Source organism: Salvelinus namaycush, chromosome 30 (genome assembly GCF_016432855.1).
Source record: "Salvelinus namaycush isolate Seneca chromosome 30, SaNama_1.0, whole genome shotgun sequence".
NCBI lineage: Eukaryota > Metazoa > Chordata > Actinopteri > Salmoniformes > Salmonidae > Salvelinus > Salvelinus namaycush.
In genome coordinates this window covers 6,215,727-6,287,815 of record NC_052336.1, presented here as the reverse complement: position 1 = coordinate 6,287,815, position 72,089 = coordinate 6,215,727, and the positions used below count along the sequence as shown (strand labels likewise).

The 72,089-nt window shown below is 43.8% G+C and overlaps 2 protein-coding genes across 2 annotated transcripts; both read left to right on the top strand.

Moving 5' to 3' along the window:
- The first annotated feature begins 24,321 nt into the window (after positions 1-24,321).
- LOC120025036 (72 kDa type IV collagenase-like) lies at positions 24,322-49,469 on the top strand. Its single transcript, XM_038969473.1, has 13 exons — positions 24,322-24,670; positions 25,089-25,315; positions 26,159-26,307; positions 26,876-27,004; positions 27,240-27,413; positions 28,214-28,387; positions 32,599-32,772; positions 33,053-33,208; positions 33,440-33,566; positions 42,355-42,491; positions 46,268-46,427; positions 46,841-46,950; positions 48,418-49,469. The coding sequence occupies exons 1-13, from the start codon at positions 24,515-24,517 to the stop codon at positions 48,522-48,524; spliced, it is 1,980 nt and encodes a 659-aa protein (XP_038825401.1). The 5' UTR covers positions 24,322-24,514; the 3' UTR covers positions 48,525-49,469.
- A 6,126-nt stretch (positions 49,470-55,595) lies between these two features.
- Positions 55,596-67,830, top strand: LOC120025177 (lysophosphatidylcholine acyltransferase 2-like). The gene is made up of 13 exons (XM_038969629.1): positions 55,596-56,165; positions 56,671-56,813; positions 59,940-60,157; positions 61,194-61,306; positions 62,123-62,183; positions 63,478-63,571; positions 63,860-63,914; positions 64,131-64,213; positions 64,310-64,435; positions 64,696-64,849; positions 65,270-65,368; positions 65,683-65,824; positions 66,279-67,830. The coding sequence occupies exons 1-13, from the start codon at positions 56,055-56,057 to the stop codon at positions 66,452-66,454; spliced, it is 1,575 nt and encodes a 524-aa protein (XP_038825557.1). The 5' UTR covers positions 55,596-56,054; the 3' UTR covers positions 66,455-67,830.
- The last annotated feature ends 4,259 nt before the right edge of the window (positions 67,831-72,089 follow it).

Here is a 72,089-nt window from a genome sequence, read left to right as displayed (position 1 = left end):
CCTAAATCTTTCCCATGTTGCTCCTGAGTGGACAAGCAATGTTTATTACTGTCAAACAAGGCAGGGACAAGGTTTAGGATCCCCCTGTAGACACGGTCTGAAGACCAAACCACTGTTTTCACATCCATTCCCAATGTATACACGCTGTAAACCCACGCTGGTATCAGACAGAAACCTTTGTTAACACTTGTTTATAGGTGGTTTCTCTTGATTAAATAGCTGGTCAAAATATTGATCGTTACACATTTTGGACATTGTCTGCATGTATACAGGACACAGGACAGCAACCTTGAAAATGGAGGCGAGGATAGGATTCTCTCTCTGGATGGAAGAGAGAAACGGGAACAGGCCCTATCTAATACTGTATGTGCCCAAAGAATTATGCCTCCAAATACACACACACACACGTACGCACACCACACACGCACGCACGCACGCACGCACGCACGCACGCACGCACGCACGCACGCACGCACGCACACGCACACACGCACACACGCACACACGCACACACGCACACACACACACACACACACACACACACACACACACACACACAGGCCTCTGTGTTCGACTCCTCTGTTCAGTTTGAGGGGCATTAGCTGATCGTTCATTATTAGCTCCCGTCTGTCAAATGAAACAATGAATGAACTGCTCAGAATTGATGACTATATAGAAGTGCATATGAGCAAAAAGCCTTCCATTTAGTGCCCTACCTCTCTGTACAAGAGGTGACAGCCATGATGGATATGACACTATACACCAGATTTATCTTGGAAATTGAATAATTACCCAGTGGATGCATGGCTGGTGGTCTGCATTTATACTGATAGCTAACAGGACACCCGCCCACCCACCCACGCTACGCATAAAAGGGAGATGGGGGGTCAGATGGTGTGACGATGGTGATGGTTAAATCCCAAAGGCCTTATAGCAGTGCATTGGAAATCTTCACTAACTATGGGAGAAAAGATTTTCCTGGTTCAAGGTTAAGACACTAGTCTAATGTTATGCAAAGTGGCACTCTGACTATGTCACCTCCATCGGGGATAAAGAAGCTCATAGCAAGGTGACCCCAGAGCACCTAATGGTGACTAATACGCCTGTAGAGAGAAGCCAGGGGTTACCAGGTGCCAGGCCATTTACACCCAGACCAACACGAGTTCACATCATGGATCAATAGGGGACATTACACATCCCTCCACCTTTCTTCTTTGTCCCATTCCTTCAAAATCTAGCGAGGAATCACATCCTGGTAATGTAGAAATAATGTTGATGTTCTAATCGACTCCCTAGGTTTTACATAGTGAAGTCGATACATCAACGTAGAGCCATGTAAATGCTCCACTGTTTCAATAGAATGATTTTCCATTACAAGTTATCAGTTGAGTTGTTCTGCTCTGTCTGGAAACAGAACAAACAGCTCTGCTATGCACTGAGCCTTTATAATTGACTGTGTGTTTCCCAGACATCAAAACAATCAGAATGTGTCGGCTTTGGGCCGCTCTGTCTCTCTCTCTTCATCATATCAGCCTAACTTCGGATCGGCTTTGTTTTCTCTCTCTTCTCTTCCTCCCTCTCCCTCTCTCTCCTCAGGGATGAAGCAATCCTTCAGTGGTGTCATGGAGGGTGTTTTGTAAAACACAAAGGAGAATAATCTCCTCTCTCAGAGGTATATTTTATTTTACAGGTATCAGTCATCCTGCTGTCAATCCTGCCCAACAGATTTCACACGCCACTGCCACCTCTGCTCTGCAGTCGCACCTCACACTCACACACATATACACACACACACTCTGCATCTCACCTCCACTTCCTGATTGCATTTATATATACACCCGCCAGTCTGTTCCACAGTGGACTGACTGCATCCAATTCCACAGCAACTCAAACATTTCATGCAAGTACATGCACAGGCCATCAGAGGAAGGAAACCATCAACTAATAAACAGTAGGAAGCCATTTGAGGACGGTGGGACTGTGGGATTGTGGTTGTTGTTCCAGCTCGCAAGACTACAGATCCACTCACATATCTGTAAGCAATTATTAGTTACTGTGTTGTGATGTGAAGCAGCACTGTGGATGAACTCACTCCACTACAGTGACGAAACAAGAGAGAGAGTGAGAGGTACAAGAAAGTCAGAGGTACAACACTGAGTAGTGCAAACAGTATTTATGAAAATGTTTTACCTTTATTTAACTAGGCAAGTCAGTTAAGAACAAATTCTTATTTTCAATGACAGCCTAGGAACAGTGGGTTAACTGCCTTGTTCAGAGGCAGAACAACAGACTTTTACCTTGTCAGCTCAGGGATTTGATCTTGCAACCTTTCGGTTACTAGTCCAACAGTCTAACCACTAGATACCCTGCCGCCCCAGTATGAGTGTAATCACACTTCAATGAAAGCCACTCCATGGTTAAACTAATTTCAGTCATTAGCTTCACTAATTCTTCATACATTTATGTGTTACCATTCGACCGGCCGTTGTTGAAAGATACATGAAAAAGCACAAATCCACCTTGCCTCCGGGAGACATGTCTAACAGATAGTACCCAACCAAATGATAGTCTGAAGACTGATGGAGAGAGGTTTCAACCACACGCCTGAACTGAACCCATCTGCCTGGTTGATGATGATTCCCATTCATTCCTGTTCTAGTGATACGGGTGCTGTGTCAGTGTCTTTGATCAGCTGGATGGAGACAATAGTAGCTGTCCCCAGCCTGTGGTACTGGGTTTACCTGCTGCTAAGCCAGGTATCACAGCCTGCTGGGGGGACGACATAGCACCTTAAAGCAGCTTTAGCTCACCTCCCTCTGGATCTTCATTCAGCTGACATGATTCATGTGGGACGTGGATGGAGAGAGTCCCTACTGTGGAGGAACGTCGTCTTTCATGTCTCTGAGGAGTGTTTATGAGGATATGGAGATGTGAGGACGGTGGTGCGTGCGGGTGTTCCGTTCCTTAAAGCACTGATACTGAAACGACCTCAGGCTGGGTTAAGGCTTGATCCCTTCTCTGACGAGGAGGAGAAATCTACCTCTGGATGAATCCCCTTGTAGTACAGTTAATTCCCATAAGAACATGGCGCGTGAGGAAGCCTCATCTTGGTAAAAGAAAGGAATATGAGAGCAGATTAATATTATGAACAGTAATATTCCTGGCAGCAGCATCTGCATGCACCAGGGATTACAGGGCTCCCGGGTGATTACCGGCGGGGGAAGAGGGGTTACAAGTCCACACAACTTTTCATCTTCGTCCAGGGCACAGAGCGCGCACACACACACACACACACGCACGCACGCACGCACGCACGCACGCACGCACGCACGCACGCACGCACGCACGCACACACACACACACACACACACACACACACACACACACACACACACACACACACACACACACACACACACACACACACACACAGAGACACACACACACACACACACACACACACACACACACACACACACACACACACACACACACACACACACACACACACACACACACACAGCAAGAGGAGCATACACACACATCATATGCTCAGTATAGCAATGACATGACGTACTTCCGTTACTGGATCACAGTACAGAAATAGTCTTGACACAAGGTGGACCACAGTAGATACACTGTGTATCTACTGTCAGCTGATTGCATGTTCTAGCGTTGTCACGCCCTGGCCTTAGTTATCTTTATTTTCTGTAATATTTTGGTTAGGTCAGGGTGTGACAGGGGGGATGTTTGTGTTTTTGTCTTGTCTTGGGTGGTTGTAGTGTCTAGGGGGTTTTGTTAGAGTGTATGGGTTTGTGTTGAGTGTAGGTGTCTAGGTATGTCTATGGTTGCCTGAATGGTTCTCAATCAGAGACAGCTGTCATTCATTGTCTCTGATTGGGAGCCATATTTAAGGCAGCCATAGGCATTGGGCTGTTGTGGGTAATTGTCTATGTTTAACGTTTGTAGCTTGTGTATGCACTTACGTTTGTAGCTTCACGGTCGTTTGTTGTTTTGTAAAAGTGTTCGTTTTTTTTCATGTTTCGTCTTCTCTAAATAAAAGAAGATGTATTTCTCTCACGCTGCGCCTTGGTCCACTCTTCCTCATCAAGACGATCGTGACAGAATTACCCACCATACCAGGACCAAGCAGCGTGAATCAAGGCAGCAGCAGCGAACGCACGATTATAGGAATTGGGAGGAAATTCTGGACAGCGGAGGACCCTGGGCACAACCGGGAGAATATCGCCGCCCCAAAGCTGCGCTGGAGGCAGCGAAAGCAGAGAGGCAGCGGTATGAGGAGGCAGCACGGAAGCAGGAGAAGGATCTGGGTTATACAACCTGGGAGGAGATCGACAGGTGGGCGATCGACCCAAGGAGAGTGCCGGAGCCCGCCTGGGATTCGATGGAGCAATGTGCGGAGGGATACCGGCGAATGGAGGCAGAACGACGAAGCGGTAGGAAGCCCAAAAATTTCTTGGGGGGGGGGGCTAAAGGGTAGTGTGGCGAAGTCAGTTAGGAGACCTGCGCCAACTTCCTGATCTTACCGTGGAGAGCGAGAGTACGGGCAGACACCGTGTTATGCGGTAGAGCGCACGGTGTCTCCTGTACGTGTGCATAGCCCGGTTCGGTACATTCCAGCTCCACGTATCGGCCGGGCTAGATTGAGCATTGAGCCAGGTGCCATGAAGCCGGCTCAACGCGTCTGGTCTCCAGTGCGTCTCCTCGGGCCGGCATACATGGCACCAGCCTTACGCATGGTGTCCCCGGTTCGCCAACACAGCCCAGTGCGGGAAATTCCACCTCCCCGCACTGGTCGGGCTACGGGGAGCATACAACCAGGTAAGGTTGGGCAGGCTCAGTGCTCAAGGGAGCCAGTACGCCTGCATGGTCCGGTATATCCGGCGCCACCTCCCCGCCCCAGCCCAGTACCACCAGTTCCGGCACCACGCACCAAGCCTCCTGTGCGTCTCCAGAGCCCTGTTCCTCCTCCACGCACTAGCCCTTTGGTGCGTGTCTCCAGCCCGGTACCACCAGTTCCGGTACCACGCACCAAGCCTCCTGTGCGTCCTGTTGCTGCTCCCCGCACTAGCCTTGAGGTGCGTGTCCTTAGCCCGGTACCTCCAGTTCCGGTACCACGCACCAGGCCTACTGTGCGCCTCAGCCGGCCAGAGTCTGCCGTCTGCCCAGTGCCGCCTGCACTGTCCGTCTGTCCCGAGCCGTCAGAGCTGCCCGTCTGTCCCGAGCCGTCAGAGCTGCCCGTCTGTCCCGAGCCGTCAGAGCTGCCCGTCTGTCCCGAGCCGTCAGAGCTGCCCGTCTGTCCCGAGCCGTCAGAGCTGCCCGTCTGTCCCGAGCCGTCAGAGCTGCCCGTCTGTCCCGAGCAGCCAGAGCCGTCCGCCAGACAGGAGCAGCCAGAGCCGTCCGCCAGACAGGAGCAGCCAGAGCCGTCCGCCAGACAGGAGCAGCCAGAGCCGTCCGCCAGACAGGAGCAGCCAGAGCCGTCCGCCAGACAGGAGCAGGCAGAGCCGTCCGCCAGACAGGATCAGCCAGAGCCGTCCGCCAGACAGGATCAGCCAGAGCCGCCAGTCAGCCAGGATCTGCCAGAGCCGCCAGTCAGCCAGGATCTGCCAGAGCCGCCAGTCAGCCAGGATCTGCCAGAGCCGCCAGTCAGCCAGGATCTGCCAGAGCCGCCAATCAGCCAGGATCTGCCAGAGCCGCCAGTCAGCCAGGATCTGCCAGAGCCACCAAAGCGGGTATTAACTATGGTAGAGTGGGGGCCACGTCCCGCACCCGAGCCGCCGCCGTAGGAAGGCCCACCCGGACCCTCCAACAAGCGTTGTTATATGTTCCCATGATGAATAGGCCTAAAGTTGTTAGAGCACATTTTGTATGGATAGCAGACCTCATTAGCAGTAAATAAATAATGCAGTGTGTGAGCTTGAAAAGCATCCAACAATAATCTACTAACGACATTAAAATACTATGTTTACATTCAGCACATTAATTTATATATTGTTTCTGTATTTTCCTGTAAGTGTGAGCACAGAAACTTTCAAAGGTACAAGGGTTAGCAAAGCCAAACTCCCATAGGACAGAGTGAGTGGAGCCCCTCAGGGCTGTGTGTCCGGCCCACTGATAATGTGGCGATATCAGGTTCCAGTGAGGCTGAGGCCTGTGTGTTGTGTGAGGGGCCTGCCAGGGCCAGTCTGAGCCTCAGTTCTCTGTAAGCTCTCTTTATCCCCCCTGCCATCGGGCAGGCAGACGCCTGCCACGCGTGCAAAGCAAGCCCAGGAAATCGCAGCCAGGAGATGTCTTACGACCGATAGGACTCAGCAATTTCCTTGGCACCTTTTGCGTGAGGAATAACACACAAGTCTAGTCTGTGACCAATAAGCAGGCCTAATGAAGGCCAGGCAGGGGCAGACTAGGGGGCGACGCGGGGCTCAAACAGGCCTCTCATGTCTAGCTGCTGGCTGTAGTGTGAAAGAAAAGAAACAACACTGTTTCCATTTAGAGACTAAAGCCAAGAATCACAGGGTAGACATATTTGCTGGGAGAAAAACAGTGGGACGTTTCCCGTCTTTAGACTCAACTGTTGGCTTTGTAGTATGCCGCGGGGTCCCTGGATTTTGGACCAGAGGAAGGAAGGAGAGGGGGTGCAGGGCGACACTGCTGTGCTCCCCCATGTGGCGTCTAAACGTGTGTCTGCACCTGCATCAAAGAAACATCTGATAGAAGGGGTACCAATCTACCAGCAGATCTCTCCTCAGCTGCCAGCTGACTGCTTCCGATACTCACCCACCAGTCATCAATTAGGAACCTGACGGCCACCATCCATCCATCCATCCACACACACACACACACACACACACACACACACACACACACACACACACACACACACACACACACACACACACACACACACACACACACACACACACACACACACACACACACACACACACACACACACACTACCCGACTGACGGGCCTAGCGTGTGGAAAATACACACCTTTACTGAAGCTGGAAATCTGATATAGAATGCTATACACTGGGGCCCACTCACAGAGCTATAGCGGGAATAGACTTTCTACTTTGACATGTACAGTACTACTTTGACATGTTAGACCTACACTCAGCTACTTTTTTGTAGATATGAAAACATATTGCAACAAAGTGTGACTGTTATAAGAATCAATGATTGATTACAGGATATATTGCAAAGAGAAAAACACATTTGTTAGTTAATATTTGAAAAAACAGAAGAGGAGAGGCTTTACAATCATGCAGAAGCAGTTGGAAATGAATATGTTTCTCATTCTGCATACATTTCCAAAGGTAGCAATGAAGTGCAGTAATGTTCCATGAGAGGAACTCACATGAATAAAAATCATTCCGCTCTTTCATTTTTCTTTTCTAATTCAACCAGTCTTAACGCACGACACATTCCCCCACAAAGGCACTAAACGCTCTGTTGAAGAATGTGATTGGAAGGCGGGCGGGCGGGTCATTGGTGTAATGGTCGCCTAGGTGATTATACCCCACAAATTGCTCTTTGCTATTAGAATAAGATTTCATGCAGATGGTGACAATGTGCTCCGTCTCTGAAATTAAAGGGCAGCAGTAATCTTCGCTCCCCTCTCCTAAATATAATTTAAAGCGTTGTAGCGAGGAAACATCCCAATTCATAATCCCTGAAATATATCATTATTGGGATAATGCGAGTGGATGAATTACTTTGCATACACTAGCCGTCTGGAAGGCTGACCCTGGCTGGCAACAATTCCATACGACACTTCTCCAGAGCCATATGAATTCATTTTCATTTTCCTGCAATGGCTGTCCTAATCAGCATGCCTTATTGTGACAGAGAGTTCATTGTTGCTGTTCAGATTGCCTGGGCGCTATAGGAGCCTATGGGTGCTGTTCAAATCGCTGGGCCTGGGTGCTACAGGAGCCTATGGGTGCTGTTCAGATCGCTGGGCCTGGGAGTTAGGGGAGCCTATGGGTGCTGTTCAGATTGCTGGGCCTGGGAGTTAAAGGAGCCTATGGGTGCTGTTCAGATGGCTGGGCCTGTGAGTTAAAGGAGCCTATGGGTGCTGTTCAGATCGCTGGGCCTGTGAGTTAGAGGAGCCTATGGGTGCTGTTCAGATCGCTGGGCCTGGGAGTTAGAGGAGCCTATGGGTGCTGTTCAGATCGCTGGGCCTGGGAGTTAGAGGAGCCTATGGGTGCTGTTCAGATCGCTGGGCCTGGGAGTTAGAGGAGCCTATGGGTGCTGTTCAGATCGCTGGGCCTGGGAGTTAGAGAAGCCTATGGGTGCTGTTCAGATCGCTGGGCCTGGGAGTTAGAGAAGCCTATGGGTGCTGTTCAGATCGCTGGGCCTGGGAGTTAGAACTTTCCTGTAATGCAGGAAATGTCAAACGTGTATTTGTGGTTTATAAAGGCTTCTGAAGTTTGTAAATTACACTTTAAAATTTCAAACTTGATTTTCCCTCATGAAAAAATGTATCAACCCCTACAAAAAATGTCCATGAAATATAATCCACAAAATAATTCATATTTCCTGTTGCTGCAGGATTATTTTCCTGCTATAGCAAACTGGCTCAAATGAAGACCCAACATGGGTACTTTACTGTATGTTGTAACACATCAGACAGAAAATAGGGTATGAGTAAAGGTTGACAGGATGAGGAACTGGGGGATTATAGTCTGCATAGCATCCCATCTGTAACCCAAACCAAACATAACGTCAAAATAATCATCTGCCTGTATCTAAATCCTCACTCATAACCTAATTGTGACAGGAACATGCGACCCATGGGGCCAGAGAATCACTGCTTTACGGAGACTGACATCTATGGGTTCCAGGCAGTTTCACAGGACTTTTAAAACACAGATGGGAACTGCAGATAGGTGACATAAATGCATAAACAGGCCTGGTGCCGTAAATCAATACAGGCTTCTATTTGCATCACTTTGATCATGTTAAGGCAGAAGCAGGAGATTAAGAAACACAAGCTCTGCCTGACAGGCCGATCGTTTACATTAACATTAACACCAGTAGTAATCTGTCTGTACCTCCATCTACACGTCCTGTCTAACACTAGGGGAGATGCCTTAGGGAAGACCAGACAAGTGTAGAACATCAGTGAATTGCAGAGTGCAAATGTACTGTAAGAATGCGGACATACAGTAACAAACATACTGTACCTGCAGTTAGTGTTGTTTGCTGTTAGGTGAGTGTGCACATTGTGCACAACCTGTGTCAAGTAAACCTCAAATCATACATAACCTGACCTGACCAATTTCATCATCTAGTCATCTTGAGTAGTACTATTATCAAAAAGGTTACACATTTAACCAGAGAAAAGAGATCAGAATTAATACTTCCATTTCCTGGGAAAATCAGGGTATTGTAGAATTTGGGTCAACAGAGGCAATGTAGAATGGTGACCTCTGCACTTTCCTCTCTCAAACCCAATAGGCCTCAATATCCCCCCTCTCCCACCTCTCTCAGACCCCTCCTCACCCCCTGCCTTCCCCATTCTCACCCCCTCCCTGTAATCCTTTCAAGGATTGGTCCTCTTAAATGATTAAGCACTCTGATCTGAGGAGACAGACTGCAATTTCATACGTCAGTGATATTCACAATGCTGTAGGAAATTTCAGGGCATATTGTCCACCCCCACCCATTCACCGTTGTTCAAAACACACACTACATACACACACGACATACACACACACAAACATAAACACACACATACAAACATAAACACACACCGTAATCACCAAAGCGGGTCGAACTCTGTTGTTGGTGTGGGAAATCACTGTCCCTGATATATTACAGAGCTATAAAAAATGATGTGTAGGATTACGTCCTGATACCAGCTCTTATTTACTCCTATTGGTATAATAAAAACACCTGCCTCCAGTCCTGACCCAATAGGATCAGAGGATTCATCTTAGTAAGACTAAATACATACAGATGGTCCGACAGGAGAAATTAGAAAAATATGCAATATGAATACATTTGCCTTGCGTAATATGAAATATGATTAATCTATGGTAGAGATTACAGCCTGATGTATTGGTGTACTTAGCAAAGAGACAAAGTTAATTTCTTTATAGGCCAAATGTTCCTGCCAAGACCTGGGAATAATAATGATTCTTCTGGGAATTTCATATAAATTACAGTTAGGCCGTCTATCCGGGTTGCATATTAATGCTGCTGGGGTTAGCACAGAGCACTGATTCATTCCCTGTCACATTCCCATATTAAAGATAAAATGCACTCTGTCATGTGCCTTTAGTTATTTTACATAGAAATAAAATGTCCATACCCTAACTAAGAAACATGCACTGAAAACTAGAGGATAACAAACCTACTACACAAACTTAATACACAAACCCACTACACAAACCTACTACACAAACCCACTACACAAACCTACTACACAAACCCAATACACAAACCTACTACACAAACCCACTACACAAACCTAATACACAAAAATAACACAAAAGCATAATACACAACATATCTTTATTATATAGATATAGAGAGTTCATTCAAGACATCCTTATATTTGGGTATCTCAACACCAGTGGAGGCTGCTGAGGGGAGGACGGCTCATAATAATGGCTGGAACGGAGCAAGTGGAATGGCATCAAGCCATGTGTTTGATGTATCTGATTCCATTCCACGAATTCCGCTCCAGCCATTACCACGAGCCCGTCCTCCCCAATTAATGTGCCACCAACCTCCTGTGCTCAACACAAGGCTCTGATCCCAGTGCCTTACAATCCCTCAAACACACAAACCTGTCACCCATCAGACATAACTTCTGCTGTTACCTGGAGAGAGAGAGAGGTGATACAGTAATCTAGAGCAACACCACCTCAGCTCCCCAATGGCCTGTGGGCCTCCACTTCCTGACACAGGTCTTTTCCAATATCCTGTAAACTAACATCCCTGGCGGGCCTGCGGAGAAAGGAGAGAGAGGTGGCGTGCCATCCGGTGCTTAGTTAGAGAGGGGGTCTACGGGCCACAGACAGGCCTATATACAACAGGACCCAGATCCTAGATCACAGGCTGCAGAAATGGGAGGAGGCATGGGCTTCCATGACCAGAACACTGGCTCATACATGGAACCACCTCTGGGCCGCCGCCTGCTAACACGCATCACAACACAATGCTGTTTTCATAACCTACCATGCAGGCCAGGGTAGAGTCTCCGTGGTAACAACATACAGTAGCATGCCTCTGCAGTCTGAAGAGCTGCATGATGAGTAATAGTGTCTTCATATCTGGATCAACAAAGCCACTAGTTTAAGGCTACGTGACTAAAAGTGAATCAGTGATATAAGGCTCCTGAGTGGCGCAGTTGTCTAAGGCACTGCATCTCAGTGCAAGAGGTATCACTGCAGTGCCTGGTTTGAATCCAGGCTGCATCACATCTGGCTGTGATTGGGAGTCCCATAGGGTGGTGCACAATTGGCCCAGTGTCATCCGGGGTAGGCCGTCATAGTAAATAGGAATTTGTTCTTAACTTACTTGCCTAGTAAAATAAAATAAAAATATTATACTGTGTGTCATGGAAATTACAACCAGGTACACTCAAAGTCATCATTCTTTATTACTATCAGCGAGCTGGAGAGATTCCAACCAACTCAATATACCATAGTACACATGTCAATCAGGAGCTCTGCTGTGGCAGTCCCAGCAGTTGTCTTATACTGTATACGGCAATACACAGACACGTTATATTTGCATGATTTAGCATAATTAATTCATCATTACTGTTTTGTTTCATTCATGTGACCGACCAATACTGGTTCATAACATGTGACAGACCAATTCCTCACAAGGCTTCTTCTCTCTAAGCCGAGACCTTGAAACGGAGATATCTTTGGTTCTCAAAACAAAGGTCTGGGCGTACTGCCAAATTGCAGCTACTGATAGTGAGGATTCGTTCAGTCAGTCACTTGCATGAACATAGAAAATGGTTATTAGAAAAGCACATGAATAGAACACAGAAATTAGTTATTAGAAAAGCACAAACATTAAAAATGTCCCGCACAGGCGACTTCTTTACCAGTGTGTGATTCTGAGAGAGACCTGAAAACAGTTGCACAATGACTGGGGTGTGTGGACAGTGTGGGCCAAAGAGTGATACTGATATAGCCAGTCTGATGTGTTTCTGTTTCTTGGGAAGGCTATAAAGGTTACATACATGGTGGAAAAGCAACGGTAATCCAACTCCCCTGGACTAGGGTAACACGGGGTCAAAGTGAAATAAATAAGTGACAGGTTTATTGAATCATGCTTCCTCACTTTCAGAGGTGATACTCTGGGTGTTATTGACAGGGAATAGGAAACTCACTTCTGTCTGGAATTTGTGACAAAGGGTACGAAACCATAACAATGCCATATTGAGCTTTAAAGCTATTACGTTTTTCCAGGAAGCAGGGCCAATAAGGTGACTGAGGGAGATTTGTATGAACCAGTTCGGGTTGTGAGAGAGATTTAAGTTTAAAATATTATTTTTTTTAACATGTCAAAACTCATATTGAGGCCAGCTGTTGAAATGTGCTGTTTGATGTAAAGCGGGTAGATACACATCAAATCAAATCAAATTCCATCTACTCTGTATGCAAGCCCAAAGCAGATTAAACCTGCTTACCTGGGTGTATTACACATTCTCTGAATTAAGAGCCGAGCCTGAGGGACAAGCTGCTGGAGACCTCACAGTAGACTAGATAGAGGCAGACAGGCTATACTCAATGATGAGGTCATCTCAGCCACTAAGCACACACAGACACACACAGTGTCACACACATCACAATCACAGTACAATCACAATCACAGCACAATCACACACACACACACACACACACACACACACACACACACACACACACACACACACACACACACACACACACACACACACACACACACACACACACACACACACACAGTGTCACACACACACGTCACACTCCCATACACAAAAAACAACACATTATTAAGACGACAGACTAAGGTTGGAATACATTAGTGCCAGCCAGGTGATGATACGAGCCCCCTGGAAAGAAGGAGAGAATGGAGAATGGATTAGAGAGACGCTCCACCACCTCATGTTCAAAGAGGGATTTGTGTTCTCCTAGCCTGTGCCTAGGCATCTACTCTCCCTCTCCCCAGAGACAAGGTAATGGGGCCTGGGAACATGTCCTTCTAAAGTGCCTATACATACCCTCCATTAAGAGTCAGTCATCAGGTAGTTACTATTCTACCATAATTTTCTTTTTCTCATGAGATTTACTACAGGTCAAACCTAACAACTGGAGCGCATTTACTAAAATAAGGAATCTCACATGTGTTCTTCTATCACAAAGCACTTATGAAATATGTAAATCTTTCGAAGAAGGAAGGAAGCTAAGTTACTAGCATGAGATCAGAAATAGGACTCTGGAAAATACATTATAGCTCTTTAAAACAAAATGTGATATGCTCTTTAAATCATACACAGGCCACGGGTAAAGAAATTAAGACCATTGATTGACTACATGTAATTTCTACTCATCATGCTAATTTCCTTAACAAACAGTAATCACTAGAAACACAATTTTCCCTGTCCCCACCTGACATGTACAAACAGCATCAGGAGCTAATCTGCAGCAGAGCTCTTAGAACTGTCAGACTGTCAGACAGAATGCTTTCACTCACTTACATCATATTTCATTCACATCCCTCACCAGCGGTGCAGGTACATCCAAACCTGAACATGACTTATCAAGGCTATTCATTTTCTTCTGTGACGGCCGAATCAGAACAACCACTGAAAAATTAATCCCCTACTGTCAGCCTGCCAGCTTGTGCATAGCAAGCAGGGGAGTGAGGCTTTCCATTCCATAAATACCACTTTGAATATTTTACAATTACTAAAAGCAATTCAAGGTAACCATTCATATTTAATTTCCATGTCCGGGTACGGGTACGTACCTCTCTGGGATATCTTTTGAGAGTAATTTGTCTTAGACGTGAAAAAGGCATCAATTTTTGAATTTCTCTAAAACATATACATACAGGCCCAACGGTGCCATCATTGCCTAGTGGTGCTGATTCTTTTACAAACTGATTGTTTAGCTGTCTTGTATTGAGATGACAAAATTATATATGTACCACTTCACATTAAAAACTCTGATGCCTAATCTAAATCCCTGTTGTCTGACAGTCATGGAGGTTAAGGAAGAAAACAAATAATTGAGAGAGAAAGACAGAGAATAAAGCCCAAAGACTAGGTTCTGATGCCTTGTGTATTTGCGAGGCCCCACCACAGAGTGGAGCAGCAGGAGCATGAGGATCTCCGCCTTGTAGTGACGCAGGGCCGTGGTCGGCCCCATGTCCTATAAACACAATACAAATCATTTACATGCTGCACTCATCAAAGCCACCTCTTCCTCCCTCATCTCCATAAAGATTCACTGCTGATCTGAGCTCCAATTGCATTTCGGAGCGCCGCCACCGCTGCTAACCTTTGCAACTGCCCAAAATGTTATACATTTTTTAAATACAGCTGTTGACCTATTATTGAGATGGAGAGGAGCCACGGGAGACGAGATGCAAGTCTCTTCCTCTCAGCGCTATAATGGAATGTGTTAATGCATCAGTGTTTACACGGCAACACTAAAAGAGAAACAGAATGGAGGGGAAAAGCATTAAATAAAACAATTCTGTTCATGTTGCTCTCTGGGCCGGGCTCTCAGATTTCACATACAACACGTCAGTCAGTCAAAACTCAGCGAGTAAAGCTGTGATTCATTGCATTTCAACTAACTTTGGTAGTTTGCAAGCATCCAAGAGGAGCAGACCTAGGTTCAAATACTATTTGAAATATTTCAAATACGTGAAATATTAATAAAAGTGTATTATATAAAAGTGCCAGATGAGAAGGGTTTACACTTTTGGGACTGTTCTATTGGTTAATTACGACAGGCAAGTTCTACCAAGTACATATAAGGGATTTTAAATGTTTTTAAATAGTACTTGAACCCAGGTGTGGAGAGAAGCAGTGACACAACATGCAACAATAATGACCCAGTAGTGCTGAAGTGTCTTAGTGCGCTTATAAATAAAATATGTCCAAGATAATGGATGTATGTTCTATAATTCATCATCACAATATGTGTCATACTATTCACTAACACAGTGCTTAGCCAAATTAAAATAAATTAATTGGTCAGGGGGAAGATGTTGGGTTTTGTTTACTCAGCAACCATTGCTTAATCATTTCAAACAACCAATCCTACCAGACTTATTATCAACCTCTCTGCGTCAGTCTTAATTGCTCTCAACATAACTACTACAATTCCATTCCACCACATCGACTCGAATACTAAGGCATGCAAGGAGGGACATGGCTTTCCCAGTCCCAGTCTGTTTCACTCAAAGCTGTGTGTGCCACTCCATCCTCCTAAGTTCTACTACTACTAGAAACTCTCTACAACTTTGAGTGAGAGGGGAGGGTGGAAGTGTATGTAGAGGAACTGTGACTTTTACCATGTTGGACGTTTAGAAGAGGTTTGGTGATTCATCAGAGGCTTCTAAGAAGAGCCAGAGGGTGTGTGTGTGTGTGTGTGTGTGTGTGTGTGTGTGTGTGTGTGTGTGTGTGTGTGTGTGTGTGTGTGTGTGTGTGTGTGTGTGTCTTCTGTTGGACTGGGGTCAATCAGTAGTACTGGAGCAGACCAAGGACCGCTGGAGAGGCTTGATACAGTAGAAGAAACTCTTCATGTCCAGTCTGTCCAGTCTGTCCCATTCCCATCCCTTGTCACATCCAGTGATTTATATACAGTGCCTTGCAAGAGTATTCACTCCCCTTGGCATTTTTCCTATTTTGTTGCATTACAACCTGTAATTTAAATAGATTCTTATTTGGATTTCATGTAATGGACATACACAAAATAGTCCAAATTGGTGAAGTGAAATTAAAAAACGTACTTGTTTCAAAAAATTCTAAAAAATGTAAAACGGAAAAGTGGTACGTGCATATGTATTCACCCCCTTTGCTATGAAGCCCTAAATAAGATTGGGTACAACCAATTACCTTCAGAAGTCACATAATTAGTTAAATAAAGTCCATCTGTGTGCAATCTAAGTGTCACATGATCTCAGTACCTGTTCTGAAAGGCCCCAGAGTCTGCAACACCACTAAGCAAGCGGCACCATGAAGACCAAGGAGCTCTCCAAACAGGTCAGGGACAAAGTTGTGGAGAAGTACAGATCAGGGTTGGGTTATAAAAAAAAATCAGAAACTTTGAACATCCCACGGAGCACCATTAAATCTATTATTATAAAATGGAAAAAATATGGCACCACAACAAACATGCCAAGAGAGGCCGCCCTCACCGACCAGGCAAGGGGGGCATTAATCAGAGGCAAAAAAGAGACCAAAGATAACCCTGAAGGAGCTGCAAAGCGCCATAGCGGAGCCTGGAGTATCTGTCCACAGGACCACTTTAAGCCGTATACTCCACAGAGCTGGGCTTTACGGAAGAGTGGCCAGAAAAAAAGCCATTGCTTAAGTTCTCCAAAAGGCATGTGGGAGACTCCCCAAACATATGGAAGAAGGTACTCTGGTCAGATGAGACTAAAATTGAGCTTTTTGGCCATCAAGGAAAACGCTATGTCTGGCGCAGACTCAACACCTCTCATCACCCCAGGAACAACATCCCCACAGTGAAGCATGGTGGTGGCAGCATTATGCTGTGGGGATGTTTTTCACCGGCAGGGACTGGAAAACTGGTCAGAATTTAAGGAATGATGCATGGTGCTAAATACAGGGAAATTCTTGAGGGAATCCTGTTTCAGTCTTCCAGAGATTTGAGACTGGGACGGAGGTTCACCTTCCAGCAGGACAATGACCCTAAGCATACTGCTAAAGCTACACTCGAGTGGTTTAAGGGGAAACATTTAAATGTCTTGGAATGACCTAGTCAAAGCCCAGACCTCAATCCAATTGAGAATCTGTGGTATGAATTAAAGATTGCTGTACAACAGCAGAACCCATCCAACTTGAAGGAGCTGGAGCAGTTTTGCCTTGAAGAATGGGCAAAAATCCCAGTGGCTAGATGTGCCAAGCTTATAGAGACATACCCCAAGAGACTTGCAGCTGTAATTGCTGCAAAAGGTGGCTCTGCAAAGTATTGACTTTGGGGGGTGAATAGTTATGCACGCTCAAGTTTTCAGTTTTTTTGTATCATTTCTTGTTTGTTTCACAAGAAAAAATATTTTGCATCTTCAAAGTGGTAGGCATGTTGTGTAAATCAAATGATACAACCCCCGAAAAACTATTTTAATTCCAGGTTGTAATGCAACAAAATAGGAAAAATGCAAAGGGAGTGAATACTTTCGCAAGCCACTGTATATACTAGATGATTGACAGAGGGGTGGTGTTTTGAAGCCACCGCGCCTCCATCTTGACACTCCCCCACCATTTTACACACATTTATGAATATTTACATTTGTTTTTTATTCTATTACAAACACCTTCATGCACACTTTAAAAATATATATATACAGTGGGGCAAAAAAGTATTTAGTCAGCCACCAATTGTGCAAGTTCTCCCACTTAAAAAGATGAGAGAGGCCTGTAATTTTCATCATAGGTACACTTCAACTATGACAGACAAAATGAGAAAAAAAAATCCAGAAAATCACATTGTAGGATTTTTAATGAATTTATTTACAAATTATGGTGGAAAATAAGTATTTGGTCAATAACAAAAGTTTATCTCAATACTTTGTTATATACCCTTTGTTGGCAATGACAGAGGTCAAACGTTTTCTGTAAGTCTTCACAAGGTTTTCACACACTGTTGCTGGTATTTTGGCCCATTCCTCCATGCAGATCTCATCTAGAGCAGTGATGTTTTGGGGCTGTTGCTGGGCAACACGGACTTTCAACTCCGTCCAAAGATTTTCTATGGGGTTGAGATCTGGAGACTGGCTAGGCCACTCCAGGACCTTGAAATGCTTCTTACGAAGCCACTCCTTCGTTGCCCGGGCGGTGTGTTTGGGATCATTGTCATGCTGAAAGACCCAGCCACGTTTCATCTTCAATGCCCTTGCTGATGGAAAGATGTTTTCACTCAAAATGTCACGATACATGGCCCCATTCATTCTTTCCTTTACACGGATCAGTCGTCCTGGTCCCTTTGCAGAAAAACAGCCCCAACGCATGATGTTTCCACCCCCATGCTTCACAGTAGGTATGGTGTTCTTTGGATGCAACTCAGCATTCTTTGTCCTCCAAACACGACGAGTTGAGTTTTTACCAAAAAGTTATATTTTGGTTTCATCTGACCATATGACATTCTCCCAATCTTCTTCTGGATCATCCAAATGCTCTCTAGCAAACTTCAGACGGGCCTGGACATGTACTGGCTTAAGCAGGGGGACACGTCTGGCACTGCAGGATTTGAGTCCCTGGCGGCGTAGTGTGTTGCTGATGGTAGGCTTTGTTACTTTGGTCCCAGCTCTCTGCAGGTCATTCACTAGGTCCCCCCGTGTGGTTCTGGGATTTTTGCTCACCGTTCTTGTGATCATTTTGACCCCACGGGGTGAGATCTTGCGTGGAGCCCCAGATCGAGGGAGATTATCAGTGGTCTTGTATGTCTTCCATTTCCTAATAATTGCTCCCACAGTTGATTTCTTCAAACCAAGCTGCTTACCTATTGCAGATTCAGTCTTCCCAGCCTGGTGCAGGTCTACAATTTTGTTTCTGGTGTCCTTTGACAGCTCTTTGGTCTTGGCCATAGTGGAGTTTGGAGTGTGACTGTTTGAGGTTGTGGACAGGTGTCTTTTATACTGATAACAAGTTCAAACAGGTGCCATTAATACAGGTAACGAGTGGAGGACAGAGGAGCCTCTTAAAGAAGAAGTTACAGGTCTGTGAGAGCCAGAAATCTTGCCTGTTTGTAGGTGACCAAATACTTATTTTCCACCATAATTTGTAAATAAATTCATTAAAAATCCTACAATGTGATTTTCTGGACTTTTTTTCCTCATTTTGTCTGTCATAGTTGAAGTGTACCTATGATGAAAATTACAGGCCTCTCTCATCTTTTTAAGTGGGAGAACTTGCACAATTGGTGGCTGACTAAATACTTTTTTGCCCCACTGTATATATAATTACATGCTCTTACTTAAATTCCATTTTTTTGAATGTTCTAATGTTAATGTCACTACTACAACAACAAAAATACTTAAATACATGTCATCTTGTACTTGAAACATTTAATTGAAATACTGTAGAATTCCATTCAGTCCTAGACAGCTCCTTCTGGGCTTCAAAGTCTCTCATTGGCCAATACATAGCATTAGCATTCCAGGGTTTATAAACATCATTGGTCACATCCTCATCCACAACAGGGCCACTGGGCACATTTGAGAAAGGTACCAATGGTATATTAATGACATGGGTATGTGTGGCATAAAACTAGATTACAGAGTACTGGTGGTAGCCTGATCACCGATGACGATGAGACAGCCTATTGGGAGGAGGTCAGAGACCTGGCAGTGTGGTGCCAGGGAAACAATCTCTCACTCAACGTGAGCAAAAAAAAGGGGATGTTAGTGGACTACGGGAAAAGGCGGGCCGAACACGCCCCAATTTAAGTCAACAGGGCTGTAGTGGAGCGGGTCGAGAGTTTCAAGTTCCTTGGTGTCCAGATCACCAACAAACTATCATGGTCCAAACACACCAAGAAAGTTGTGAAGAGGGCACGACAATGCCTTTTCCCCCTCAAGAGACTGAAAAGATTTGGCATGAGTCCCCAGATCCTAAAAAAGTTATACAGCTGCACAATCGAGAGTATCCTGACTGGTTATATCACTGCCTGGTATGGCGACTGCTCTGCATTCGACCGTAAGGCGATTCAGAGGGTAGTGCATACAGCCGGGTACATCACTGGGGCCAAGCTTCTTGCCATCCAGGACCTATATACTAGGCAGTGTCAGAGGAAGGCCCAAAAAATTGTTGAAGTCCCCAGTCACCTAAGTCATAGACTGTTCTCTCTGCTACCGCACGGCAAGCTGTACCGAAACACCAAGTCTAGGTCCAAAAGGCTTCTTAGAAGCTTCACACACAAGCCATAAAATTGCTGAACAATAAATCACATGGCCACCCAGACTATTTACATTGACACTCCCCTTTGTTTTTACACTGCTCCTACTCGCTGTTTATTATCTATGCATGGTCACTTTACCCCTACCTACTTGTACACTGCTCCTACTCGCTGTTTATTATCTATGCATGGTCACTTTACCCCTACCTACTTGTACAATTTACCTTGACTAAGCTGTAACCCTGTATATAGCCTTGTTATTGTTATTTTATTTACTTACTTTTCATTTTATGTTGTACTTTAGGTTTTTTAGTAAATATTTTCTTAACTCTATTTCTTGAACTGCATTGTTGGTTAATGGCTTGTAAGTAAGCATTTGTATTTGGCGCATGTGACAAATACAATTTGATTTGATTTGAGTAAACTAGAGTAAGTATATTGCACACAAACCGAACATCTTCCCTATAAAAAAAAATCTCTGCTAGCCATTAAATCAAATATATGTGGGATGTTTATGATTATGTTTAGGCCCTGTGCTATGTATGAAGTTATATACTGTAAATGATAGAAGTACTATACGGCATATTCTATTACAATCAGGTTTGTTTCCCTTTAAAAGTCAACCATCAAGACGACATAAAATACAAAGGAGGGGATCAACACATGCAGACATTTGCAATCAAAACAACAAGAACACACACACACACACACACACACACACACACACACACACACACACACACACACACACACACACACACACACACACACACACACACACACACACACACACACGGAGGAGCGAGAACTTGAGAGTCGCTGCCTTCAATCTAAAGGAGCTGTGGCAGCAAACAAACAGAGAATAAAAGAAACAATTTACATGCAAATCAAAGTTTATCATCTCAATCTCTTTATGCCCGTATCCCCTGCAAATTTGCATTCATATGCACAAAGGCATTCACTTAGCTGTTACCCAAGTTTACACGCCTCAGCATTTTCTATTTGGAAAAGGCAGGGTGCATGTACATTTAATGGGCATCCCTCTCTATTTGTCAGAGCTGTGAGAGATCTGTGAGTGAGTGAGTGTGTGTGTGTGTGTGTGTGTGTGTGTGTGTGTGTGTGTGTGTGTGTGTGTGTGTGTGTGTGTGTGTGTGTGTGTGTGTGTGTGTGTGTGTGTGTGTGCACCTGCGTCCATGCGTGCGTGCGTGCGTGTGTCCCACTCCCTGCGTGTCAGTCTGCGCAGATGGCTGCATGTATCAGTGCATGAAATGAAGCCCTGCTCTGCAGTGACAGGCCCAGGATATTGTAGGCAAATGTATGTTACATTTACTCTGCTTCAGCCACAAACAGGCCTATGCTGTGAAAAATTAACTGTACTCTTGGCTAAAAGCACAGGAAATTGGTTTGTGAGATAAGCCACAGAAATCCTATTTGCTAGCTACAGTATATCCGTCTGTCTGTCTGTCAGATCTCTGGGTAAAGTCCTTTGGCTTCCTCTATTAAGGAGTCAGTCCACAGTCATACTGTCAGGGGTAATCCACGGTGATAGGAGAAACAAAGAGATGTCAAATGGAGTTAGGATATCTCTTAGAGATCCTGAGCCTATGTGATGCGGCTGGCCTAGCGTTGCTCTATGTGAGCTACTGATGAGAAAGAGATGCATGGCTTTGTTCAGCCACTAGAGGGAAATGATAGAAATCCACAACCCTTTAATGATGAAGCTGCCTCACCACAATCCTTTACATCAAGCTGCCTCATCAAACAGGACAGGCTCCTGCTACTATGAGCTGCTCTGGCTCGTGGAAGGCTACTTACTATATATCTGTTCTAGAGTATAACAACAGCTCATGGATATGATGTTAAAGGGACTACATTCAGCTTGATGATAAGGGCCAAGTAAGCCTGCCATTGGTTCAATACAGCACAATGTACAGTAGCATACTGTATGGAAACAGAGGTAGCAAACATGAGTCAAGAAACACCTATGTCTTTAAACAAAACACATTTTCTAAGTGAGATAATGACAGCAAGCCAAAGTCTATGTTGCCTTGTGTGATGCCCAATTAAATAGTTCCCCATGATTTTCCTGACTGCACTTCTTTCAGTACATAATGTATTTACACAGCATGACCACCAGGTGTCAGCCTTTCACCTCATATTGCATCACACAGAGTTTAGAGATGGAGCATAATCTGGCCCAGACTGAGACGACCTCCATGTAAGCAATGTTGTAATGAGTTACATTTTATGACTTTCTTTGGTGGTTACCTTGGTCTACTACAATTTAAATAAATACAATAAATTAAGTAAAGTCCTAATGAAAGGAAAAGATCAAAGCAAAAGCTGCTCAATGTCTGTTGTTGAGCCATTCGACACGTTCAACAAACCGCCATTATGTTGTATAGGCTGCTATACTCTACCATCCCTGTCATACTGAGCAGCCTATGAACATAGGCCTATTATTGGGCCAATGGGTCATGGTCCCATCTTCATTAGAATCCGACTGAAATTGGGTTTTTGGGTCAGATTGCGATTTTTGGGAGGACAAAATTTACCGATACCGATATATCTGCCAATTACAGCAGGAAATTAAAAAGTGACATTGTTCCACACTGAGTTCTCTTAAATTGCCATCCAAAAGCGCAATTGTCCAAGAAATTAGTTTAAAATGTTGATTTCTTACACAGTGACAATAATGACACATCATGAGAATGGCCACAAGTGTTCAGATAAGCATGAGACTAACATTACTAACATTACATCAATAGCTGGTGATTGATGTAGCCTAGTCCATGAGAGCAACATTACTGTTCTTATCATGATTTGAGGCTATACATAATTTTTTAGTTAACATAAAATTAAAAAATAAATAGTATTTTAGGTTATGGTAAGATACAGTATTAGTAGGCGGTCTAAGCTTGCTAAGGTACATTCTTAGAAAAAGGGTTCTTCAGCTGACCCATAGGAGAACCCATTTTGGTTCCATGTAGAACTCTCTCTGGAAAGAGTTTTACATGGAACTCAAAAGGGTTGTACCTGGAACCAAAAAGGGTTCTTCAAAGGGTCCTCCTATGGGGACAGCCGAATAACTCTTTTAGGTTCAAGATAGCAGCTTTTTTTCTATGAATGAAGTAGTAAGCCACACCTAGCCCTAGGATAATAAATGTACTGTTCCTTGCAGCAACCGGTGTCAGGGAAACATTTTTGCTAACGCCTTTTGTAGGCATTTTGCTAACATAATCAGAAACGTCTTAAGAGGGGCGCTGCTCACCTTGTAGCCAGGACAGAACAGGTGAACTCTCAACTTCAGGGCCTGGTTAGAGAGCACCTTTGCTGAACTCATGTTCCTACTTTTTCAGTGGTTTTAACATTTTGTTAAACTTAACTATTTCTAGCGATATTAGGCTACACACTTTACCATTTCGTTGTCACTGTTAAAGTGGTTGTTTTGATTCCTTGCCGCAACATTTGTCTCTTTCCTTATTTCATGTCATGATCTAATGTTTGGTCCTCTGAGTGGATGAATGCGGTGTATAGGAGCTCATAAACATTTGCTAACACTTCAGCTTCGAACACACCGACATGGTCATTGCATTTTGGTACACCAGAATTAAGTTACTTTCCAATGAAAGCTGCGTTTGCCTTGCAATGCGTTGGATTTATTGAACATAAGCGTCAAACTATATGTATAGCGGCTTGACAGAAATGGTAGCAGAAGGTGAATGTTGAACTTTTGTTGCATACATATCCAGATGATGCTGCATACTATTTTGCGCAATGGCCCTGTCGGTGTAATCGAAGCGTCACAAGACATTCATTCCCTGTAGTCCCGCGGCCGATGGCCTCTGTTCGTCCGTAGCCTAGAAAGGCTTGCTCTTTTTCCGCGTTGAGTTATTTTTATGCTATGACATAGACCTTGGTTACAACTGTGTTCATTGCAATTTATGCTGAATTTTCCCTATCTGTTTGGTTTCATTGTCAATCTATCTACTATTTATGCTGGATTCGTGCCATCATTGTACCCGCTTCAATGTATGCGCAAATACAACGAACAGGCCTAGCCTACAATGCAAAGAACACCGACCACAGAGACCAGGAATTACGCAGTGAACTCGTAATTGGAACAGGTCTCCGGTTACATTTCTCCAACGTTCCCCGATTTGGGGAGACTGCGCAGTCTGTAGCCCACACTTCCCGTGGAAAGCAGCATACAAAATTGCATGTGTAAGCACAACTGAGTTAGCAGACCTGGGTTGCAGTGCAGAATGTCCCGTTGAGGAGAAGATAAAGCAACAGAAGAGGCAAGAGGACTACATCCAGCCCAGAAGCGTTCTGTTTTTTTCCATCCTGATTACATACACAGCGATTCTCCACCGGGGAAAGATGGGGTGCCAGACGGCATTTAGCCCCCGACACCTTGTCCTCAAAGTGTTTTTGGTACAGTTAATCGCTTTTCTCCAGAAAACCTCTGCAGCCCCCTCGCCCATTATCAAGTTCCCAGGAGACGATAGTCCAAAAACAGACAAAGAAGTGGCTCTGGTAAGTGTTCCTTAAACAACCTTTCATAGTGGGAATGTCATGCGACTTTTGCTTCAAACTACTTTATCGGTTATTTTCAATAAATTCAGGAATAGCGAACTTAAATGCCATTCTACCATTTGTGAATAACTTTAAAATGACAAATCATTCATGAAACTCATAATGTTTTAGCTTCAAATACCCACTGGGTATCCAACTGTTTCCACGTCATTTCAATGAAATTACGTTGAACCAAGTGGAACAGACATTGAATTGACATCTGTGCCCAGTGGGGATGTTTCATTATGTAATGCACACAAATGTTCATGTATTCATTGATACAGTATGTCTACATGGATGAATGCACTATATAGAGTAGGAAGGTATCAGAATAGATTCTATATCAACTCATAGGCTTGTCTTTTATTCTCTTCTGCAGCACTATCTGAACAAGTTCTATGGCTGCCCACAAGACAGATGTAATCTCATGGTGCTGAAGGACACCCTGAAGAAGATGCAGAAGTTCTTCTCGCTGCAAGAGACGGGCGAGATCGACCCCAAGACAGTGGAGATCATGAAGAAGCCCCGCTGTGGAGTTCCTGATGTTGCCCAATACAACTTCTTCCACAGGAAACCCAAGTGGCAGCAAAACGCCATCACCTACAGGTCAGTGGTCAAAACATGTTCGTTTGGCCCAAATAGTGTTTTGGTATAGGGAGTTGTGCAATAGGCTTTGAACCCCATGTGCAATAGGGTTGTATTCCATATAAGTCCATATGTTGCTGTGCAATGTGCTGACTGCTGAACTAAGGAAATGACTAAGGAAATGACTCCTCCAGCCCCTGGAGTTTGTTTTGGGGAGATGAAAACCTCAACTATGTGCTGCCCACCAACCCAACCACAATCTGCTAACTCCAACATTCCTGTACAATGTGTGCTTGTTTGATCATTTTTATTTGAGGTTAAGAAGAGAGTAAAGTTCTGTTGTTTACATCAGCCCTTTCTGTGTCCTCATGACTACTCAGACTCACTGTATGTACCATGGGAAAAACAAAGATGGGGAGAAGTTAACCAAAACAACAAGAGACAGAGCGTTATCCTGCTCAGACAGACTCACATAGCAGGGGTTAGTTGCTGGACTCGCTCATGAAGCATTCTAACCACATGAGTCATAGGCGTGGCCTGAAGACTGATGGACTTTATGTCCAGAAGGGGGGTTTAGGAAAGCTCTGATCTATTGCTTTTGTCCTTTAAATAGAAGAGAGATGGGTGTACAAGCTTTTGTCTTCTGCGTTTTGACATAGGTGAATCTCACGTTTGAGGGTTTTATATGCTGACATTGGTCCCTCTTCTGCTTGTATTAGGTGTATTTCCTCAAGCATACCTAGTCAATCACACAGTAATATTCCATTATGTAAGATGTATCATGCAGCACATCTTCAGCCAGGGATGAGCTGTTTAATGAGTCTCCTCCTCAGTTTCTTCTCCTCTCTGTGTTCCACCTCTCAGGATTCTAGGCCACTCTCCTGACCTGGACGAGGAGACTATTGATGACGCCTTCTTAAGGGCCTTCAAAGTGTGGAGTGACGTCACCCCACTCAAGTTCACCCGCCTCATGGATGGAGAGGCTGACATCATGATTAACTTTGGCCGCAACGGTACGGTATTACAGAACAGTTTTGACTTTTATATTCTGCTGAATGTACTGTATGAAACGTCAGCAATGCCGGATGATGAGTAGCCTAGTTAAACCAGACTTAATTCTGCTCTCACCTTCGACTGGTTTAGCTAGGCTACTCATCATCCGGCTATTGCGCAAAAGGGCGGAAGTGGCTGGGAACTAGATTAGATGATGGGTGCTCAGTGCTGCTAATCGTATAGTATAGTACCGTAGGCCTGCCTATGTGTGAGTTACTAGTTGCTCTTTCTCTGGGTTCCCTGTGTCTCACATAAAGTCAATATTGTCGTGGCGAGGCCAGACCTCAAGTAAGAACATATAGAGGTCACAGTCTGACCGACTTGTGGTCAAAACAAGCACAGAATGACATGTTTTCATTACATGTCTTCATGGCACCATCCCATACGTGATCTACACTGTTGACGTCTAACACTAGCTACTTCAGAGACAGTTCTATTCTGAGTTGAATCCATCCAGTAAGGCTGTAATTGTATACTGATCTGTACCTTGAGTCCTTTTGTTTTAACCCTTGTTATGTGAATCCACAGAGCATGGTGATGGCTACCCCTTCGATGGTAAAGATGGTCTGCTGGCTCATGCCTTTGCTCCTGGACCAGGCACCGGGGGAGACTCCCACTTTGATGACGACGAGCAGTGGACCCTGGGAGAAGGACAAGGTACTGGAGACTGTACTGTCTGAGTTGTAAATAAAGTCTGTAAATACGAGTTCATCCTGATCTAATATATAAACCTACTTGTTTTTACTTATCACCTATTTATTCATGGTCATACATGCCACATTTTTTAAGCAATTTGCTGTTAACATTTCACCAAATTAATGTAGATAGCTGAACCACACAGTATCTGATACAGCTCTGTTTGAGCTCTTTTGATCATCCCCCCCCTCCACAGTTGTGAAGGTGAAGTTTGGTAATGCAGAGGGGGAGTTCTGTAAGTTCCCCTTCATGTTTATGGGGAAGGAGTACAACAGCTGTACCAATCAGGGCCGTGATGATGGATTCCTCTGGTGCTCCACCACATACAACTTTGACGACGACGGCAAATACGGTTTCTGTCCCCATGAGTGTGAGTAGGAGCCAACATGGCTGTGTTTTTCTCTTTCCTCTAAAGAGTTCCTGTGAATGTATTGTGCAAAAGAGTTATAATATGCATTTTGATATCTACATGGAGTGTATAAAGTTAAGAGTGTTGCATTCAGCAGTCTCTCAAGGAACGTCTATTGTGGTGTTTTAGCTATAGTTTCTGACGAGGAGTTGGCCAGGAGTTACTCCAGATGAGAGGTTTGTGATTAGTTAGAAGAAGCTGTGTTGCTGTTGGACTGGGACCAAGTGGGTGGGAGTACATTCTGGGAAACTAGTGTTGTTGTCTGGGTCATAAAATACTCCCACTTCTCTGTGTTGCTGGGCCAGATTCATGAAGCTTTTCATCAATCCTTTTGTCTGTCTGTTTGTGCTGCTGTCCATGGTACTGACATTAGGGTATAGACTCACTATAAATGAGCGCAAAGACATATTGATACATATAGGCTTACAGTCGACTCATATGAGACCAACAGTCTTATGAAACTTCCTAACTGGTTATCCTTTGATCTTGAGAAAATGGCGTACTCAGTGAAGTCTTGTGAAACATTTCTCTTGTTGATAGTTTTATAGACTATTGATATACTGTAGCAATAAACATTTTAGTCTGGACAGAGTGGATGTGTAACACCCTGACAAAGAATGATTTTGCAGTTCAGTTAGCTTAAGATTGAGTCTGTGAAATCACTCAAACTCAGGCTCAACGTAACTGCCATGGCATTTTATTAAATGATGGAAACCTACTGTAAACTGTATAGATAATTCCTTCAACTTCCTGTGTTACAGTGCTGTTCACCCTGGGTGGAAACGCGGACGGAGCTCCCTGTAAGTTCCCCTTCACTTTCCAAGGGGAGAACTATGATGGTTGCACCACTCAGGGGCGTGACGACGGCTACCGCTGGTGTGCTACGACTGAGAACTATGACAATGACAAGTCCTACGGGTTCTGCCCTGAAACAGGTGGGTTCCCAGTTCATACTGCCCAAGTCCAAAGGTGTCTCTCCTTCCCTATAGCATACAAGCCTCATCAGCTGTGTTAACCCAAACAGCTAAGGGCACTGATGCATCCAACAGACCTAACTGTTGCATGGAAACCTTAATCTGAGGATTATATTGAAATATGTGTGTGCTTTCGATTGTACTTGAGCCAGGTTGTGTGTGTGTGCTAGCGTGTGTTAGTGGTGCGCGGGTCAGCTGTTTCTTCACCCGCTCACTATTGCTATTAACCCATCCGCAACCGCCCGACTATATGTGATAGTGAAAATCTGAGGCCCTCACCCAACCCTACCCTCACCCTAACCCTCACCCTAACCCTAACCCTCACCCTAACCCGTGTGTCAGGTATGCGTAAATGGCTGTAAGGGAGTCAGGTGCAGGAGAGCAGATATTGGGTAGCCAACGGAGCCTTTTATTTAGGCGAACCAAAAGCACACGGCAAAATGAACACGAAATAACAATACGGGTTAACATAACCCAGCGCAACAGTCTAACGTGCGCATAACATGAAACAGAATAAACCATACCACACAAAGACATGGGGGAAACAGAGTGTTAAATACACAACACATAATGAGGGAAATGAGAACCAGGTGTGTGGGAAAACGAGACAAAACAAATGGAAAATAAAAATTGGATCGGCGATGGCTAGAAGACCTGCGACATCGCCCGCCGAGCACCTCCGCCGAGCACCGCCGCCGAGCACCGCCTGAACAAGGAGAGGCATCGACTTCGGCAGAAGTTGTGACACCGTGAATGTAGAAAATGTGCTGTAGGCTACAGTCAAAGACGGCAGAACAATTTTTTGACAGGGGGAACAGGATATTTTTTTTGCCTGACTTAAATATGTGTCTGCTTATAATTTATGACATTTTGGTGAGCTATTTGCTAGCCAACTTGTCTATAATTAGATACATGTAGCTGTCATTATATAGTGCACACATTTTGTTACGTTACAGCCTTATTCAAAAAATATATATAAGTTTTACCCCATAATGATAAAGCGAAAAAAGGTTTTTAGAATTTTGTGCAAATGTATTAAAAATAAAAATCTGAAATACCTTATTTACATACACTACTGTTAAAACGTTTGGGGTCACTTAGAAATGTCCTTGTTTTCCATGAAAACATACATGAAATGAGTTGCAAAATGAATAGGAAATATAGTCAAGATGTTGACAAGGTTATAAATAATGCATTTTAATTGAAATAATAATTGTGTCCTTCAAACTTTGCTTTCGTCAAAGAATCTTCCATTTGCAGCAACTACAGCCTTGCAGACCTTTGGCATTCTAGTTGTCAATTTGTTGAGGTAATCTGAAGAGATTTCACCCCGTGCTTCCTGAAGCACCTCCCACAAGTTGGATTGGCTTGATGGGCACTTCTTATGGTCAAGCTGCTACCACAACAGCTCAATAGGGTTGAGATCCAGTGACTGCTGGCCACTCCATTATAGACATAATACCAGCTGACTGCTTCTTCCCTAAATAGTTCTTGCATAGTTTGGAGCTGTGCTTTGGGTCATTGTCCTGTTGTAGGAGGAAATTGGCTCTAATTAAGAGCTGTCCACAGGGTATGGCATGGCGTTGCAAAATAGATAGTCTTCCTTCTTCAAGATCCCTTTTACCCTGTACAAATCTCCCACTTTACCACCACCAAAGCATCCCCAGACCATCACATTGCCTCCACCATGCTTGACAGATGGCGTCAAGCACTCTCCAGCATTTTTTTATTTTTTCTGCGTCTCACGAATGTTTTTCTTTGTGACCCTCAAACTTAGATTTGTCTGTCCATAACACTTTTTTTCTAAATCTTCCTCTGTCCAGTGTCTGTGTTCTTTTGCCCATCTTAATCTTTTATTTTTATTGGCCAGTCTGAGATATGTTTTTTTCTTTGCAACTCGGAGTCGCCTCTTCACTGTTGACTTTGAGACTGGTGTTTTGCGGGTACTATTTAATGAAGCTGCCAGTTGAGGACTTGTGAGGCGTCTGTTTCTCAAACTAGACACTCTAATGTACTTGTCCTTTTGCTCAGTTGTGCACCGGGGCCTCCCTCTCCTCTTTGTATTCTGGTTAGAGCCAGTTTGCACTGTTCTGTGAAATGAGTAGTACACAGCGTTGTACGAGATCTTCAGTTTATTGGCAGTTTCTGAATAGCTTTCATTTCTCAGAACCAGAATAGACTGACGAGTTTCAGAAGAAAAAGCATTGTTTCTGGACATTTTGAGCCTGTAATCGAACCCACAAATGCTTGGGGGTAAAACAGGCAATCAAGTGGCTACCCGGACTATTTGTGCATTTGATTTGATGCTCCAGATACTCAACTAGTGTAAAGAAGGCCAATTTTATTGCTTCTTTAATTAGAACAACAGTTTTCAGTTGTGCTAACATAATTGCAAAAGGGTTTTCTAATGATCAGTTAGCCTTTTAAAATTATAAACTTGGAATAGCTAGTTTCCAGCTGCAATAGTCATTTACAACATTAACAATGTCTACTCTGTATTTCTGATCAATTTGATGTTATTTTAATGGACAAAAAATGTGCTTTCCTTTCAAAAACAAGAACATTTGTAAGTGACCCCAAACTTTTGAACGGTCGTGTAAGTATTCAGACCCTTTGCTATGAGACTTGAAATTGAGCTCAGGTGCATCCTGTTTCAATTGACCATCCGTGAGATGTTTCTACAACTTGATTGGAGTCTACCTGTGGTAAATTCAGTTGATTGGACATTATTTGGAAAGACACACACCTGTCTATATAACGTCCCACAGTTGACAGTGCATGTCAGAGCAAAAACCAAGCCAAGAGGTAAAAGGAATTGCAAGAAATGCTTAATTCTGCAGGAGTTATTTTTAACGCTATGTGAGAGGTTATAGACCTACAGTCAGTGTACAGATTTCAGTTTATCTTAACAGTAGGCTACAGTTACCTTGACATGCCATAGGCCTATTTGAAGTCCCGTCTTGTGGCTGTGGAATTCGTGTACCACCTCACAATCATCAAACATAACATAGCCGCTACTGCTAATCCTCTTTTACCACTTCTCCAGATATATTCTAAACATTACTTTTCTGGCCCTCCTATAACATTACTTTTCTCCCTCCTATTTGTTTTCAATTCTCCTTTCGCAGCTTTTGTCTTATTGAATTCAACTTCGACAATGTCCTTTATTGCCTCTGTGTATTGACGTTAACTTTTTCTGCCCATTACCAAAAGCATTATTTGGCTTTCTGCCCATTCCCGAAAGCATTATTTGGTGATTGGCGGTGTAGGCTATTTGGCACACGTACAGTTAAGCCCTGAAGCTTAGGCTTATGCACTAATGCCAGATAGCCTAAAATAATCAAAGAAAAACCTCAGTGTAACCTATATATATTGCACAAGAATAATACATTTATGGATTTTTTAAGGTATTGTTTCTCTTTATTCAACCTGCCCGCCCACCCGCCCTTCAGCCACACAATATTTAATGACCCTAAACCCATCCTCCCGGGACTGCGGGTTATGAGTCAACCTGCGCATCACTAGCATGGGGGCTTGCATTTATTAGTCAAGGTGTGCTGTGCTGATGCCTCCATGTATTGGTGTAGGAGAATGTCATAATGTTCCAGACCTATGGTTTCCAATCTTGCAGCAGCTAGTCTCCTGAATGACTGTAAAAGTATTTTACTGAGTGGCTGCTGGCGGGGGTTATTTCCATTGTGTCAGTGGGGCTGGCTCAGGGGTTTGGGGGAGAGTCGGGAGAGTGAGAGAGCGGGATATGGGGAGAGAAAGAGAGGCAGAAAGGGGGGGGGGGGAGTTTAAGGCTGAGGTTTTCATCTGGTTCTAATTGGTTGGGAATGCTGGCGTGCAGTGTAGTCTTGTGTGTAAGAAGCACTGAATAAGAAACAGCCTGCTTAAAAAAAATGTTTACACAGGCCCAGTACTGTGCTGTACCAACCCAGATCCCAGATATAATATTATCATGTAGGAAAAGAAAAGCCACTTTTTGGAGAGTGGTATTTGGTTTTGTTTTGGATATACTGTAGTTTCTCAAGCAAATCCATTTAGTTTCTCAAGCAAATCCATTTAGCAATTCAACCCAAATCAAGTTGATAACTTTTAGCACTACCTCATTGGCACACAAAGAAAAGTCCATTTGGTCCTGAAATATGTATTTTTGTTCACCCATGCAGCCATGTCCACCGTTGGAGGAAACTCTGAGGGTTCCCCCTGTGTGTTCCCCTTCACGTTCCTTGGAGACACTTATGACAGTTGCACCGCTTCTGGACGTAGCGACGGCAAGATGTGGTGCGCCTCCACCAAGAGCTACGACGATGACCGCAAGTGGGGCTTCTGTCCTGATCAAGGTAAATATGTAATCGATGACCTTTGACATTATGCTTGTTTGTAGGTGGTTTTAGCAGTTTAGTGAACAATGACAAGTCATGTTTATTTATTTGAATCATTTGTATTATTATTCTGTTTTATTCATTAATGTATTTAGTCATTGTCTATGCAGAATGAAGGGAAAGTGGCCAACAGGAATTTCACAAAATGGAAACTATTCTCATTCACCTGAATATAACTTGACTTGTTATGCTTTGAATATGTGTTGCTGTATCTCTCACTCCTATTGGTGTTGTCCAGGCTACAGTCTGTTCCTGGTTGCGGCCCATGAGTTTGGCCATGCCCTGGGCTTGGAGCACTCCCAGGACCCTGGCGCTCTGATGGCCCCCATGTACACCTTCACCAAGAACTTTAGACTGTCCAACGACGACATCAAGGGCATCCAGGAGCTCTATGGTCAGTTTGAAATTCTTATGTACTGCTTATGGGTTATGTATGGGTTATGAATGTGTTATGAAGTCATTATGTAGGTACCTTTAAAATAACGTGTAACCATGACTTCACCAGCCGTTCATAACCAAAGTGCTTTGGTGAATGTCCTGCAGGTAACAAATGTATTTCTCCTGTTGAAGGATATCAATCTCATCTACTCAATGCTCACCATGTTGCCTCTCCTTTTCCTCTCAGGTGCTGGTACAGACAAGCCCGTGCCTCCCACCCAGGGCCCAGTCACTCCTATGGACATCTGTAATGAACCTGTGGTGTTTGATGCTGTGGCCCAGATCAGAGGAGAGACCTTCTTCTTCAAGGACAGGTAAATGATTTACTGGGGATTCTACAGTATTACTTCTGATCGCCAATGGTTAGAGCAACATTTGACTTGTAGGTAATTCACTTTTGTTTGGTCTTCTCAAAAAGCATGTTGCCAATCTGACCACTGATCTGTCTACAGGAAACAGGCAGAAAGAACATATAACCTGAAGACTCTTATTTTAGACTCTGTGGTTAGAGTCATTGGAGCAGACCAGTCCACAAGTTAGACCTCACAACCCACAACTAAATCATTTCACCACAAACAATGGGTAGTTTAATAGGGGGCTTTGTTTGGTCTCAGAATGCATTATTTTCTCTTGGCAATCAGGTGTTTTGTTTGAATGAAGGGGGTGGTGTTATCTCTGTTTGTCTGAGCTCTAATGCTTATTCCATGCTGTGATAAGTTATGAAACAACTGGTAATAATAACCACTCTCACAATCCTGTATCAACTATGGTAAACCAAAATGGCTGCCTGTTATTAAGATTGTAAACCAGACCCTACTATACAGTACAGGGTACATACTTCAACTGAGATTGTCCTATGTAGTGTAGAAAAGGAATAGGCTTTCTGTATCTCTCCATCTTACATTATCTGTTGTGGTTCATTCTCAGCTTTCCATGACTCAGTGTACTTTCCCTCTGAAACATGAACTCTTCACCACAACAGATGAATCCTGTCTGGGACAAATTATGTTAGGAACACTTTCAACCCAAACAATAAGCTATTGCATGCAATCCAAATGACAAAATTGTGACTGAAAAGCAGGTTTAGATTAGGATTCATTGGACATTTATATGTTCCTTCTCAGACTTTGCCTGCCACATCTTTTAGCCTTCAAAGTTTTAAGGTGAGCTTTACTATATATCTGTCATTGCTGAGTTGGAACGGTGTCCAAAGCAAACAAGTAGACTTTTTGGACTCAAAAGACTGCAGTCATTCAGCCTGCCTGGCTTTGCCCCCTGCCCACCCTGAGTCTGGGGCTGGAGGGAAACCACCCTCAAATCATGCTTACAAATCCTGCTTTAGTTCACAGAATCCTGCTTTAGTTAAGCGTTAAGTCTTCACTCGCTGTGGTTCACCATGCATTAACGCTGTTCAGGGAACAGGGACAAACATCATGCTGAAGGCTGTTCTGTGGACTATAAACTACTGTATAAACAGTGTAGTGTTTGGTTGATGTGTCAATGTAATATTAACTGTTAAAGGAGGGAGGACTGCCAATTAAAACCATAGTCTGGTTTTAACAGTAGTATCTCTCTCAATAGTTAGTTTAGAAATTATTTGACTATGCCTGTAAGTCATATCTTTGATTGGGTTAGTTTAGTTATCTTTTAGGTATATCATCTGTTGTCTACTGCTCAAACATCCTAGAGAATCCAAATCCACAAGATATCCAGCCACCATGATAAAAGCTGGCAGAATACCTATACAGTGATGTGTTGTGGACAAGACACTGGCCCTGGGGATTTCAGGAGAGATTCTCCATTTCCTCATCAGCAAGATCATTGTCTCATTCAAAATGCTTTGCGGTGTTCTAGTTCTAGATACCACATATACCATGATATCATTAACAATGACACATATTCAATGATAGCTATAATTATGGGGTGTATCTCTCAGATGGAGGGAAATGCCATTACGGAGGGAGTTACGGCTGTAGGATCTTCATTTGAGCCAGTTTGCTACAGTAGGGAAATAATTCTGAAGTAGAAGGAAATGTGAATAATTATGTGGATCATAATTAATGGATATTTTTGTAGGGGTTGACACATTTTAAGTTAGTGCAAATCGAGTCTGAAATGTTCAAGTGGAAATTACAAACTTTAGAAGCCTTTTTAAAACGTGAATAAACTGCTGTGCAGGAAAATTCTCACCAACAAAAGAGTGGTCAAATTAAGATCCGACATCTCTATGGAGGAGTTACAGTACCAAACCCATAGTTGCATGAGATCTGGACTCAGAGGGCCAGTTAGGCTGTATCTCAGGTTTCAGTGGTGGGATGACTTTGGTCCCTAGTTATTCATTGTTGGCTCTAGGTCACCAGATGGTTTAGCTATCAGAGCCATGGAGCAGAGGAGTGAGAAGAGATGGAACAGAGATAGCGAGAGTGAGGAGAGATTCAATATAGAGAGAAAGAGTGAGGAGAGATTTAATATAGAGAGAAAGAGTGAGGAGAGATTCAATATAGAGAGAAAGAGTGAGGAGAGATTCAATGTAGAGAGAAAGAGTGAGGAGAGATTCAATGTAGAGAGAAAGAGTGAGGAGAGATTCAATATAGAGAGAAAGAGTGAGGAGAGATTCAATATAGAGAGAAAGAGTGAGGAGAGATTTAATATAGAGAGAAAGAGTGAGGAGAGATTCAATATAGAGAGAAAGAGTGAGGAGAGATTCAATATAGAGAGAAAGAGTGAGGAGAGATTCAATGTAGAGAGAAAGAGTGAGGAGAGATTCAATATAGAGAGAAAGAGTGAGGAGAGATTTAATATAGAGAGAAAGAGTGAGGAGAGATTCAATATAGAGAGAAAGAGTGAGGAGATATTTAATATAGAGACAACGAGTGAGGAGAGATGGAGACTCAAGTTAATAAGCAAAGATTAGGATAGAGACTACTAAGGTTATTGGCATTTCGTTTCCTCAGACAAAAAAATTGTTTTCATGGAGCTGTCAACCATGGAGCTGTCAACCAATGTCAATGTTAATAAAAATAGCCTAGGGCCCATTAGGATATTCATTTCTGTGTGCATCCATTTTGTTTTGTTTTGTTCTGCTTCTCCCTATTTTTAGGCAGCAGTGAAAATACAGAGACAGATAAATAGGGAAGTCACAGACTGGAGGGCAGTCACCAGTCTAGTAGGCCATTGTAATGTCTGGAGGGCAGTCACCAGTCTAGTGGGTCAATGTAATGTTTGGAGGGCAATCACCAGTCTAGTGGGTCAATGTAATGTCTGGAGGGCAATCACCAGTCTAGTAGGCCATTGTAATGTCTGGAGGGCAATCACCAGTCTAGTAGGCCATTGTAATGTCTGGAGGGCAATCACCAGTCTAGTGGGCCAATGTAATGTCTGGAGGGCAATCACCAGTCTAGTGGGTCAATGTAATGTCTGGAGGGCAATCACCAGTCTAGTGGGCCAATGTAATGTCTGGAGGGCAATCACCAGTCTAGTGGGCCAATGTAATGTCTGGAGGGCAATCACCAGTCTAGTGGGCCAATGTAATGTCTGGAGGGCAATCACCAGTCTAGTGGGTCAATGTAATGTCTGGAGGGCAATCACCAGTCTAGTGGGCCAATGTAATGTCTGGAGGGCAATCACCAGTCTAGTGGGCCAATGTAATGTCTGGAGGGCAATCACCAGTCTAGTGGGCCAATGTAATGTCTGGAGGGCAATCACCAGTCTAGTGGGTCAATGTAATGTCTGGAGGGCAGTCACCAGTCTAGTGGGTCAATGTAATGTCTGGAGTCTGGAGGGCAGTCACCAGTCTAGTGGGTCAATGTAATGTCTGGAGTCTGGAGGGCAGTCACCAGTCTAGTGGGTCAATGTAATGTCTGGAGTCTGGAGGGCAATCACCAGTCTAGTGGGTCAGTGTAATGTCTGGAGTCTGGAGGGCAGTCACCAGTCTAGTGGGTCAGTGTAATGTCTGGAGTCTGGAGGGCAGTCACCAGTCTAGTGGGTCAATGTAATGTCTGGAGTCTGGAGGGCAGTCACCAGTCTAGTGGGTCAATGTAATGTCTGGAGTCTGGAGGGCAGTCACCAGTCTAGTGGGTCAGTGTAATGTCTGGAGTCTGGAGGGCAGTCACCAGTCTAGTGGGTCAATGTAATGTCTGGAGTCTGGAGGGCAGTCACCAGTCTAGTGGGTCAGTGTAATGTCTGGAGTCTGGAGGGCAGTCACCAGTCTAGTGGGTCAGTGTAATGTCTGGAGTCTGGAGGGCAGTCACCAGTCTAGTGGGTCAATGTAATGTCTGGAGTCTGGAGGGCAATCACCAGTCTAGTGGGTCAATGTAATGTCTGGAGTCTGGAGGGCAGTCACCAGTCTAGTGGGTCAATGTAATGTCTGGAGTCTGGAGGGCAGTCACCAGTCTAGTGGGTCAGTGTAATGTCTGGAGTCTGGAGGGCAGTCACCAGTCTAGTGGGTCAGTGTAATGTCTGGAGTCTGGAGGGCAGTCACCAGTCTAGTGGGTCAATGTAATGTCTGGAGTCTGGAGGGCAGTCACCAGTCTAGTGGGTCAATGTAATGTCTGGAGTCTGGAGGGCAGTCACCAGTCTAGTGGGTCAATGTAATGTCTGGAGTCTGGAGGGCAGTCACCAGTCTAGTGGGTCAGTGTAATGTCTGGAGTCTGGAGGGCAGTCACCAGTCTAGTGGGTCAATGTAATGTCTGGAGTCTGGAGGGCAGTCACCAGTCTAGTGGGTCAGTGTAATGTCTGGAGTCTGGAGGGCAGTCACCAGTCTAGTGGGTCAGTGTAATGTCTGGAGTCTGGAGGGCAGTCACCAGTCTAGTGGGTCAGTGTAATGTCTGGAGTCTGGAGGGCAGTCACCAGTCTAGTGGGTCAGTGTAATGTCTGGAGTCTGGAGGGCTACTAGACTGGACACAGTGTGCATCAGTTTAAAAGTGTTGTCACCCAGCTAACACTTTTTTGAGAGCAGATCTCTCTGGTGTGGGTAAAATCCTGTCTCTAATCTCTCTGGTGAATGTAGAATCCTCTCTCTAATCTCTCTGGTGTGGGTAGAATCCTCTCTCTAATCTCTCTGGTGAAGGTAGAATCCTCTCTCTAATCTCGCTGGTGTAGGTAGAATCCTCTCTCTAATCTCGCTGGTGTAGGTAGAATCCTCTCTCTAATCTCGCTGGTGTAGGTAGAATCCTCTCTCTAATCTCTCTGGTGAAGGTAGAATCCTCTCTCTAATCTCGCTGGTGTAGGTAGAATCCTCTCTCTAATCTCGCTGGTGTAGGTAGAATCCTCTCTCTAATCTCGCTGGTGTAGGTAGAATCCTCTCTCTAATCTCTCTGGTGTAGGTAGAATCCTCTCTCTAATCTCTCTGGTGTAGGTAGAATCCTCTCTCTAATCTCTCTGGTGTAGGTAGAATCCTCTCTCTAATCTCGCTGGTGTAGGTAGAATCCTCTCTCTAATCTCGCTGGTATAGGTAGAATCCTCTCTCTAATCTCTCTGGTGTAGGTATAATCCTCTCTCTAATCTCTCTGGTGTAGGTATAATCCTCTCTCTAATCTCTCTGGTGTAGGTAGAATCCTCTCTAATCTCTCTGGTGTAGGTAGAATCCTCTCTCTATTCTCTCTGGTGTAAGTAGAATCCTCTGTCTAATCTCTCTGGTGTAGGTAGAATCCTCTCCAATCTCTCTGGTGTAGGTAGAATCCTCTCTCCAATCTCTCTGGTGTAGGTAGAATCCTCTCTCTAATCTCTCTGGTGTAGGTAGAATCCTCTCTCCAATCTCTCTGGTGTAGGTAGAATCCTCTCTAATCTCTCTGGTGTAGGTAGAATCCTCTCTCTAATCTCTCTGGTGTAGGTAGAATCCTCTCTAATCTCTCTGGTGTAGGTAGAATCCTCTCTAATCTCTCTGGTGTAGGTAGAATTATCTCTCTAATATCTCTGGTGTAGGTAGAATCCTCTCTCTAATCTCTCTGGTGTAGGTAGAATCCTCTCTCTAATCTCTCTGGTGTAGGTAGAATCCTCTCTAATCTCTCTGGTGTAGGTAGAATTATCTCTCTAATATCTCTGGTGTAGGTAGAATCCTCTCTCTAATATCTCTGGTGTAGGTAGAATCCTCTCTAATCTCTCTGGTGTAGGTAGAATCCTCTCTCTAATCTCTCTGGTGTAGGTAGAATCCTCTCTCTAATCTCTCTGGTGTAGGTAGAATCCTCTCTAATCTCTCTGGTGTAGGTAGAATCCTCTCTCTAATCTCTCTGGTGTAGGTAGAATCCTCTCTAATCTCTCTGGTGTAGGTAGAATCCTCTCTCTAATCTCTCTGGTGTAGGTAGAATCCTCTCTAATCTCTCTGGTGTAGGTAGAATTATCTCTCTAATATCTCTGGTGTAGGTAGAATCCTCTCTCTAATCTCTCTGGTGTAGGTAGAATCCTTTCTCTAATCTCTCTGGTGTAGGTAGAATCCTCTCTAATCTCTCTGGTGTAGGTAGAATTATCTCTCTAATATCTCTGGTGTAGGTAGAATCCTCTCTCTAATATCTCTGGTGTAGGTAGAATCCTCTCTCTAATCTCTCTGGTGTAGGTAGAATCCTCTCTAATCTCTCTGGTGTAGGTAGAATCCTCTCTCCAATCTCTCTGGTGTAGGTAGAATCCTCTCTCTAATCTCTCTGGTGTAGGTAGAATCCTCTCTAATCTCTCTGGTGTAGGTAGAATTATCTCTCTAATATCTCTGGTGTAGGTAGAATCCTCTCTCTAATCTCTCTGGTGTAGGTAGAATCCCCTCTCTAATCTCGCTGGTATAGGTAGAATCCTCTCTCTAATCTCTCTGGTGTAGGTAGAATCCTCTCTAATCTCTCTGGTGTAGGTAGAATTATCTCTCTAATATCTCTGGTGTAGGTAGAATCCTCTCTCTAATATCTCTGGTGTAGGTAGAATCCTCTCTCTAATCTCTCTGGTGTAGGTAGAATCCTCTCTCTAATCTCTCTGGTGTAGGTAGAATCCTCTCTCTAATCTCTCTGGTGTAGGTAGAATCCTCTCTAATCTCTCTGGTGTAGGTAGAATCCTCTCTCTAATCTCTCTGGTGTAGGTAGAATCCTCTCTCCAATCTCTCTGGTGTAGGTAGAATTATCTCTCTAATCTCTCTGGTGTAGGTAGAATCCCCTCTCTAATCTCTCTGGTGTAGGTAGAATCCCCTCTCTAATCTCGCTGGTGTAGGTAGAATCCCCTCTCTAATCTCGCTGGTGTAGGTAGAATTATCTCTCTAATATCTCTGGTGTAGGTAGAATCCTCTCTCTAATCTCTCTGGTGTAGGTAGAATCCTCTCTAATCTCTCTGGTGTAGGTAGAATTATCTCTCTAATATCTCTGGTGTAGGTAGAATCCTCTCTCTAATCTCTCTGGTGTAGGTAGAATCCCCTCTCTAATCTCGCTGGTGTAGGTAGAATCCTCTCTCTAATCTCTCTGGTGTAGGTAGAATCCTCTCTCTAATCTCTCTGGTGTAGGTAGAATCCTCTCTCTAATCTCTCTGGTGTAGGTAGAATCCTCTCTCTAATCTCTCTGGTGTAGGTAGAATCCTCTCTCTAATCTCTCTGGTGTAGGTAGAATCCCCGCTCTAATCTCTCTGGTGTAGGTAGAATCCTCTCTCTAATCTCTCTGGTGTAGGTAGAATCCTCTCTCTAATATCTCTGGTGTAGGTAGAATCCTCGCTCTAATCTCTCTGGTGTAGGTAGAATCCTCTCTCTAATCTCTCTGGTGTAGGTAGAATCCTCTCTCTAATCTCTCCTGTCTCAGCATGGTGATGGAAAGCAGATCTGGACATGAAGGATGAGTAAGACATGCTGGTGGTCTAACTTCACTGTGTGCTCAGCACCTTGTTTACAGTCAATGTCTCAGCACAGGGCTGAGTGGGAAGTCTGCAGAATAATCCACTGAACTGAACCCACGCACACTGTCACTGTTCACTGGCCTAGTGATTTTTTTTATTGAACCTTTATTTAAGTAGACAAGTCAGTTACGAACAAATTCTTATTTACAATGACGGCCTACACCGGCCAAACCCAGACGACGCTGGGCCAATTGTGCACCGCCCTACGGGACTCCCAATCACGGCCGGTTTGGCCGGTGATGAGGTGGACCTGTATGGGATCGAGACACTGAACACAGACAGCCCTGCTAGCTAGGTTTCTCTAACCTCTCTGGCTGCATCTTATGCAGGAAGTGTATTACATATGCATCCAGAATGTGACTAGAGTGAGTGAAATGATGGAATCTCTGTGACCCAGATATAGTATTTCCTGTAATCTCACAATCAGAGGTGGACATTAATTGTCTTCCTGTCTGATTTAGGGTCAGGTTGGCTTGTTTTATGGGACTAATTCAACATACCTCTACCTTGAATAGATTGCTATAGCAGATCATCATATGACTACTTTGTCCATATCTGCATAGCATTTTATAACCATTAACAGGCTTTATCTATCTGAGAAATATTTGGCTCTTTGAAAAATAGGTCAATGGAAAAGACTTGGGGAGCTGCTGCTGCTGTTGTTGCTCATGCAGCTGCCTGTTGGAAATCTGGGCAAGATGGGTCTTGTTCCCCTGGCTTCGATAAACCCCGGTCCTAACAAGAACCAGATGCTGAATGAATCAGGCTATTGTGGCTTCGCTGCCTGGGCTGCTGAAACTCTCCCTCTCTCTCTTTCCCTCTTACTTTCCCCTCTCACATCTCTTACTGCCCTTCACTTTCCCCTCTCCCCTATTTCTTTCCCTCTTCCCTCTTCCCTCCTCTCCCCTCTCTCTTTCCCTCTTTCCCCTCTCTCTTTCCCTCTTCCCTCCTCTCCCCCCTCTCTTTCCCTCTTTCCCCTCTCCCCTCTCTCTTTCCCTCTTCCCTCTCTCCCTCTTCCCTCCTCTCCCCTCTCTCTTTCCCTCTTTCCTACTCGCCTCTCTCTTTCCTCTCCCCTTTCTCGCTACTTCTCTCCCGTCTTCCCTATCCCCTTCCCCCCTCTCCTCTCTTCCCCACTGCCCTCTACTCTCTACTCTCCCTTCACCTGACCCCCCCTTTCTCCCCCTCTCTCCTCTCCTCTCTGCCCCCTCTTACATGATTTGAACCAGTAGGTAACTCTGCTCTCTCTATCAGGTTCATATTCAGGTCAACCAACTTCCGGGGCAAGCCTTCGGGTCCCATGCTGGTAGCCACCTACTGGCCTGAGCTCCCTGTCACTATCGACGCTGCCTATGAGAACCCACTGGAGGAGAAGACTGTGTTCTTTGCAGGTAATGTATGTATGGGAGACTGAGTTGTGTCATCCACCGTTGAGATACAATGCATTGGGAAAGTATTCAGACCCCTTGACTTTTTCCACATTTTGTAACGTTACAGCTTTATTCTAAAATTGCTTCTTTTTTTTAAACACACAATACCCCATAATGACAAAGCGAAAACAGGTTTTTAGATTTTTGGGGAAATGTATTAAAAATAAAAGTATTCAGACCCTTTCTATGAGACTCGAAATTGAGCTCAGGTGCATCCTGTTTATATTGATCATCCTTGAGATGTTTCTACAACTTGATTGGAGTCCACCTGTAGTAAATTCAATTGATTGAAAAACATGAGCTGGCGCACACCCAGAAACATTGTTTTGTGTGGAGGTGCTGACTAACGGCGAATAAACTATAAAAAATAAAGAGAATCGCACACTCCATATATAAACTCCCAGTCATTTATTGGGTAAATCACCAACGTTTCGGCATCACTGTGCCGTTTCGGACATGATTTGGAAAGGCACAAACCTGTCTATATAAGGTCCCACAGTGGACAGTGCATGTCAGAGCAAAAACCAAACCATGAAGTCAAAGGAATTGTCCATAGAGCTCCAAGACAGGATTGTGTCGAGGCACAGATCTGGGGAAGGTTACCAAAAAATGTCTGCAGCATTGAAGGTCCCCAAGAACACAGTGGCCTCCATAATTCTTAAATGGAAGAAGTTTGGAACCACCAAGACTCTTTCTAGAGCTGGCCGCCCGGCCAAACTGAGCAATGGGGGAGAAGGGCCTTGGTCAGGGAGGTGACCAAGAACTCGATGGTCACTCTGACAGAGCTCTAGAATTCCTCTGTGGAGATGGGAGAACCTTCCAGAAGGACAACCATCTCTGCAGCACTCCACCAATCAGACCTTTATGGTAGAGTGGCCAGACGGAAGCCACTCCTCAGTAAAAGCCACATGATACCCCGCTTGGAGTTTGCCAAAAGGCACCTAAAGACTCTCAGACCATGAGAAACAAGATTCACTGGTCTGATGAAACCAAGATTGAACTCTTTGGCCTGAATGCCAAGCGTCACATCTGGAGGAAACCTGGCACCATCCCTACGGTGAAGCATGGTGGTGGCAGCATCATGCTATGAGGATGTTTTTCAGCGGCAGGGACTGGAAGACTAGTCAGGATCGAGTCAAAGATGAATGGAGCAAAGTACAGAGAGATCCTTGATGAAAACCTGCCTCGGAGTGCTCAGGACCTCAGACTGGGACGAAGGGTCCCCTTCAAACAGGACAACGACCCTAAGCACACAGCCAAGACAACGCAGGAGTGGCTTCAGGACAAGTCTCTGAATGTCCTGTTTTTGCTTTGTCATTATGGGGTATTGTGTATAGATTGTTGAGGAAAAAACACAATTTAATCCATTTTAGAATAAGGCTGTAACGTATCAAAATGTGGAAAAAGTCAAAGGGTCTGAATACTTTCCGATTGCACTGTACATACATACATACATACATTACATACATACATACATACATAATAGGGTTGAATATTTTCCCGGTATTTTACAAATGTTCCATCCAGAGAATAAATCACTTTTCTCCCGGGTAACCCGGTAATTTTGCTAAAACCAGAAGTGTCATTGAAAAGCATTATACGGAATATAAATATGTCTGGATTTGATTAGAGATTTGATCAGCATGAAGATTAAAACCTGATGCTACCTGAGCCTGCCGAGCGATATATTAAATACATTTAATGAGACATATATTAAATACATTTTATGAGTCATATACTAAATACATTTTATGAGCCCTACATTAACCACATTTAATGAACCCAAACCCAAAAAAGCCCAAATAATTGTGCCGTTATCCAATAAATGCCCATAGTTGTAGCTAGCTATATGCTCTCTTTGGTAGATAAATGAAACTATCTCCCGTAGGCTAATCTTTTTGAGTGTGAACTGTATTACTGTACTGTATTGTATTATACTGTATTATATGGACTGGAATTACGCACATCATTCAAACCATGATAAAGCGGAATAGAACATGCAATTCTGAAGCAGCACATGTGGCCTACAAAGTTAAAGTATAGCCTAGAAATGTGATTCTAATTTTGGAATTTGTATAATTAGTAGGCTGACGCTTCATTCCTTCCTCGCTTTCAACAGTTAAATGAAATAAGTTTTGATGTCCTTATCTTCATCATTCTAATGACATCCTTGAATAATATAGGACCAGAAATAGATGCAGAAGGCTTTCACTTCTCTTCACGAAGATTGAATGGTTATGGGTCTGAATAAATAACTGTTATAACCTACCACCATCGCGAGGACAGGTGAGGACATCTATATATAGGGCTGTATATCAATCTAGAACAGGATGATCTATTTTGAATGGAGTTGATGGAGAGAGAGAAAGACTGCGCGTGCACTGATTTAAAGCAACGATATTCGAGTGACAGGCTGTTTTAAAACTCTGCAGCTGCAATACAAAATATGTTCTATCTTTACAGTTAAAAAACAAGGTGACCCCTGAAAGCCAGATGGAGATGGGTAAATTAGAGGTGCATTCAGTCTTTATATTACTGAGCATAGACTATGCTGTAGCAAATGTAGGCCTCCCTGTCACAAGAAAAAAAGTGACCATGATGAGATGATAGGTCTACATGCACTTTGAACTGCACTCCATACTGAGATGGGCTGTCTGTCCCCACCTTGAGATGGGCTGTCTGTCCCCACCCTGAGATGGCCTGTCTGTCCCCACCCTGAGATGGGCTGTCTGTCCCCACCCTGAGATGGGCTGTCTGTCCCCACCCTGAGATGGGCTGTCTGTCCCCACCCTGAGATGGGCTGTCTGTCCCCACCCTGAGATGGGCTGTCTGTCCCCACCCTGAGCGTTAATTCATCATTCAGAGGCCGTAGAAAGGACAGATTTAGAAATTGCAAATAATTTAACAATTCCATTTCACGCCATGCTGTTCAAATAAATAATTTATTATAATTTACCGGTTTCTCACAGTTACTATATTTATCCCGGGAAAAGGGAGTGGTAAATCTCGGTAACCGGTTTCCCGCCATTCAACCCTAATACAGTTTTTTTTTGTATGTATGGGAGAGTATGTAGATTAGTTGTCATTCACTGTTGATACCCAGGAGAACAATCCAGGAATACACGCTTGCATATATGCAGTTCATTGTTGTGCTTATTGACTTGATCAGAAAAACACACAATGACATTTTCATGGTGGTTTCCTCTCTCTATCACCGTTAAACGGCTGTGACAATTTCCAGTAAATAACATCCTATTTCTAAGAAGTTCACCGTTAGGAGAATCATAAGTGTGTCTTTTAGTATTTCAGTCAAGTATACTGCTAGTGTGTGGTTTGGACATTTTGGACATTAGTACTGTAAGTAGTTATTAGTGGTTTATAATACATGCCATGCATTGTAGTAGCATGCCATTCTCCTTTAGACAACTCCATCTCCTATAAGACCATGAAATCAGAGCTCTTCCAAAACATAGAGACACTATTTAAGAAGATTTTCCATCCAGCCCTTCAATTGTAAAGCTATGAATTTATCCATTCCTCCCTAACCACAAGATATGATCAAATGTTAGCCTGGCCCCAGATCTGTTTGTGCTGTCTTGCCAACTCCTATGATCATTGTCTCTCTGTGGCTAGTGAAAAGATAACAGTTTAGAGAAACTCTATCCTCACAAACCCTTCCCTGTGAGCATCTTGACCTGTGCTCATTTGCCATCTCTCCCCTCCTCTCTCTCATATAGGCAATGAGATGTGGATCTTCAATGCAGACCAGATAGAGAAAGGCTACCCCAAGAGAATCTCCTCTATAGGCCTGCCCACAGACCTGAAAGGCATTGACGCAGCCTTCTCCTTCGGAAAGAGCCAGAAGACCTACCTGTTCGCTGGAGACAAGTTCTGGAGGTGAGTCACCACAATACAACCCCTACCAAAGCCTGTGTCTGATCCACTCAGGATTGTAACGATGACGTCGCTATAGAATTAGAATTACTTTAAAGTCTAATTCTATAGACGTCACTGTGTGTTGATGTGTTGGTGTGCTGCTGTGCTGAGCCATGTCTGCTTTTAATTAGAGACCTTAGCTTCCACTGGACTGTTAAAACAGCTCACTCTGCTCTTACCTAATACAGGGATAATGTAAGATACTGTTGCTGTATGTACTTAACTCTTGCATGACTGCTGTGATTTGTCAACCAAAACGGCCCAATCTTCTCGTACCTAACAGACTAGCATAGTATCATGTACTTAACATAGTACCATGTACTCATGACTAAACATTGATATCATGGCCTCTGTGTGTTATCATGCCCCTCCAGGTACAATGAAGCCAAGAAGAAGATGGACCCTGGCTTCCCCAAGCTCATCGCTGACTCCTGGAATGGAATCCCAGACGGCATTGACTCTGCCTTTAGTCTGAATGGCATCGGTAAGCATACTACAATACAATACTGTATAATAGATACTTTATTGAACATCGCTTAGAGTGACATCACCACACACACAGAGCAGGGGGATAGAGGGAGAGAGAGAGAGAGGGGGGGATAGAGGGAGAGAGAGAGAGAGGGGGGTAGAGAGGGGGATGAGGGGGAGGGATATAGAGAGAGATACCCACTGTACACAGACGTCAATTCAACGTCTATTCCACTTTGGTTCAATGTAATTTCATTGTAAAACGTCTATTCCACTTTGGTTCAATGTAATTTCATTGTAAAACGTCTATTCCACTTTGGTTCAATGTAATTTCATTGAACTGACGTGGAAACAATGTTCCTTCAACCAGTGTGTGCCCAGTGGGATATCTACTGAAGAGAGAAATAGAGAGAGAGGTAGCTGGGGCCTGTGTGAACATGGAGGGAACACTGCTTCCTGCTTCAGTCTGAGCTGTACTGACACACCACTGGCTGCAGGCTTACATTCCTGGCAGTTAGAACCCAACCTGACCCAGCCAGTCCTCTCATTATGAACTGGCACCTGGCCTTAAAGTTGGAATCCTTAGTGGTGAAACTGCCACGTCTGTTTAGATATTACAACAACAAAGACGTTACTTAAAACAACCAAAACTGTTTCATTCCCTCTGCCATCATTGCACTGCACATCATTGCACTGCACATCATTGCACGCCCGATAGGCAGGAGGAGAGAGAGAGCAAGGAGAGGGGGCAGAAGCAGGGGGAGAGAGAGCGCAATGAGAGAGAGTAGAGGGAGGAGGAGCGAGAGAGCAAGGAGAGAGAGTAGAGGCCGGAGGAGAGAGCAAATAGGGAGAGTAGAGAGGCAAGAGGAGAGAGCAAGGGGAGAGGGTAGAGGCAGGAGGAGAGAGTAGAGGCAGGAGGAGAGAGTAGAGGCAGGAGGAGAGAGTAGAGGCAGGAGGCGAGAGAGAGAGTAGGGGCAGAAGGTGAGAGTAGAGGCAGGAGGAGAGAGAGAAAGCAAGGAGAGAGAGTAGAGAGAGGAGGAAGTAGAGAGCAAGCAGCGAGAGTAGTATAACACAGGAGGTAAATCTTAAGTCCATGGCAGTTAACCAGGGTTTTTTTATACCCTTGCTTCTGACACACATATACTATACATCACACACCGCGCTTCCCTACTAAGAAACAGTGTTTGATAGAGCCAGCCTGTGCTGCTTCACAGAGGTACCTCTGTCTTCATTCTAATTAGCCTGAGCTCCTCCACCGCTGATTCCTGATTGGGTGTTTTTACTGAGGAGACGAGTGACGTCATCATGTCCTCTTCCTCTGGCTTCTAAGCTTCTAGGGGACATATTTTACACTAGCTCAAAATTTCCCTTCTAGTGTGTAAGGCCTCGTGGCTTGCTCATGGTGAAATTAGATGTATATTTAATGCACTGAATGTGATGATTTTGATGTACCTTGTCTCGTCATAATGTTTGTGTTTTCCAGATTACACCTACTTCTTCAAAGGTGCCCACTACTTCAAAATGGATGACAGTAGCCTGAAGATCGTCAAACTGGGTGAGATTACAAAGGACTGGCTGGGTTGTCACTAAGCAACAGTGAGACGCATAGACGTTGGCTAAGCTCTCAGCGGACTGATTCCCCCATCCCTATCCAACCAGCCTATCCTGCACCCTAGCCTAGAAACTAAAGACACCCTCTAACACACCGTGGGACCATCTACACAGGCTGAACATAGGCAACAGGATTTTGTATTATATTACTGTGTGATATTATCAGTTTATGTGTTATGATGATGCAGATTTACTTTGATCTCTTTAGCCCGTTGTTTGTTATTAGAAACTCAGACATCAGGTATGTCCACACTACATAGAGACAGGCAGTGTTGTACTGGAAGATATTCTCCTATATAAATGTAGCTTCACCTGAGCAGTATTGCATCATCTGAAGAATGAATGCTGTCTATATTTACTGCTATGTCTGCAATCTAGAGAGTACATGATACTGCAATAGAATGAGAAATAGTCAATAGTAATTTCAGTGTTGTGGAATACAGTTGAAAATATGAATTTGCACAATATGTCTGGACAGATAATGGTGCTTATAGAAAATGCTTATTTGCATGATCCTATATTTGATATGCGGTTTTTCTACATTCTGTTCAGACTATTTTCAGAAGTAAGTACTTATAGACACACCTTATTCTTCAAATAGGGCTAGCACTTTGTATTAGACTATACAGGGGTACTGCACAAATATGGAGACCAAATTCTCCATTTTGTAGGATCTGTGTATTGTTTCACTGATGGTACAGGGAGATGAAAGGCACGGGCTGCCTAGAGACTGTATCTGGTTTGTTGTTGCATGATGGAGTCATGACAAGAGAAGTACCACAGAAGTATTGTGTAATAATCTTTTTGTATTGTTGTTTTGATACTAGTCATTTTGTTTTGATTCATATGCTTTTTTATAATGCTTTGTGCAATGTGTCATTCTCTGTCTGTAAAATAATAAAGATGGATGGTCAATACATGTTATATGTGTGTGTGTGTGTGTGTGTGTGTGTGTGTGTGTGTGTGTGTGTGTGTGTGTGTGTGTGTGTGTGTGTGTGTGTGTGTGTGTGTGTGTGTGAGAGAGAGAGAGAGAAAAGCCCTTGACGTTTCTTACCAGATAGGACTATGCCTTTCTGTAGCCTACTAGTACACAATTTGTAATCAGTAAATTAATAGTTTATAAATAGGTGTAGTTCTAAAACGTTTTTTCTTAAGTACACTTCATACTGTATATTTGTATTCAGGTCCGTGTTGAGCCGTTCTGAGGGCCCTTACATATAGTACCTCTGTGGTCAATGTAAATGCCATATTTGACTAACAGGTGACATCTTGTGGATGGATGAAGGTCTGAAAAACGCTTTGTTGTGGTTTTTATTATTGAGCAGAGCACTTCATCACGCCAGCCATAGTATGCCTTTGCCCTTGAGATATGACTTAGTTAATTTCATACAAATGAACACAACAATTTGACCCTGTTGTGTATTGATATTCTAGTTTTGTCCCTTTAGGGCACCTGTAACCCCCCTTGCTTACCTACGTTGAAATGCTTGGAATGGTCTTCCTGTGAAACGCTTTAAACAATGCCCACGTTAATTTCTACTCCCGTCCTTATATTAGTTGTATAAGTAATACAGTGTGCTATACAACAAAACTGGCGACGAGGAAGAAATGTTCTCACGTTTGTGCTCATCATCTTTGGCAGAAAGTCTGAGTTAATGTCGTTATTTTTTTTTCGCCGTAGAAAGACGCAAACAAAACGTGGAGCTAGCCAGTCGAGTGATGCTAGCTAGCTTTTGATGTCACGGCAACGAGAGCCTAGAGGGATAGGAAGAGTTTCGCTGCGGGAGAAAGTGAAGTCAGCGTGAGTTAAAAGAAAGAAAGAAAATGGTCTGGGAGTAAGGGACCGTCTGAAAAGTGTGAGAAAGAAAAATAAACCGAAAATGTCTGCATTGATGTAAGATACTGGAAATATAGGAAAATTTGATGAATCTGTGGAACAATGGAGTTCTTATACAGAACGTTTTGAGTGCTTTGTGTTGGCAAATGGAATTAAAGCAGAAGTCGTTGTGCCAACATTTTTGACTGTTATGGGGGGAAAAACATTCAATCTACTGCGCAGCCTAGTAACGCCTGAAAAACCAGGTGATAAATCATATGATGAAATTGTGGCTACCTTAAAAGGACATTATTCTCCCAAACCACTGATAATCGCAGAGATTCCGGTTTCATAAAAGAAATCAAGATGAGGGGGAATCTATCTCACAGTTTGTGGCTGTATTGAAACAGTTATCTGAACACTGTGAATTTGGGAGATCAATGAGTGACACTATACGTGATAGGTTAGTGTGTGGCATGCGCAGCGAGGCAATTCAGAAACGCCTTTTGACTGAGAGTAACTTAACATTGCAGAGAGCAATAGAAGTGAGTACGTCAATGGAAATGGCAAATAAAGACGCACAACAGCTAAGTACATCGACCAAAGTGCATAAGGTGTCTACGTGGTTAAAAAACAAGGCAGGAGGTGGCAAGCCATGCTATCGCTGTGGGAAACCAGGTCACCAAGCAGAGGAGTGTTGGTGCAAAGACTTAGACTGCAGAAGTTTTGGGGAAAAAGGGTCACATCGAACGTGCATGTAAAAACAAAAAGACACAATCAAACAAACAAAACAACTGAACAAAGGAAAAGCGACTTCAGGAAGTACAAAAAGAAAGTGCATAAAATGGAGCACACAGAGGATGAACAAAGTGATACCCTGTCTGAAGGGGAAGAATCTTTGCATGTTATGTCCATTTCAGACAATGGATACGGCTACTGGGTGACACCGCTACTGGATGGAAATGCAGTACGGATGCAAGTGGACACTGGAGCAGCCATATCTTTGCTGTCTGAGGCTGTATACAAGGAGAAACTACATCACCTCACACTACAGCCCACAAAGATGACGCTGAAAACGTACACCGGTGAGTTTGTTCCAGTGAGAGGAAGCGTGATTGTTACGGTGGAGCGCAACAAACAGAAGGTAAAGCTACCACTACATTGTGAAAGGCAACCATCCAGCATTGCTAGGACGCACATGGCTGGAAAAGATCAAACTAAACTGGCAGGAAATTCACATGGTTGCAAAAGAGGACACAAACCTACAAGGGATGTTGAGGAAACACGCGGATGTGTTCAAAGGAGAACTTGGCAGTATGAAGGACATAACAGTTAAACTGACCGTGAAACCAGACAGCAAGCCAAAATGCTTCAAAGCTAGACCTGTCCCATACGCCATAAAACCAAAAGTTGAAATTGAGCTAAACAGACTAGTCGAGAGTGGAGTATTGGATCCAGTGAATGTTAGTGAATGGGCTACACCCATTGTTCCAGTCATAAAAAAAGATGGATCACTCAGACTCTGTGGTGATTTCAAAGTCACCATTAACCCAGTCTTGACTGCTGAAAAATATCCACTACCCCTCATTGACGACCTCTTTTCTGGTTTAGCTGGAGGACAAAAATTCAGTAAGATAGACTTATGTCATGCCTATCTACAGATGCATGTGGACCAAGAGTCACAAGAACTGTTGACCATAGTGACTCACAAAGGACTGTACAGGTACCGGAGGCTTCCTTTTGGAATCACCTCAGCTCCGGCCTGGTTTCAGAGAGCTATGGACCAGATACTGAGCGGGCTCACTGGGGTCCAATGTTACCTCGATGATCTACTCATCACCGGCAAAGATGAGCAGGAGCACCTGAGAAACCTGAACGCTGCACTACAGAGATTGGAGGAGTACGGTCTGAGGGTCCGGAAGGACAAATGCGAGTTTTTCCGGCCCTCTGTTGAGTACCTGGGCCACGTCATCGACAGTTCGGGGCTCCACAATCCACCATCGAAGGTGAAGGCCGTTGCGGAAGCTCCATCCCCACAGAATGTGAGTCAGCTGAGATCATTCTTAGGACTACTGACATACTACGCAAAGTTTGTGCCAAACATAGCTAAATTGTTGAAGCCACTGCATGAACTTTTGAACAAAACCAAACAGTGGAAGTGGACAGACAGATGTGAGGAGGCCTTCAAGAAAGTGAAAACAGCCTTAGCTCAGTTAGAGGCCCTAACCCACTTCAACCCCAACTTGCCATTACAGTTAGCATGTGATGCATCGCCTTATGGCGTTGGTGCAGTTGTCTCACACATCATGCCATCAGGTGAAGAAAGGCCAATTGCTTTCGCATCACGGACCTTAAGTAAAGCCGAGAGCAATTATGCACAGATAGAGCGTGAAGCACTCGCCATTGTGTTTGGAGTTAAGACATTTCATCAGTTTCTGTTTGGCCGACGATTCACACTGCTGACGGACCATAGACCCCTCACCCCCATCTTTGGTCCCCACACCGGCATTCCGTCGCTTGCAGCCAGCAGCGATGGGCTTCATTGTTATCTGCTCACCAGTACTATATCAAGTACAGAAGGTCTGAGCAGCACTGCAATGCAGACGGCCTCTCAAGGCTTCCCTTACCTGTCGCACACACTGAGCACTCCCAGGCTGAAATCTTCTACTTCAAGGAAGTGACGGATGCCCCAGTTACATCTGTCCAAGTGAAAAAGTTCACCCACACTGATCCAGTGATGTCTGAGGTCGTGGACATTGTCACTCGTGGAAAAGAAGTAGAGATGTCAGACAGCCTACAACCTTACCTAGTGAGGAGAAACGAGCTCACAGTTCAGTCTGGATGCTTGCTATGGGGTTTTTGAGTCATCATACCGCCGCCACTGAGAAGGCAGGTGCATGAAGAACTCCATTCAGGGCACTGTGGCATGTCGCGAATCACGGAGATTGCACGCAGCTACTTTTGGTGGCCAGGTCTGGACGCAGCTATCGAAGACAAGGTCAAGTCATGTTCTGCATGTCAAAAGATGAGGAACATGCCTCAGCTAGCGCCACTACACCCATGGGACTTCCCAGAGGAGCCTTGGCAGCGAGTCCACATAGACTATGCAGGCCCACTAGAGGATTGTATGTTCTTAGTCGTAGTTGACGCACACAGTAAATGGCCTGAGGTCACAGTGATGAAGAGCACCTCAGCGGAGAGAACCATCGAAGAGCTTCGGTCAATCTTCAGTCGCTTCGGCTTGCCAACGCAACTCGTTAGTGATAATGGCCCCCAACTGGTGTCTGAAGAGTTCCGGTCATTCATGGAAGCAAATGGAATTCAACACATCAAGTCAGCGCCGTATCACCCTGCAACGAACGGCCTCGCTGAAAGGTTTGTCCAAACGATGAAGCAAGCTTTAAAATCATCACAAGGGAACGGCTCCCTCAATAGGCGTCTAAACACCTTCCTGTTAACCTACAGAAACACTCCCCACGCTACAACCAAAGTGGCACCCGCGTCAGCCATGATGAAAAGACAGCTACGCACGCGACTCGACCTCCTGAGACCTCCAAAGACGAAACAGGTTGTACAGACACAACAGCGAGCACAGGTGGAGAGACGGAGAAAAGCAAAATACAGAAGCTTCATGGCTGGAGAGAGAGTTCTTGCTCGGAACTACTGCAAAGGTCCAAAGTGGATACCAGCCACAGTGGTTGCACAAACAGGGCCTGTGTCCTACACAGTTCACACACCGGAAAACATAATCTGGAGGAGACACGTGGATCAACTGTTGCCAGGAACCAACCTCAGAGATGACTCATGTCAAGTGACAAACCAAGATCAGCTACTGGAGACCTACCATGACTACGAGCCATCACCTGAACATCCACTGCAGCAACCTACAAATGTGGAAAGTGCTCCAGACTCACCTGAACCAGCCAGAGTGCCTACGCAGGGTACTGTTGCACTCCAGTCTGGGCATACACCATCACCACTCAGACTCAGAGATAATGTGACTGTAGACTCATCTGTACGTTGTCATTACCCTGCAAGAGAAAGACGACCCCCTGACAGGTTGACTATTTAGTTCAGACTAACCTCCGACATTGGGGCAGAATACACCCCAGGGTTAAGTCTGGGAACTGAGGCAGTCTACCCTCTTTCCCTTATTTATAAAAGGTTATTCTGAAAAGTTAATTTATTTACATTAAGAGAACTTATGTTAAAAAGAAAACAGTGAATATTTACTTTTTCCTTATGAGTCATCAAAGGTAAAGGGGGAGGAATATGTTGTGTATTGATATTCTAGTTTTGTCCCTTTAGGGCACCTGTAACCCCCCCCTTGCTTACCTACGTTGAAATGCTTGGAATGTTCTTCCTGTGAAACGCATTAAACAATGCCCACGTTAATTTCTACTCCCGTCTCATGTCCTGTCCTTATATTAGTTGTATAAGTAATACAGTGTGCTATACAACAGACCCCAATTGCTAAGCTGTGAAAAGAAACCTCAATAACTTATTTTTCTTCTATGGGTATTTCTGTGTTTTCTTTACTTTAGGCCCTATATCTAGTCTATTGAATGCCACCCTAATGTACATTAACCAATCTTGTAAAGTTGCTTCAGAATTATACATTTTGTAATTCAACATGAATATTTGACTTGTTCACACCATTTATTTCAGCCAATCAATTTCAATGTAAGGGGCTTTATTGGCATGGTGTGCAAATAGTTAAAGTACAAAAGGGAAAATAAATAAACATAAATATAGGTTGTATTTAAAATGATGTTTGTTCTTCACTGGTTGCCCTTGTGGCAACAGGTCACAAATCTTGCTGCTGTGATGGCACACTGTGGTATTTCACCCAATAGATATAGGAGTTTATCAAAATTGGATTTGTTTTCGAATTCTTTGTGTGTCAGTGAAATCTGAGGGAAATATGTGTCTCTAATATGGTCATACATTTGGCAGGAGGTTAGGAAGTGCAGCTCAGTTTCCACCTAATTTTGTGTGCACATAGCCTGTCTTCTCTTGAGAGGCCTTTCTCAATAGCAATGCTATGCTCAGTGAGTCTGTGTAACCGATGTGAAATGGCTAGCTAGTTAGCGGTGGTGCGCGCTAATAGCGTTTCAATCGGTGACGTCACTCGCGCTGAGACCTGAAGTAGTTGTTGCCCTCGCGGTTTTTGTGGCGTGATGGGTAACGATGCTTCGTGGGTGACTGTTGTTGATGTGTGCAGAGGGTCCCTGGTTCGATCCCGGGTAGGGGCGAGGGTACGGACGAAAGTTGAACTGTTACATCTGTGCAGTCAAAGATTTCTTTAATTTTAGGTAATTCAAAGTGGTCAGGTATTCTGCCACGGTGTACTCTGTTTAGGGTTAAATAGCATTCTAGTTTGCGCTGTTATTTTGTAAATTCTTTCCAATGTGTCAAGAACTTATATATTTGGTTTCACCCCACCACTGCGCACTAGGCAAAATGTTACAATCCCACGTAAACCCAGTGCAGTAGGTGGGGCCTAAAAGTAATCGGAGGCAGAGTGCCAGATCACTCTCGTCCTCGCTCTACGGTTGTTGTGAACGATGTTATCGCAGCATTCGAAGAGCGAACAGAATTCGCAAGATTCGAATCGAGGAAGTGGGGTGATTGCAGAACTACTGTGCAATTCTAAAGCTCCTTGACGCCATACCGCGACCCGAGCGAGAAGAATGACTCCCCGGAGCGTGTTCGCGCTACCCAGGCAGCAATCCCTGTTTCTTCCCGCCGTCCTTAATCCTTTTGTGCAGGAGGTGAAATTGGCCAACGCTGACATTATCAAAGTGAGTATAACATGTAAAATAAATCGATTAACTCATTAATTTATCGGTCACGGAACTGGGGTTGGTATTCAAACGTAAACAGTTCTACTCCACTACCCACTGCTGAGCGCAGCCGGGTGGTTGTCCTCTAGCTCCTCCGCTGTGTGTGTGTCTGGTGGTGCGTGACTATAGCATACAGTACAGGTACATAGCTAATCTAAGCCGATGAAACCCTGACAATCCTTTTGTAATGCCTTGTTATTGTGTAACACAAACAATGGAGGCATTTGTGTACCCTTCTAGAAATTCCTCCAACCATGTGAATTTCTAGAATGAAAAGTCTAACGTGCGTATTCCTTACATGGTTGCATCGTTGCGCATTATATATGTTGGTTAGGAAATGTGTGTTTTAAAATGACTCTTTAAAGTATTTCTTTCAGTGGCATGAAGTCGGTAACCTAAACACGTTGTAGATCTCTAATAAACCTGGTGTGTGTGTGATGTGTTTTTTCCCCTCTCTTTGCAGTGTGTATTCCGGGGAATCTTCCTGGTGCCTATCCGTGCCATCTTCCTGACTCTGGTTCTCGTGGTAACATGGCCTGTTGCTGTCATAATAACATTCTTGCACCCTCTTAAAGGAGCGGTGGCGCCCATGACCGGATGGAGACGGTAAATATACTGCAAAACACCATCCTGTGCCACTACTGACATACTGCCATTGGTCTGTATGTATAACTATATTTCAACATTGCATCCACTATGAGTACTTTAGTCATTAGTTCCAGAGGATGTACAGAGCATTTGTAACAGTATAACTTTAAACCGTCCCCTCGCCCCGACACGGGCGCGAACCAGGGACCCTCTGCACACATCAACAACAGTCACCCACGAAGCATCGTTACCCATCGCTCCACAAAAGCCACGGCCCTTGCAGAGCAAGGGGCAACACTACTTCTAGGTTTCAGAGCAAGTGACGTAACTGATTGAAACGCTATTAGCGCGTACCCGCTAACCATTTCACATCCGTTACACTCACCCCCCTTTCAACCTCCTCCTTTTCCGCAGCAACCAGTGATCCGGGTCAACAGCATCAATCTAACAGTATAACTTTAAACCGTCCCCTCGCCCCGACACGGGCGCGAACCAGGGACCCTCTGCACACATCAACAACGGTCACCCACGAAGCGTCGTTACCCATCGCTCCACAAAAGCCACGGCCCGTGCAGAGAAAGGGGCAACACTACTTCTAGGTTTCAGAGCAAGTGACGTAACTGATTGAAACGCTATTAGCGCGTACCCGCTAACTAGCTAGCCATTTCACATCCGTTACACATTGTTGTTTATGACTTAGGTAGTTAGGCCTATTTGCACTTCCACGGTAACAGAGTTTTGAGAAAGGAAAGAAGATGAGCTCGCTGGTGTTTTGGACAATACAGACAATATCTAATGAAGACAGCTTTGCTGATGTAGGCTACATTCCTTAACAGCTTGACAGTTCATTTTTTGTTGAGGGTGAACAAGAATTAAGCTAGTGTGAAATTACGTAGTTGTTACTCCTCCCTCCTTCCTGCGTCTCCCTCCTTCCTGCGTTTCTCAATGTGTGAAAATCCCATAGCTCTTGATGCATAGGGGCAATTCCACATTAACAGAACTACACAAACAGCACAAACCATCATTCTTTTACCAAATGTTGCATGTGCACTGTGTGTTTTTTGTAAAATTTTCTGCGGAAATTGTTCAAAGTAGTCATTGTGCATATAGTTGTGTGGTTTGTTTAACATGAAAATATGTACATTTTTGGGCAACGGACCAAATTCACACAGAAATATGAGTTATAGATCTATCATTCTACATGAAAGCAAGTATAGGAATCGGTAAATCTGTTCTATGTGCACTATTTCTATGCTTCCCATTAAGTTTTGTTTTTGAGTCTTTTGGTTTTGTACACCAGTTTCAAACAGCTGAAAAAACAATTATTTTGATTATGGAAACTACATTTCACAGAGGTTTCGATGGTAGAATGATTCTCTACAATATACTAGCTTATTTTGTCACATAAACTGAAATTAGGCTAACTATTAGTTTTAGCAACCAGGAAATGGCGTAGAGATTCCTGCGTAGTGCAACTTTAACTTTGCAGTCATTGTTTTTGTTTGACCTAGATTTTAAAGTGAAAAATCTGTCTTAGCATCACTCTGTTACCATGGAATTGCCCCTATACATCAAGAGCTGTGGGATTTTCACACATTGAGAAATGCAGGAAGGACGAAGGAGTAACAACTACGCAATTTCACACTAATTCTTGTTCATCCTCAACTAAAAACTGTCAAGCTGTTAAAAGGAATGTAGCCTACATCAGCCCTTTCTGTGTTTTTATTTGTTTTTATTTAACCTTTATTTAACAAAACAAGTCAGCTAAGAGCAAATTCTTATTTAAAATGACGGCCTACCAAGAGGCAAAAGGCCTCCTGCATGGACGGGGGGCTGGGATAAAAATAAAAGTAGGACAAAACACACATCACGAGAAGAGAGACAACACTAGTGTAACGGATGTGAAATGGCTAGCTAGGTAGTGGTGGTGCGCGCTAGCAGCCTTTCAGGGCCGCGGCCTTTGTGGAGCGATGGGTAACGATGCTTCGTGGGTGTCAGTTGTTGATGTGTGCAGAGGGTCCCTGGTTCGGGCGAGGGGACGGACGTAAAGTTAAACTGTTACATTGATGCTGTTGACCCGGATCACTGGTTACTGCGGAAAAGGAGGAGGTCGAAAGGGGGGTGAGTGTAATGGATGTGAAATGGCTAGCTAGGTAGCGGTGGTGCGCGCTAGCAGCCTTTCAGTCGGTGCCGTCACTTGCTCTGAAACCTTGAAGTAGTGGTTCCCCTTGCTCTGCAAGGGCAGCGGCTTTTGTGGAGCGATGGGTAACGATGCTTCGTGGGTGACTGTTGATGTGTGCAGAGGGTCCCTGGTTCGCGTCGGGGACGAGGGTACGGACTAAAGTTATACTGTTACACTAACATAAAGAGAGACCTAAGACAACAACGCAGCATGCTAGTAACACAACATGACAACAACACGATAGCGACACAACATGGTAGCAGCACAAACATGGTACAAACATTATTAGGTGCATAAAACAGCACAAAGGGCAAGAAGGAGGAGACAACAATACATCACTCAAAGCAGCCACAAGTGTCAGTAAGTGTAAATGATTGAGTCTTTGAATGCAGAGATAGAGATAAAACTGTCCAGTTTGAGTGTAGCTGAAGCAGTCTTCATTAGATCTTGTCTGTATCGAACGAAACACTATCTACCTCTTCTTCATTATTTCCTCAGAATGGAGGGTGTCATAGAGATATGTTACATGAGGCCTGATGCAACACATGATAAATAAACCAAATGTGTTCTTCTGTGACTCAAAAGCAGCCCACTTCCCTCTCTCTTTGATTGTATGTGTTGATATGACGTGACCACAGCTACATGCAGCTGCTGGTTGATTATCGCTCGTGTTCAGGTCTGTTTTATTTGATAGTTGTTAACACTAACTAGCTGATGAACATGGAGCACCAACTTAGCTCATAACAACTTAGTACAGTACTACTGACCATCAAAAGGCTAAGTTGAGGTCCTGACAACACACAGATCTATGTTGACTTTAATATTGGTCCATTCAGATGTAGGCTATATGTATCCATGTTCAGTGTCTCTAGGTGAATATTCCTGACAGTATACAACTGTTAGTTTAATCTGTATAGTTTCATGCTACATGTCTGTTGATGTTTGACTCTCTGGTTCCCCAGGTTCATGTGTCGGCGTGTGATGGCGTTCCTGGGGAGGTCCTACTACTTCTTCATGGGCTTCAGGGTGGTGGTGAAGGGCCAGCAGGTGAGCAGTGCAGAGGCCCCCATTCTGGCAGTGGCCCCACACTCCACCTTCTTTGATGGCATTGTGTGCATCGTAGCAGGCCTGCCCTCCACTGTGTCCCGCACTGAGAACCTCGCCACTCCTATATTCGGCAGTGAGTGTTGTTTCTGTCCGGGTTTTTTTTAGTAGAGGGAATTTTTTTTTTTTTTCGTGTGTGTTTGTGAGTCAGCAGTAAGTGTGTGTGTGGGTCTGTCAACGATAAGTGTGTGTGGGTCTGTCAACGATAAGTGCTGATATATGCTGATTCTGTTTGCAGATTTAATATCCGTTAGTGTTTATCTGATGTGTGTGTTTCCTCTCTCCAGGGTTTGTGCGGTGCCTCTAGCCTGTAATGGTGTGTGTTAGTGCTGAGCGATTAACTGACATTTTTAAACAACTAATTGACCAACAGCGGTTCAATTATTTAATTTCCATTTTTTTATTTTTTATTCTGTGAGCTCAATGCGTACATTGCACACATTCTCGTACATTCTCTAGAGATAAATCAGATCCAGCCTGAACTGTGTGATGTTGTAGTTTCCAGTTGCCAATATTATACATAGTTTAGTGCATAAAACGTGGTAATTAACTACAATGACCATAATCTATTGCGCATCTGCTTGTCCGGTCTATGTTTCTTTTACGCCTGCAACGGAAGACAGAAAAATGCGAGATCGTGAGGTGATATAGAGAGCAGATGTTGCTTCGTGAGACATCTCTAACTAAAAATACATGATTTTAGTGATTGATAGTTGGTATTCAGCAGTCATAAAGTATGCCTTATTTACTTTGAAGAACTACAAAATAGTGATTTTGTCAGACAGCATAGGTAGCAACTCTATAGAGATGAGATGATGACTTGGAGTAAAATAATAAAGTCATCAAATGTAATATACACAATAAGTGAAATATTTTATTAAAGTAAAGTAATGTGAATAAATGATGGTTAATAAGTGATAAGCAGTAATGTGCAGTCACTACCATCATGGGACTTTTATTAATTGTTTTATTCTGTGTAACAGCATTCAACCCACATAATGCATAGTGCATTTAATCTTTAAAAAAAATAATCGTACTCGAAACACTAAAAAACACTAATTGCTCAGCACTAGTGTGTGAGTTTCTGATGTGTGTTTCCTTTCTCCATCCAGGGTTTGTGCGGTGTCTCCAGCCGGTGCTGGTCTCCAGACAGGACCCAGACTCCCGTAAGAACACCATTATGGAGATAGACAGCAGAGCCAAGTCTGGAGGCTGCTGGCCACAGGTCTGTCGCATGCATATACACACACACAGTCTTGAATAACCTTGTGGGGACACACGATTCAGTCCCATTTAAAATCCTATTTTCCCTAACCCCTAACTCTAACCCTAGCTCCTAACCCTCAACCTAATTCTAACCCTCAACCTAATTCTAACACTAATTCTGACCTTAACCCTAAATCCCCCATAAATACCATTTGATCTTGTGGGGACTAACCAACTGGGGTCCATTTTTATTTCTTCATTTACTATTCATGTGGGGACTTCTGTTCCCCACAAGTATAGTTAAACACATACACACACACACATACACACAGCCATTTGAAATGTTTTATCATAATTTATCATGTCTTGTCTAGCTTGTAGTCTGACAAGGAGCTTGGGAATGAAACAGCATGCCTTTTCAAACCAAGAATTTGCCTTGTAAACTTCCTCTCGCGTGACATATCCTTCAAACACAATTTCTGTTGCTTCTTCTTTGTGACAGAAAGTCTGCTTCATTCAGCATAGAATGAAACACTGGACTAGATCCATCCACATTGTCAGTGGTGGTAGCCTAGTGGTTAGAACATTGGGCCAGTAACCGAAAGGTTGCTGGATCAAATCCCTAAGCTGACAAGGTAAAAATATGTCGTTCTGCCACTGAGCAAGGCAGTAAACCCACTGTTCCCTGGGCACCAAAGATGTGGTTTTAATTAAGGCAGCCCCCCGCACCTCTCTGATTCAGAGGGATTGGGTTAAATGCAGAAGACACATTTCAGTTGTACAACTGACTAGGTATCTCTTTCCTAAAAGAAACATTTAGTTATTTATGTTCCAGATCCTGGTCTTCCCTGAGGGGACTTGTACAAATCGCTCATGTCTCATCACTTTCAAACAAGGTAGGTTGAACTTCACTACCATGTTTGTTTTTAAATAGGAGTAGAAACACCTTTGTGTGGATCCAAGGTATCAACTTATACCAAACAGTGTACTGTTGATAGGGTATGAAAATCATGTGGGACCCTACAATGTCCATGTTGTATTACCACTTAACAGGCTGGTTGTCATTTGTTTATAGTGGAGACAGACAGCCTTCCAGACAGTCTGCTGGGAGAGACACACAGTACCATCCACACTAGTGGTGTCATTTACTTAATGCAAATTCACTTGTAAACAAATGGCAGAGATATGGCCATCATGCGGTTGCAGAATGGTGTTCATTTAGCTTCCTTCTGGGGTGCTTGTGTAACCGGTGTGAAATGATTAGCTAGTTGTGCACCCTAGTAGAGTTTCAATCAGTGACTTCACCCGCTCTGAGACCTTGAAGTAGTTGTTTCCTTTGCTCTCCAAGGGCTGTGGCTTTTGTGGTGCGATAGGTAATGATGCTTCGAGGGTGACTGTTGTTGATGTGTGCAGAGGGTTCCTGGTTCAAGCCCAGGTTGGGGGCGAGGAGCGGGACGGAAGTAATACTGTTACAATTTGTTTTGACACAACACCTCTTCATTTACTCCCAGTATGCTACTTGCTATGTGCCTCATTGTGTGGTCAGTCACCTGATGCACACACAATGGGCTTCTCCAGAGTGAAGGGGCCTGAGTGTATCCATTACTTCCTGAAACAGAACAGTAGCCATAGTGTCATGGAATAGATTGCACGGTGTGATAATGAACTTCAGAAGGAAATGACTGACTGATTATCTTCACTCAATACCAAGAACTAGGCTATTAGGATCTGAGTGAATTGTACAGTAGCAATTGCTATGGTTCAATCCTAACGCTCTAAACCTGAGAATGCATCTAATAATCAATGCAAATAACAGCATACAAGACCATCAATTACACTCTATGGCATGTTACAGTTTTTGCATAGACATTTGCATCTAACCGAATTACTTTGTTATACTACAGTGCCAATAGCCAAACCCTCAGACCTAATACTAGTGGCTTCCTTACAGTACTGATTGGTATATTGATCAGGGTTAGATGAATCCAGCTTCTGGTCTTGTTATTGGTTGGACGTGTACTGTGGGTAAATGAGTTGTCATCGGCTGCACTCTGTCCAATTAGTAGGCTGTCTGTGCTCCTGTGTTTGCACATATAGGTTGTGTGTGTGTGTGCTCATTAAGTTAGAATAGTAGTCAGTGCTGGTGCTGGAGGTCAGTAGGGTCTCACTCTGTCCCTCTCTCCCCGTCAGGTGCCTTCGTCCCTGGGGTCCCGGTGCAGCCTGTGGTCATGAGATATCCCAACAGACTGGACACTGTGACTTGGACTTGGCAAGGCTTCAGCTCGTAAGTCTGCAGTGCACTCAGTGGATTACAATCATCAGTGTTGCCTCAACGCTTCGACGCTACATTTCCCCTGTTGTTTTCTGTACAGTCTCTCACATTGCAACTATGTTCCTGTAACTTCTCCTCATGGGCCATAGTTAGGCCTCAAACTCTGGGAATAGAGATTTTCACTGTTGAGCGATGAATTGTTTTTCAGTTTAGTGGGCTTACATTTCAATCTTGTTGTATGGGATTACCGTTATGCCCTTTGAATAGAGGTGATGATGATTTGTGGTGATGTTCTTTCAGGAAAACCCTGCTGCTTCTCACTCTGTCTCAGCTCTACACCAATGTAGAGATAGAGGTTAGTATTAACACACTACACAGGAATACTTACTTAGAAGGCCAAGAGATAATGACTTCATAACACATTCATTAGCAGTACCTATGTGTTATGTATGGTTTATAAAGGTGTTATGTATGGCTTATGAATGTATTATAAAGACCTTATCTTGGTAGCCCTCCAGTTAGCCTGTACTTCCTGATTAGTCCCTGTTTTGACCTTTGCCCTCTCCTCCAGTTTCTTCCTCCAGTTACCCCTACTGAGGAGGAAAAGAAAAGACCTGTGCTGTTCGCCAGGAGAGTACGAAATGTTATGGCCCAGTAAGTGTGTGTGTGAATGGTATTACAGCATTTAATAATAGCTTCCTTATGTCTATTCTTACCCATCTCTTCAATGCTATCCCTATGTGTGTACAGGGCCCTGGGTGTGCCAGTGACGGACCACACATATGAGGACTGTAGACTGATGATCTCAGCTGGGGAGCTCACCCTGCCAATGGAGGCTGGTCTAGTGGAGTTCACTAAGATCAGCCAAAAACTTGAGTAAGACTGGCTCCTCTGCCGCTCTAATACTGTGCTATTGCCACTGTGGCAACACACTATGTCCTGTTATGTACTGTTGTGTCACCCACTGGCAAACTCCACACTGAAGTAACACTGCCTTACACAATACTGCTTTATTTGTCCAACTGCTACATCGGCAATTGGTAATAGTTGGACACACACACAGACCTACACCCTCTTCCTCCCCTGAGTAAGTCCTTGTGTCCTGCCCTCCTCCTTTCCTCCCCGGTCCGCCTCAGCCTGAAGTGGGACAACGTGAAGAAGGAGCTGGAGGGCTTTGCAGCCGTGGCCTGCTCCTGTAAAGGAGGCCGCATCACCATCCAGGAGTTCGCCAGCTTCCTCAAGCTGCCCATCAGCCCCGCCCTGCAGGAGCTGTTTGCTCTCTTTGACAGGGTGAGAGCCAGTCACATCTAGTTCGGCTCAATCTCTCTTCCAGGCTTTCCTAGGTTGTGTTGGATTGGTGCAAGCTTGGCTGGAGGAAGTCTACACCATATTTCTTGCAACATTCCTTTGAAATCCACAAAGGGAAGTGTACGACTGCACTATTCTTTCGAAGCGTAGAGAATCAAACCACAGCCATTCTGTCTGTTCTCTCCAACCTGTGACTGGATGGGCTAACTAACCGAGGATTTAGTATGCTGTCCCCCACTGCTTTGTTCATAGAGAGGGTAAACAAACTGTCTGAAGAAATAAAGGAACAATTGTTCGTCTTGGAAAAACATAGTGTATTTGTAGAGTATTGTAGTCCACTGAATGCAATGTGTAGTCTGGCTTTGTTAACTGATACTTAGCTGTCACTCTGTCTCTCTCTAGGATGGAGATGGCACCATTGACTTCAGAGAGTATGTCATCGGTGTAACCATCTTATGTCGGCCAGCTAACACCGAAGAGGTCCTCCGCACAGCTTTCCAGGTTCGTCCAATAAAAACCCTGCTTGTTGCGAATGTTACTGTGTCACATTTAGCTGTCCAACACATGACATTGGGGCGTTGGAACATAGCTGACGCAGACTGTGTCTGTGAGGTCTACCCATGGTTTGGAAGCAATAGAGGAGCACTCAGTGGCTATGATGAAGTCAAATATGTGTGGGGGGGTATTGTGTTTTGTAGTTGTGAGGGGAACATGAAGTAGGTTTGAAAGCCACACGGTCATAAGAGCAGAGTCTCGATTTCAATAAGCAAGCCTATGTGTTGTCATTACTTAACTAATGGTCTCCCTCCTCTCAGCTGTTTGACACTGACGAGGACCAAAGAATCACGCATGAAGAGTTCTCCTCCATGCTTCGCTCTGCACTAGGCGTGTGTGACCTCAACGTCTCCAAACTCTTTAAGGAGATAGATACAGACAGCTCTGAATTCATCACTTTCTGTAAGTAGACCCTTGTGAAGGTCAAAGGTTATCTGAAGTGGAGGACTCCAGCATGAACTAAAGGCAGCTGACTGCTTGCCTTGACGGAACACCATAGAAAAGGCCGGGTTGAGCCTTGGATCTCTCCATTATAGAAATATAGAAAGAGAAATAATATATGGATTTGAAAGTGGGATATTAATATTTGTATCGTTTTATCCTTCGATTTTAATTCCCATAGGAAATTAACATGACTTTCACCAAAAGTAGCCCATTTTAAACAACAACTTTGTGGAATTTTATTTGAATTTTTATGATGTAGCAGAATTGCTTCTTTAGTCACTGACAATTTGAATATAGTTCTGATTTGATCCTCTCTGAAACTGAATTCCAGGTATTGTGAGCATTGATAATATACCAGATATACTACTGTAAGTTCTGATTTGATCCTCTGTCTCTCCATTTCCCTCTCCAGCCGAGTTCCAGGCGTTTGCCCTGAACCACCCAGAGTATGCCAAGCTGTTCACCACCTACCTGGAGCTCCAGCGGTACCAGGCCCTCCAGGGGGTGGAGTCAGAACTCTCCTCCACCAATCACGTCTCCTCTGAGGACAACCAGGAAGAGAGCATCTCTGACAAGAAGGACGACTAAGTCTGAGGCAGAGACTGTCGTTGTGTTCGAGAGCATTACCATATATTTTGCTCAGTAGCTGATCACTGGCTGATCTAGCTGCAAACTGACTGATATACTGTTAATAATACAGTTATTTAAGATCCAAGGTGATTTGTTGATCAGTAAGTCTGCAGTTGCTGACTGCAATGTTGTCGATCTAGATCATGTACAGAGACGGAACTCTTTTTGAGCTCTCAGTTGAATACACAGACAGACAAACTACTGATGAACCACAACAGGGTCTTTTCTATTGCGTTGATTTTAGAGAACTGGAACCTCGTTTTGACAGCATAGCAAAGTATTGTGTTGACCACATAGGAAATAGGATGATGTATGTTTAAATTAATGTTGCTTTTTTGCAAAAATAAATATATTTTTTGCTTAAATTCTTTCTATGATTTTTTTGTGCCTTAAAAAGAATTGTAAGTGAGGTTTGTAAGAGCTATTGTTTGTGTTTCTGTACAGATGGGGTGGAATCATAGACCTCCAAGTATATTTTTTCAGATCCTTGTTGATGGCAGAATGTGGTCATAGGAAGGATGAACAATATACGGATATCCACTTAATCCTAATGATTTTAAGAAGTTGCTCATAGCAATGTTGAACTTTTTGCCAATGTTTTTTGTAGATTCCCCTGCTGATTTTTATTTAAGGCATCCCATTGTTTTGTCATAGTTTTGCCTCTTCAGATGAAAACCCAACTACATAGTGCCAGCCCATAATGTATGTAAATGACCTGGATACCCTTCTGAGATGACTGTATCCTGTACTCTTTAATGTGTCTACCTGTTCACCTCTGTTTTCCACAGAGTTTCCTTGAAGATAACTGGAAAGGCTGCCAAACGTTGCTTTTGTATGAGTTGAAAGTCTTTAATGTATGACTGGATTGCAGAAAACATCATTAATACCCGCTTTTTCTAATGATATCAACCCAATCTGGCAACCCAGCAAAGGAGCAATAATACAAGCTATAAGGATACATGCTGTGCTTGACAGTTTTTCCACTGCTCAGGGATACACTGTAAGTAGTGCTGCTGTATAATTAGCTAAGGCTTTTGCTTTGCATCTGTTTCGATTTGCATTTCCATTGAAGAGTGATGTTGCTGAGGCAGCAGTGGAACCTTATGGCTTTAGCCAAACTAAAGCCCGAGCATCTACTGGAAAATAAGGCAATTTGTGAGCAAAAAGGCAAGTGTGCCTAGTAATACATACCCCCTGGAATACACTGTTGTATGGTTTCAAGTTAACTAGCGTGCATTGTTATTTATTTAGCAGAGCGCGTTGTTGCAATTATGTTAATTTTTGTGAACACAGCAAACTTTATTTTTTTGCAATAAAATCCACTACAATTTTAACTCTTCGATGACTTGTATTTTATAGCTTTTAAACTTCTGTAATTAGTCTTTTTGCTTTCAACTTTCTTGTTCTAATTATGTGTATTCTCCCTGTTAGTGTACTGACTTGTGTGTATGTAAATGTATGGTTGTTTGACTCAGTTGATTAGAGCTTGGCATGAGAAACTCCAAGGTTGGGGGTTCAATTCCTGTAGGGATCACATACACATACTATACATGTGTGCACTCACTTTACTGTAAATCCCATTGTATAAAAAGTGTCTGCTGGATGGCATATATACTAAACAAAAATATAAACACAACATGCAACCATTTTAAAGATTTTGTGAGTTACAGTTCAGTTTTCTGAGTTACAGTTCATATAAGGAAATCAGTCAATTGAAATAAATTCATTAGGCCCTAATCTGTGGATTTCACATGACTGAGCAGGGGTGCAGCCATGGGTGGGCCTGTGAGGGCATAGGCCCACCCACTGGGGAGCCAGTGTTTTTTCCCACAAAAGGGCTCTATTACAAACAGAAATACTCCAAAGCATCCCTTGTCCCCCTCAGACGTTCCCACAGGTGAAGAAGCCAGAATTGGAGGTAAATTATCTAAAACGACATTGGAGGCAGCCTTTGGTAGAGAAATTAACATTCAATTCTCTGACAATAGCCCTGATGGACATTTCTGCAGTCAGCATGCCAAATGAACTCTCCCTCAAAACTTGAGACATCTGTGGCATTGTGTTTTGTGACAAAACTACACATTTTAAAGTGGCCTTTTATTGTCCCCAGCACAAGGTGCACCTGTGTAATGATCGTACTCTTTAATCAGTTTATTGATATGCCACATCTGTCAGGTGGATGGATTATCTTTGTAATGGACAAAATGCTCAATAACAGGGATGTAAACAAATTTGTGCACAAAATTCTAGAAAAATACGCTATTTGTGCATATGGAACATTTCTGGGATTTTTTATGTCAGCTCATTAAACATGGGACCAACACTTTACATGTTGCATTTATATTTTTGTTCAGTGGTTTATCTGCATGTTCTGTTCTGTAACCTACCACCAGGTGACAGCAGTCATCCACTTGACCAGCATCATCCCTCTCTCCAAGGGAAGAGGATAGGAGTTGAACAAGCCAATTGGAAGCTGGGAAAGATTACATTTCTTATTGTATGATGGCCACGGAATGATTGTGGCTATAATTTAGATTAATGTCAGCAGAGGTGGTGCAGTGCACATCTACAAAATGCTTGCTTTTAGCACATGATTCTTCCTTACTACATTCATTGTAAACTGGGAGACAAATACAACCTTTTAACCTCATGGTGGAGATAGTGATGTATGTATCACACAATGGCTGCGTTTACACAGGCAGCCCAGCTAATATTTTTTCACTAATTGTTATTTTGAGCAATCAGATCAGCTCTGTACATGTATTTATTTATTTATCTAACCTTTATTTAACTAGGCAAGTCAGTTAAGAACAAATTATTATTTTACAATGATGGCCTAACCTGGCCAAACCCTCCCCTAAACCGGACGACGCCGGCCAATTGTGCGCCCGCCTATGGGACTCCCGATAACGGCCGGTTGTGATACAGCCCAGGATAGAACCAGAGTCTGAATTGGGCTGGCTGTGTAGACGCAGCCAAACTGGCCCAACATCTTTTCACTGGCATCTATTTACCAACATGCGTTTTAGTTAACTATTTAAATTTCATTTTTACTAGTGTCCAGATTACCACAATATACGTATACATAATAGAGAGTTTTCTTTTAATTGTAAATTAATGTTTTGGCCTATTGGAAAGCTATGATGTTGATACCGTTGATACCTTATGAATTGCTCTTCTTTCCCACAGTCAGGGGCATTAGTTAGCTCTGTGTAGTTTGTTTTTTACTCTCTTCTTTCTGTGTAAATCTCTCAGTTGACTATGGACCAAAAAATTATTTTCTGAAGAATTGTCCCCCAGAAAAGAAGGGGATTTAAATGAATGGGATTTAAACCTAACCACAGCAGAAAATCTAATTGTTTGTGAAAGAAAAGTATAGCATTGATTACCATTCTCTAATATCTGGCCTAAGGAGGCTAAAGTCTATCCAATTACCTTTGGCTGCCACCATCGTTAGCTTGACGGGCCCTCCAGCCAGTCGGTCCCTATTGTCTGTCTACTGAGATGCCAAACATAGGGACAATGGCTGCCATGCAGTGAGACGGTCCTAATTAGAGGCTGCTGGCTGGGTATGGTAATACCTCCAATGTAAAACCTCTACTAGGGTAATACCACTCCTCTCAACTAAAGCTGTTTTACCAATCTCTCCTGTGGGCTGTGGGATTTTTACCTTTATTTATTTATTTATTTCGCCTTTATTTAACCAGGTAGGCCAGTTGAGAACAAGTTCTCATTTACAACTGCAACCTGGCCAAGATAAAGCAAAGCAGTGCGACAAAAACAACAACATAGAGTTACACATAAACAAATGTACAGTCAATAACACAATAGAAAAATCAATTTACAGTGTGTGCAAATGTGGAAGAGTAGGGAGGTAAGGCAATAAATAGGCCATAGAGGCGAATTAATTACAATTTAGCATTAACACTGGAGTGATAGATGTGTTGATGATGATGTGCAAGTAGAGATACTGGGGTGCAAAAGAGCAAGAAGATAAATAACAATATGGGGATGAGGTAGTTGGGTGTGCTATTTACAGATTGGCTGAGTACAGGTACAGTGATCGGTAAGCTGCTCTGACAACTGATGCTTAAAGTTAGAGAGGGAGATATAAGTCTCCAGCTTCAGTGATTTTTGCAATTCGTTCCAGTCATTGGCAGCAGAGAACTGGAAGGAAAGGCGGCCAAAGTAAGTGTTGACTTTGGGGTGACCGGTGAAATATACCTGCTGGAGCGCGTGCTACGGATGGGTGTTGCTATGGTGACCAGTGAGCTGAGATAAGGCGGAGCTTTCCCTAGCAAAGACTTATAGTTGACGTGGAGCCAGTGGGTTTGGCGACGAATATGTAGCGAGGGCCAGCCAACAAGAGCATACAGGTCGCAGTGGTGGGTAGTATATGGGGCTTTGGTGGCAAAACGGATGGCACTGTGATAGACTACATCCAGTTTGCTGAGTAGAGTGTTGGAGGCTATTTTGTAAAATGACATCGCCGAAGTCAAGGATCAGTAGGATAGTCAGTTTTACGAGGATATGTTTGGCAGCATGAGTGAAGGAGGCTTTGTTGCGAAATAGGAAGCCGATTCTAGATTTAATTTTGGATTGGAGATGCTTAATGTGAGTCTGGAAGGAGAGGGGTATGTGGAGAGTGACTGTCTCTTTTTTTCTTCTTAAAAGATCTGAGTGTTGCTCCATCTCCAGCCTGTCTCAGTTTCAGGCTGCGTCCCAAATGGCCCCCTATTACCAATGTAGTGCACTACTCTTGACCAGAGCACTGTGGGCCATGATCAAAAGTAGTGCACTTTATAGAATATGGTACCATTTGTGTCAGGCAGCCACATGCTGCTGCCAGTACAGTGAAGGCCAAGGGAGGCTCCCAGCCTAGAAAAGGCTGCTGTAAAACGTGTCATGTATATTCTCTGTTTGGACCATAGATTGTGGGTTTGAACCAGCCAGGGACAGACAGGGTAGGTTTTCTTCCATTCAAAGTTTGTCTCTATCTGGAATAGTTATTGCCAATGACGACAGTCAGAGACAAAAAAAATCCACTTTATCCTAGTTAAGTACTACAGTATAGTCTCCTGTTGCTGTTATGTAGTCTCTTCCAACAGCTGTGTGCCTGGCACACAAGGCTCGCCTTTTTGTCTCTCTAGGCTATTAAAACATGCTGCCTCCTTTTCACATCTAAATCCCAGAGTTTGAGTACGGTAAACTAAGGTGGTCAGGGACGGACAGGTTAATACCCGATCCATCAAAGGGCCAACACATACCCTAACTGACTGACTCTGCACCTGTTGGATGGACAGGGCAAACTCCAACTGGGCTCTGGCCAAGCTTCCTATTGACCCATTCAAAGACTCTTGTCTTCCCTGCAATTCTCCAGGTCATTGCTGTATAAGAGAATGTTCTCAGCTCAAATGACCAGTTAAAATAAGGGTTAAATAAGACAGAACAGGTGAGAATATGCAGAATTACTTGAATTGGCTGACAGGTGTTTAGGGTTAGAATCATATATTGTATGAGGGGTGTTTAGGTAGTTTATACAGGGTGTTTAGGTAGTTTATACAGGGTGTTTAGGTAGTTTATACAGGGTGTT

What these genes read in the sequence shown, in the direction of transcription:
- LOC120025036 (XM_038969473.1), top strand. Translation starts at nt 24,515, where the DNA reads ATGGGGTGCCAGACGGCATTTAGCCCCCGACACCTTGTCCTCAAAGTG. An exon ending in GGGCTTCTGTCCTGATCAAG is followed by an intron (nt 32,773 to 33,052) that starts GTAAATATGTAA and finishes GGTGTTGTCCAG; the next exon opens with GCTACAGTCTGTTCCTGGTT. An exon ending in ACCTTCTTCTTCAAGGACAG is followed by an intron (nt 33,567 to 42,354) that starts GTAAATGATTTA and finishes TCTCTCTATCAG; the next exon opens with GTTCATATTCAGGTCAACCA.
- LOC120025177 (XM_038969629.1), top strand. Translation starts at nt 56,055, where the DNA reads ATGACTCCCCGGAGCGTGTTCGCGCTACCCAGGCAGCAATCCCTGTTT. An exon ending in CCAACGCTGACATTATCAAA is followed by an intron (nt 56,166 to 56,670) that starts GTGAGTATAACA and finishes CTCTCTTTGCAG; the next exon opens with TGTGTATTCCGGGGAATCTT. An exon ending in AAGATCAGCCAAAAACTTGA is followed by an intron (nt 64,436 to 64,695) that starts GTAAGACTGGCT and finishes GGTCCGCCTCAG; the next exon opens with CCTGAAGTGGGACAACGTGA.